Source organism: Photinus pyralis, unplaced genomic scaffold (assembly GCF_008802855.1).
Source record: "Photinus pyralis isolate 1611_PpyrPB1 unplaced genomic scaffold, Ppyr1.3 Ppyr1.4_LG6, whole genome shotgun sequence".
Taxonomy (NCBI): Eukaryota; Metazoa; Arthropoda; class Insecta; order Coleoptera; family Lampyridae; genus Photinus; species Photinus pyralis.
The window spans coordinates 22,337,057-22,409,145 of record NW_022170663.1 but is presented as its reverse complement, the minus strand read 5'-3'; positions in this window follow the sequence as shown (position 1 = coordinate 22,409,145).

The following is a 72,089-nucleotide window of genomic DNA, read 5'->3' as shown; positions in this document are numbered from 1 at the left end:
TATCTCATATGACAGATATAATTGACATATAATAGGTAGGTAAATGAAAAATAAACAAACTTCTGTTTGCTGTGTTGTCAAAATTTGAAAAATTACAAAAGAAAGAACGGACCGCTCAACAGACGTTTAAAAATCATCGCACAAAATCTGTCATTATCTCTCAGTCTATAAATATACTCGTAGTTTCGAACAAAAAAATCCTCGTAGCGCATAAATATGAATGTAGAGGACTCCACATCCTACTCCATCGCCATCTATTACCAGTAAATCGCCACGAGTGCGAGGCATAAAACTGTTTATAGGTACTGTTCCAGTTCCAGAATAAAGGTAAGACAACTTCCAATAGAAAAATGAGCGTATAATCTTGAAGAGCTTAAATGTGCTTAATGTTAAATGTTGTGTTTATCATTTTTATTATCTTTGTTTATGTGTATTGTAGGGAATATTCTAGAAATCCCGATAGACATTGAGGGACCATAAAAGATTAGTTACAGGTATACCAAGCGGATGTGACTCATTTTTTCCGGGAAATATGGCGTGTTTGTTTGTTCTAGAACATTCGATAATATTCGGGAGCATTCGGAAGCTAATAATCGCATGTTATGAATTTTACATTGAAATCCCTATGATGCGTTACGCATGTTACCACCCTGTATAACCAAATCGAATTATGTTTCGAACTTTCGAGTCAGTTCTAACTTCGATTCGAAGTGAAGTAAAATGTAAATTGTAGGTGATAAATAATCAGACTTAACTATTACCATTTAATGCTATTACAAAGTAAGTAAGACTGTTATAAATGTATTGTTTGTACCCACGAGGAAACTGTAACGTGTAACCACTCGTGCATGGTTTTCTCATCAAACGTCTCATCGACAGGAATCGGTTCTACAAACTATAACTTTCATCCGCGACTCCTTTTTAAGATGAGTAGGTGACGGGCTGAGGGGGTGGGGGTTAGAAATTTATTTTATCTTTCCCGGTATTCTAATGAAATGTCTCAACGAAAGGAATTAGTTGCTACCGACCACTGTCCTCCTCGACTCTTTAACGTGATTCGTTCTAATATCTCTAGAGCGAAGTGTCGGAGAAGGGTATAGCCACAAAGGGCGATTGGTACGTTTGGAAGAAATATATCCATTAGTGATGTCAAATCTTTAAGAGCGAATATCTCGAAAAGTGTCAGAAGGTTTATTTAGTGTGTATATCTCGAAAATGGGGTGTCAACGGAAGGTACCTACAAAGGGAAAATGCAAGATTGAGGAGAATTTTTCTAAGGGCTCTTGAATCTTCTTGCATTATACAGCGTATATTTTGAATTTATGCCAGGCGGTCTTTAAATGCTTATTACGTCAGGATCAGTTTTCTAGCGGAACCAAGCGGATACAAATTCTCATGTTGTGGGTACAGTTTGTCTTTAATTCATACGTTCCATTAATTCTGAGAACTTCCCTTTTTTAGTAAAAAATTATTTAAATGATGTATACATTGTTTAAACAATGAAAATTTAACTTGGGTACAAATTAGTCTTTAATTCATGGTTTTTGATGCGACTAATAAAATCTCCGTCAATTCCTGGACATCCACGGAAATTCCTAAAATCGGATAAAATTCCTTAGAAATCCTTTCGAAATCTTCTTAAATTCTTCCTCATACTTGCTTTTGACACTCCATTCCAATACTTTACTACCGCCGCTTTGATATAGAAAAACTACGCTTCGTCACACACCTTCTCACAGGTATTATAAATTAATAACAATATTTGCGATTGTTTTATTTCAAATAGTGCGTGGCACTATTGAGTAAAACAATTAGAATCTAAAGTTTATTTTTGAACGAGCCAAAGAAAGCTATTTCAGTGACAAAATGCAATTGGGAGGTAGACAAGGAAAGTCAGATTTTGACTTTTTCCATGTGAGAACGAAAATTAATTTAGAACACAATCTCATGGGTTAAAAAAATTGTAGTTCACATGTCATATTTTATCAGGAACGACTTCATTCGGTACGGCAAAACAATTGTTGAAAGGTAAAAGTGACCGCACGTGCAGATAAGCGCATCAGGTGATTACTCTACCTGCTTACGTTACCGCCCCTCCATCAAAAATATAACTTATGACCAAATCATTCGATCGTGTTAACGCGAAGTGCAGTGAATATTGTGCGGAATGGTCTCAAAAAATTCCAAATGATTCGAAGGAGAGTGCCTAGTACTGAAAGCAAGACTAAGGGTGAATTTTGACAGGCACAGATTAGGTACCGCGTAAAATGCAGTAAGTAATTTGGATTTTTACATTTAAACATTGGGTATAGGTACAATGCAAAATGATTGAGTTGGACAATAGGTGAAGTGTGACTAAATATTGTGTATGGAAATTTACCTCAAACACATGTAACTGCCGTTAGTTTCAAGCAATCATTTTACAAATCAAAAATTTCTACACAACAATTACAATCATCTTATTTATCCAAGTCTAAAATTAGAAACACATGTGTAGTCCATTGCGTCGGCCGCATCGGCATTTTAAACAGGTGTTTAGAAGTCTGTTGATAAATTCATTCTTAAGAAAAACCGCACTTGCCTTTTTATTAGCTTTAATAATAACTGTCACAGAGTTTACTAATGTTGAATTAATTTGATATGAGTGAACCAAATACCTTTGCAAAATAAAATCTTTAAATCGAAACATGCAACTCAAGATTATTTTTCACCTCATGCCTAAAAACTGTACGAAAAGGGTTACTAGCAATTTCATTCTTTCTCTTTGTATTCATGTTAAATTCGGGTCCTTATTAGAGGCATTTAATTGGTACAAAAATTCATTCAATATATCAACGTATTCACAAACTTCTTTAGAATTGAAGAATCGAAAAGTGGATTTCCATTCTTCGCATTTTCAGACCAAATAATTTTGCCTTGAACTTGTATTATTACCTCTTGCGTTGTCTACCATGACAAATTCAGGAACGATTGAACTTGCGGCTATACCCAGGTTACGGGCATGCCTTTCTGATCTGTAAAATTCCTACTCAAGGAGGTGCTTTTTGATCCCCAAACGACGCCCCTAAAACACATTAGAAATGCTGTAGAAAATTCAAATTCATTAGCCCATTGCGTAAAGACGTGGTTTGGGTAAGCGTAACATCTAAAACGGCGCCGGCGGTTTTACAGATGTTTTAAATTTCGGGGGCTATTTATCAAACCAGGCTCATTAAATTGTTTATGAAAATTAACTAAAAATACTGTAGTTGAAGCGTGTTTGTTAAGGAATTTCCGAAATGAAATTATTATGGTGGTAACGCAACCACAAACGATGTTTTGGGAATAGAAGTTTTGGTGTGTTTTTTAAAGACAAGTACCTTACAATTTAGAAATAACTTGAAATAATGTAGAAGGTCGAAAATGTCCAAAATCATTGGTAACTTGAACAAATGACGTGGTTTTGGCAAGCATTACACCCAAAACAATGTTCTTAGGGACTTTACAAGTTTGGGGTTACAATTTATATGAAAATGAAATACACTTTCGCTTGCCAGTTATTAGATAAGGGGTAAGGCGGACTGACCTTTATGGCTTAAAGGTCACAAATGCCGCTGCTTAGTGACATGAGGGCATCATTTGCAGTGAAAGGGTGGTGTTGGGAGAGCCATTCAAGCAATTTGGGTGAGTCTTGTTCATTCCGAATCATTCAATAATTTCCAAAAAATTTCAAAAATTGGTCCAATTTTAAATTTTTGGTACTTTATGAACTCGGATGTCCTACAATCTTTAGGAAGGGGGTAGTGTATTTTACCGTTCCTTTAGAAGCCACAACCAATGAAAAAAAGGTTAACTCAGTTTTTTAGAAAAGTTGGAAAAAATGGGTGTTTATTGATCGTTTTTAACAATTTTTCTATTGGACCGATTTTGTTTGTTGATCCTTTGATCGACGCAGGTTTTTGTTTTCTTTTTTTACTAAACATGTGTTATTCATAAAATATGGACCGTTTTCGAGTTTGAAGCGAAAACTGAAAGTCCAAACATTTTGAGGATTTTTGGCTGCCAAAAGTTGTGCCGGGAAAAAATTGGTGTACACTCTTCAAATCCATGTTATTTGGACCCAAAGGACCATTTAAAATAATAAAATCTTTTACACCACCTTTTGCAGGTCAAAATTATCTGCATACTGGACTATTAATTAAATTTTCGAAACAAATCTTGGGCACAGCCTGGGTTTTGCAACTTACCCCGCGCTCTTTTTACCGTCACGAAAAACCTACAGCCGCAGCAACCTCGTTTTTAGGTCGATTCCAGTATTTAAGGGACCACCACCTCCACTATCAAAAGAACTCCTACCTCAGGAATTTTTAAATTAACCGCAAATCACAATCAGACTTGACAACACGTGCGTTAATTAATTTTCATCCGATAATAATCCTTGTCGCAAACGACCAGGTGTAAATCCAAATAAATAATTTACAAAAGCGACGAAATTGAAATAAGAATCATGCAATTACAAACAATTCCAAAAAGAACATTGAGACACAAAGTCAAATATAATAAACCAACTGTGTGTTTATACAGTATGGTGTTTCGACCGAAATAACGTCTACATTCTACCCCCCCCCCCCCTCCTTAAATAGAACACAAACATACTTACATCAACCTCGCTTTGAATACAAAAACAAAACCATTAGAATTATGGGTTTTGGATCAATTTACCATCTCAACTCCCTTTAATAGGTCGCAATTTGTCTTAATGAAACCTGCATCAAATACATTGCATTATAACATCGACGTTCCATGCCAGAGGAAAAACCCTATCAATCCTCATCTAAATTAACACATGGGTTCTCAGTTCTAGATCTCTCATTATTAAAATAAATCACGTTATCTGCTATGTATAAAACTTTCCCCCTTCTATTTTTATTATTAATCCATATCTTCTTGTTTGCACCCTAGAATCTTTTATAAAATATACGCTTTCTTCTTATCAGTAAGCGACACTTTATTCTGTTTTTCTTCTTCGAATCTTCTACGAATCTACGCTATCGATCTTATTAGTTTCATCTATTTTTTAGCGGCTTGGCATCAGTCTCATCAGAATTTGTTGTATCGTCAGCGGTGTAATGTTCTTCCATCGCTTCCTTAGTCTCTTTTTAGCGCAATTTACCCAGATTTTGAGTTTCCCCTACCTTTACCTCAGGAATGTTCAAATCAGCCAATCACAATCAGACTTGATAACCCCAGCTTCGAGGGTAACGCGTCCCCACTTACGCCGTAAATAACGCGCACATCTTAAGAGCAATAAGAACACGTGCGTTAATTAAATTTTCTTCGATAAGAATTCTTATTGCAAACAACCAGATGTATTTTTTTGAACACGCAATTTCACTCTTTAGATTCAAATAACCAAATCCAAATAAACAATTTACAAAAGCGACAAAATTTAAATGAGAATCACGCAATTACAGACAATTTGAAAAGGAAAAACAACACTATAAATTCAAATACAATAAACCAATTCTGTGCTTATTCGTAAATAATCACCCACTCATATACAGAATGTCTCGTCATTATTTTTGGTGTTCAGATCGAAATAAAGCCTACAATACTATTGCTTTTTCGAGATATTCATCTTTAAATTGCCCAATGAAATTGGTTTTTCTTGCCAGTGAATTATACGATTTAGCCACCATTTTAGTTATAATGCAATAATATAATTGAACTACAACACCAGTAGATACATGATTTAAAATAGTTCCAATGGTTCAGGAAGTTCGCGGCACCGCGTGTGTAATAGTGATGCCATTAAATTGATGATGTCGAACGGTTAATTGGTTGAAGGAACTGTATAATAACCTACAAGGTAGGCAACCTTGTTGCATCTTCTCTGTCAGGAACGGACGGTTGGTTGTGTGACACAGTCAGATGTGCATTCAAATAAATTCAACCAACCACGTGTGTTATTCTGCTTGGTGGTGCTTCGAGTGGTATCACACGGACAGTTTTCCTTAAATCACAATGTTGTAACGCCCTTCTGCCTAACATGCTTTAAAAGGAATCTTCCCAGCGATTCAAACAACCTTTTTAAAAAGGATTCTTTCACAAAGTTTACGCAATTACAGTGATACTATCATCTGGATCCCTTCGTCCCCATTGTTACCAATCCATTTTTAGCAACGCCCCTTCCTTACCATCAAGGTAACTTATTCTTTTTACCACCAATCGTCATTAGTCTAAATTTGTACTGTAACAAACTTCCGGTACGAAAACATTACCCCTTTACGAGTGCAACTGCAAAAAGAAGAGGGAGATACGAAAGTTATGTTACGCGAATACTTGAATACTTGGGGGTAGAAAAATTAAACGTACCGAAAACCTAAGAATCATAGAAACAAAGGTTATGATTTCGAATATAGCCACAGGTTACGAGATCAGAAAAAAGTAGGTGTAATTGCTCATTCTTTTTAGAGGGATGTAGGACATAACATTCAGTTTTGCATAAAGCTTGTATTGTAAAAACGTGTTTTACTGTGGTAAAATAAATTAGTGGTAAAACTCATCCCTTGTATTTGTAACTTTGGAAAAACGCGGATTTTTAACAAGAACAAGGTTTTCCTTTATTCGCCCCCATCCATAGAACGAATACTCACATAAGAATCTTCTTTTCTTCTTTGGTCAATTTGAAATGAATAATTTGTCATTTTTTAAAGGTAGCGTAGGTTTGATGCATGGCATCCCTCTTTTTGTCTGTTCCGCCTCTTTTTACTCGGATTATTTAACTTAACATACGTAGTCTGGTCTAATGCAAAATTACTTGTCATTTTTATTGTATTTTACTGGTTATTTAAACACATACAGAAGAGCTTATATTTTTTACACTGTTATAGTTCTTTAGAACAGTCCTTATCTTAGTTCTGTGGCTATATTAAAAAAAACAAATAATTTCATTAAAGCCGCGAATCAAAGCACCAATAAATTAATCGATCGAATAAAAATTACGAAATCCTCAAGAGGTAATCAAAATAAGATTCCGAAAACATCATCTACCACGTGACTGAAACTCGCCAAGATCTCGCAATGCGATTAAATTACCACATCCGTAAATAGACACACACACACAAGAAAAATAAATCCACCTTACTCTATACAGGGTCATTCTTGACGAGCGTCAGTTAGAAAGATATGGAAAACCTTTGAAAATGAAGATAAACTGATAAGTTCTTTAAGGGTTTTGGCACATGATGAATTGAACTAAAATATTTTCAAAATGGCGCCACTTCCGGAAATACCGGAAGTAGCCATCAACTTTGTTATTTTAAATAGGGACCCCCTATTTTTTCTACATTTTCGGATTCTACGTCGAATTTGGAGTACAACGATACCCCATAGTTGACCCTTTGCTCCAAGGGCTTCACCGATATTCAAGTTTTTGTGTCAAAAATTGAATTTGCAGGGGTAATTTTAAAAATTTATTATTCGAAAATGGTGAGAGATATTGCAAAACAGTTTTCAATGCTTTATTAAGGAAAGATCGAATTTTCTTATGGTATGCGTAACAGTCCAAAAAAGTGAGACTACGTCACTTTTTCAAAGCTCTCATCTTTTAAACTTTTAAATATCCGTAACTCCATTTTTTCAAATGGCACCCCCCATTTTGTTCTACACCCTTGTTTTCCTTTTTCCCAGACCTTTAATTTGATGCAAAAATGTCAAAGGTGCTTCAAACGGTTTCCGAGATATTCCATGTTTTAGTTGCTTCTTGCGGAAAATTGATAAAAAAAATTAAGTCGCTTGATGTTATTCTTGGTGCCATTTTGAAAATATTTTAGTTCAATTCATTATGTGCCAAAACCCTTAAAGAACTTATCAGTTTATCTTCATTTTCAAAGGTTTTCCATATCTTTCTAACTGACGCTCGTCAAGAATGACCCTGTATATAAACCACACCCATTTTAATTTAGTGGACATAAACCACTTAAAATTACGTCATCGACGGAGCGTGGCAGTGGGCGAGGCTTGTGACGTCACAACATCCAACATGGCGCCTAGTGCCTCCGTTCTACTTCCAATAGTGTCTTGGATCGTTTGCGCAGATTATCCGATGCAATTATTAACCCGATCTTACTTTACTGCATCATTTTCAGATCCGAATATTTATGAAAAGATGAAATTGTATTCCAAAAAATAGCACAAAATTGAAATTGAAGCACGTAAAGAGTGTGTAAGTAACCGTCTAATTGCGAATACAAACTAGTTCACTATCATTAGATTATTAATGGCCAATAGAAACAAAGGTATGGTTCGTAGGTTACCCACGCGTAATAAACCTTTGTTTCTATTGGCTATTTCTCGATGATGTAATGAAAGTGATTGTCTAAACCCATCATTAATAGAGCACAAAACAATAGATAGGAAACCGACTTCCTTTTTCAACTAGGGTTACCAATGTGAATTTTGGAGGTAAACTGAACATAGTTTTGGTTACATCCATATTACCGACGTTTATGCTAATAGCTAAATTATAACCAGATAAGGCGAGATCCGCAAAGGTGGAAAAAACAATTCGTATCTCGCGCTAGCGGCCGCGACGCAATAAAAAAAAGTTGCTCGACATGTCACGCGCCACCCTTGCTTTTATCCATATAACACGCTGTCATTCAAAATGTAATTAGACAAAACAAGTGAAGTGACGGTAATTCGTTCGGTTACACACAAAAATTGATTACATCACCAATTAAGCTTCGTTCGCGAAGTACCCTTGAACGGTTTGCGCAATTAAACCGAAATTTTAATTTGTTTTATAATTAATAAAATAGGCTTTCGAAAGTCGTCCAAATTTGAGACGATAACGAAAAACTTCGCTAAACAAAAGAAACCAAACAAAAGGCACAAGGGACTGGTCCATTTCAATTTAACCAACACAACCCCTTTTTCTATGTCCTCATATTTCATTTGATCAAATACACCTCGGGTTAAAGATTTAATTTAATTAAATTCGCGAGCGGTGTATTGCGTATTTTTGTGTTTAAAGGGAAGGTATTTAGTATCCCTGTATATCGCAATGAGGTCTAGGTTGTATGTGTTGCGTTGCTTTATTACTTATTCAAATATGCCGTTTGGGTTAGTATGGGCGGAAATCCACCCTCGCTGTTAGGGGATCGTGCACTACTTAATTAAGCGAAGTAAATGGAATTTCCGTTACTTACATTTTAGAGAGCAAATGGATTTACTTCAATTTCTTAATTAGCAAAAAAAAAGCTTAAAAGATAGTAATTACTCAAGTAGCCTGGATCACTTGCAGTTTTCAATCTCTACAAATTAATCACTCTAATCTACTAGTAAAAAGTAGCTAGTTGTAACACAAATGTAACTTGAAAGTGCTCTAGAAAGAGGATACTTACGTAAATCTCCCTTGATTGATTGTTTCGAGAATAATATTTCCGAAATCTGATAAACCCGGAAGCGTGAAATCGCGTAGAAGGTTCCTGCTAATCAGATTTTGTGCACCTGCGTAATTGGAGAGGAACAATGAATCGCGCGACTGGATTTGTAATATTAGCATTAGCTGCGGTTAACGCGAAGGAACAATGATGTGAGGGGGTTGCGAATTAAGGAGCAAGAAGACGAAAGGGCGCGCAGATTTGGGGATCCGAATCCGAAGAGAGTATATATATTCGTATGTTACACATTCAATTTACATTTTATTGCAATTTTTCTGTTTATGAATCTATAAAAGGCAACGGTCGGTTTCGGTAAGTCGTGTTTATTGGATTTTGAGCAGTGTTAAATTATCTGATCTAAATTTTATGGGGTGTTGCTTTTTAAAGATTTACTTAGGAGGGGAATCGTAATAAAAAAAATATGCGGTCATGTTGCCATCTTAAAAGTTTGATGTGGGCACGTTTAAACTACAAATTGAATATCGGGGTAGTTAAGAGTCCAATTTCAATTATTTATTTAATCCCACTATTACTTTGTTTAACTACAACTAGTTCTAAATAGATCGTATGACCCTAAAACCCATTTTATGGCTTCCTTATGTCACTTAAAATGTGTAGATGTGCATCAATTCCTACTAAATTATTATGATCTTCATTGACTTGTGGGGCCGCTGTCTTAATGGGTAGCGGTCATGCCTACTTTTTGTCAGAAATTTTAGTTTCCACGACAGAGGCAGTGAAACTTTACAAAACTACTTCTTCTGCCGCCTGTCACTTTACCGGCCGCACCTGTCACATTAGTAATGTCTGAAATGTCATCACTGACAGAATGACATTAATCAAAAATTCTATATGAAAATTGAAATTTGATTAAAATACGATTTCGGGTAAAATTTATTACAAAACAACTACTTCACTTGGAAATTGAAGTACTCGACCCCAAAGGCGCCGAGTCAAGTAATGTCATGTACTGACGAGTTTAGTATTAAATTTTACCGGAAATCGTATTTTAATATAAAATTTAAATGTTCATACAGAACATTTGATTAATGTCAATCTGTCAGTGATGACAGCAGCGGCCGGAAAGTGACAGGCGGCAGCAAAAGTAGGCTGGTCTGCCTCTGTCATGGAAACTAATCTTTCTTGGCATAAAGTAGGCATGATCTGCTTCTTTTCGTTTATTATGTTTTGCAGTAGTCCAGGATCCGGGATATGAAGGTAAAATTCTCATTTTTTGAAATTTCAAAATAGCAGAAATTTGCTTTGAAATGCTCTTAATTTGAAAATGAAATCTTAAACAGTCTTAAAACCATTGATAAATTAAAATTCAATTTGAAAACAAAGAAAATTTCAATCTAAAATTTAAACAAATTTGGGGGTCGATAAGTGTAGAAAAATGTCGCGTTTCTGATATCAAATTTTTAACGAGGCAAGTTTGAAAATTTGAGCAGGTAGAGGAAGGGGTACAAAAGATGATTCTGAAATTAAACGCAAATCCCATTTTTAACCGCTACGATTCTCTATTGTGTGACTGTTACTGTTGGCCAAGTGTAGGAGTAGATCTGAGTATGATTTTTGCTCATTGTATAGATTTTGGTCATTGCGTTGTCGTTCGGTGTCGGCACTGTTTCGTGTAGACGGGAAGATGGCGACGTGAATTGTGAGTGAGCCCGTTCGAAAATATTGTGCTGACGATAAATTGGTTTTTATCGAGACGTTTGGTTTGGTTTGGTTTGCGGGAAATAATTGGGAGATTGCTTTAATGCCACTTGGCGGGATTTAATCGATTGCTACTTCGTCAATATACGTGGATTGGTACCACGCGACACGTTTGGCTGGATACATTGCATATTATCCGTGTACAGGGTTAGTCAACGATTGCGCGGAGTAACTTAATACCTTGAAGATAAGATTTTTCGATAGAGTGCTTTTGTATTATGTTATAGTTGAATATTCTCTACATTTTAAAAATATTTAGAATTATACAGGGTGTGCCCACAAAGTAGGGCGCCAAAATGGTACATTTTTTTAAATAGAACCCCCTGTATTTGAATGCATTCTTTAATTCTACGTGTAATTGTACGTCTTTTTTATTATCCGAAAAACTAGTAGTTTTAAAGATAATTTGATTTGTAAGAAAAATTGGGCATTGGCAAGCGTCACTATATTGTGAAAATTATTACTTAAATTTTGATTCCAGGTTTTATAGCTTTTATCCTGGGTTAAGTAAAAGTCAAATAAATAGGCACATCTACTATGAAACATTAAAAAAATATCTTACAGGGTGTTTTTTGGTGAGTCTAAAGTTGCAAAACTTTATATTAAAAATCTCACTTTCTTTAATGGAACACCCTGTATATTTTTCTACCATCTTTTAGCTCTTCCAAAAACCATTAACTTTTGATAATAATGTCCTATTCCTATCTCTCATATTTTTCAAAATATCTTTGTTTTCCTGGTTTTTATATTCTAATCTTAAATAACTAAGTTTTTTGCCTCGTCCAAAGCTAAAATCATATTTATTAATTCATTTCTCGAATAATTCATTTAAGTCTAAAAACTGGAGAATACATTTGATAGTAAAAACATAAACAAATATCTTGGTTTCCCTAGTTTTTATATTTTAATCTGAAATAAGTTCTAATTTACATAATAACGAGGTGAATATGAAAAACAATGAAACTAATATCACTGAAGATGACATTAGGCTCGACATTAGGAGTTAAATTAAATTTGCTTTGTAATCCAATGTTTTTACTTATTCTCCAGTTTTTGGACTTAAAATAAATTGTTTGAAAAATAAATTAATCGATATGATTTTCATTTTGGACGAGATAGATAAAAATTGCATTTTTTGCATTAGCTATAATAATAAATAAATAAACACTCCATTCTTTCATTGGTCCGGTTGGCGGTCGAGTAGAAACCTATCCATTGGTGCACCGGTACCGAACCGATTTTTTTACGACGTCGACAAGTGTGAGTGCTCAAATACATAGTGTGCCTACAGTATCCGGTAATTTTACCGATCCGTCAGTTTACCGGTCCGTTAAAAAAGGATAATGTGAAAGAGCTCTAAGAATTTCCAGTTATATCTAAACAGACAACTGCTAGTGAAAAGGGACGGGATTAAAATCCTTAAAAGCTCACATGAAAAATACATATCGAAGAACTAAAAATAGTTCTTTGCTTCGCCGACGAAGCTCATGCTGAGTTTTCTTAATTCTTTTCGGCGCACCCACTTCTTTGTACAAACCAACATTCAACCCTTACTTGAAAAAGAACGTACACCTCATTATTCTTTACCTGTAAAGGGATATATGGCTGTAAAATTCCTTTAGAAATATGGAAACAGACCGTTTCAATGGTACAGGTGGCTCCGTGAAGAATTGCACCAGGCGTTGTCACTCAAAAGAACTTGCCATTACTGTTATCAATTCGAAAAATAATCTTGTCTGTTTATCACAATGAGTTTTAATAACAGTTTACATATTTACTTGCGCTTTGTTACCAATATGGTTTCAATTAACGATTCTTAACAACGCCATTGAACTTTCGCAACAACTCGCTGGTTTCTGAAATGTAATAAGATTAATTCTTATTTTGACTCGGAAATAATGTAGTTAAATTTCACATCATTACAATTTTCACTAAAAAAACTACGTAGTTACACTTTACTATATGAACTCACCAGAAAGAATGGTACCTGGTGGCTCTTGAAGTTCTTCGCTAAGAATTCAATTTCAATCCACTTAAAATGGTAGAAACTCGGGTAGAAATAATTCACGCACCAACAGTGCACGGATCGCGCGCTAAGTAATTCTTCGAATATAATTTTTAAGTACCGGGTGACCCAATAAGACTGTTCCTCGGCCATATCTCGGGAACCGTTCGTCGTATGACTTAGGGGTAAAAAAATTATTGAGTAAATCGGTTATGAAGAATCGCTGGAAAATATTTTCAAGTTCTAAAAATGACCACCAGAGAGCGTAACTGCCACCTTAAATTTTAAAGTTGCATTTTCTTTAAATTTCGCATAATAAAGTAAACATTTTTTTTTCACATTTTTAAAGAAAACCAGTTTATCATTTTCGTAAAAACAAAAACTCAGTTATTCCACAAACAAAGATGGAGTTAGGTAGGCCTTGGAAAATTAATCAAATGAAACACGATGTATTATGAAATAATAACAGCCGTGATTTGTAAATTATTTTGCTGTGTTTACATTCAGAAAGTGCAATTATTTGAATTTGTAATCTTTTCTAAAATTCCGATTTCTAACCAAGAAGTATTTAATAATATGCTGGCGATATATTTTGAGTATTTTCAAAATGCCACTATCGCTGTCTGCATGTTCTATTTGCATTATCCGAATCGACCACCAACCATCGCCGCCAGCATGCCACAAATGCTTCTTGGTTAGAAATCGGCATTTTAGAAAAGATTACAAATTCAAAAAACTGCACTTTCTGAATGTAAACACAACAGAATAATTTACAAATTACGGCTGTTATTTTTTTTTTTTTTTATTGAGCTTCGACAGCTATGGTCTAAATTAGCTTTTGTTGCTATTTTAGATGTTATTGTACATGTCTATTACCTTCTAGTACGATAGTAGGTTATTTATACGCGACATACTGATAAAATAATCGCGATAATTATCACTAATGTTGTAATTGCTTCTTATAGTTATTATTTTATAATGCATCGTGTTTCATTTGTTTAATTTTCCAAGGCCTACCTAAAAGTGTAAGCAAAAAATGTTTCGCGCCATCGATAAATATGTCAAAAGTAAATTTAAAATACAATTTAAGCATTTTTATTAGTTAATTAATCACATTTTCCCAATATTTGAGGCTAGGAACGAGATTTTGAAAAACGGTTTTCACTGACCTCTGGGTGTTATTTGGCTACCTTTTCATAAAGAAAAAGTCATATCATTCCATTTGATTTTTTTGATTTTTTTAGGATTGTGGATCATAGTGTCAAAACTAGCCCCCTGGCGGAGAATGATTCAACTAAATTAACTATGGGATTCAGATCAAATTGATATGTTACCAGAAATTTTAAAGTGTCTTGTTTAAAAATTTGTCGATGTATTTGTTCACCAAGAAATGGAGGCGACCACCATTTTGTTTACTGCACACAATTTGGTCCCACTGAAGGAAGGACAGCAAAGTGCGTCCGAAATATTTGGATTACCAAATAAAACTACTAAACGAAGTCTGACTTTTGAGCCTACTTACCCTACAAACCTTCACTTTAAAATCAAATATTTAACACACCCAAAATGGCACGTTTCGACTGGCGAAATCAATCGCGCTCGCTTTCTGCAATATGCTTATCGTTATCGTCAGACATAATTTCGTTTACGTTCGCTATAAAGCGGTAAATTTTAATATGTTGAAAAAAGGCAAATTCAAAACCAATTTTTTTTAAACGGTCAAGCGACCCCCTCTTGCAATTAATAATAATAAGCACCTTTCTTGCGCTTCGTCAAATTAAATTCGATGCAAAATTGATTAACTAATTGGAAGGGGGAACATTGTATTAATTACCTTCACTAAATCAATTCGCTCCCCAATTCCGGATTAAAAATATTAATTCCTAGGACACCAAAATATCTATCCGTGAAATCGGAATAACGATAACTTACCGCCCTAAGGGCGCAGCTAGACGACAAATAAAGCAACCGTTTTCCAGATTTCGGATTATATTATCAAAGCTGATTTTTTTGATACTTTGGTAATTAAGAGGAGCTTTCTCGAGTGGTTAAATTCGCAATAACATTTGTACATATAATCCGTAATGTCCATTTGAATAGGCCATGATTTTAGAGCGCATTTGAAGCGATGTTTAGTGTAAATTTTATTAGCCTGCAAATGCACGTAGCGGTGATATAGGCGTATAATACAGGATGCGATGCCGCAATAAAGAGGCAGAACGATATCAAATAGAGAAAACAGAGTCAATAAGTTGGATACCAACTGCTGAAGTTGTATGTTTGGAGAGGCAACAGAACAGTTTTAATTTAAACTTAGTTACTGGAAGGGTTGATTTTATAACAAACCGAAAGGCAAATATACAAAAAGCGCAACAGTACGATCTGGTATCACTTCGATCTGCATTAAAAATATTGGAGCCGTAAAACCGGAACTAATTAAAGCGAAAAAAATGATTTTGAAAATCGATTTTCGGCGCGCTCGTAAAACGAAACGCTACAGTTTTGATGTTTGGAGGCGAAACGGTGGACGGCGGCGCCGCTCGTATCCAAGCCCCGGGTTAATAATGACGTATAAAGCGAGCCATTGTGGAAAGACGCTTGGTATAAGATGTTATAAATTGCAGTTGGTGCGAGTAAAATTGATGCCTCTAAATTTTATCCCTGACCTCATATAGCGCGCCCGATTTACCACACTCTATTCTTCCTTCCTTGATATAATCTAAGAGACGTGTATTAGGTGTACTAGGGGTTTACAATGCAAGTATATTGCGCCACTGGCAGCCCCAACATGAAAAATGATGGAAAACCTCTCGGTTTATTTATCTGACATGCGTAGCTATTAAATCAAATTGTAGAGGGTTTTTCTTTGGTCATTGCGACAATGAACCTCAACGTTAAATTTCATACTCAATATAAATTATGGATGAAATTCTAGCATGAGAAGATTAAATTTGTAATTAGTGTTATACAATATTAAAGCTAACATACAATAGCGCACAATGATTTTAATTAAATCACCTGCGGTAATTACTGCTGTACACGAATTTATTAACGAAATTAATAATCTCGAGCGGAAAGTCTAACGTAAAGTCTCCGTTTACCACCTACTGTTTACTTTTATAAGCATTCTAATCCCATTTCGTATAACTAAGGGTGACATGACTTTTTTTGCAGCGGGTCAATATTGAAATGACGGAGAATTAAAAAATGCTATAATTTTTGTCAAGCCTAATAATTAAGAAAAGTTCATTTTATGCCGTACCATAAATTTTGCAAGCGCTTCTTGTGGATTATTACCGGGCAACTTAGGAAAACATTTATGGACTCGGTAAGGTATTATTTATGAATTTCATTAAAAATTCGCGATTCATTTCTCCCGTGTCCCTCGAGTTCATAAAAAATTATTTAGATTTTGTTATTTGAGATGTTTCAGAAGGTGTCGGCGCTTTTTATGTTTCTTGACATTAATGTAACAGGGGGTAGGCGTTTTTATACCAATTTCATCAAACTTTATGATTAAATATTTATCATATATTTTGTATTGATGCTGTTTGAAATAGGTTTAAGAATTGATAATAAATATAATTAAAACAATTTGTTAATACAAATCAATTAGGCCTTGTACCATTGCTGTTATAAATTTATTGTTAGTTAATTTCAACTAAATAAATCACGTAATTACATTTACCCAAAACCGTCCTAAATCCTTAATTTTCATGCCTACTTTCTGTCAGGAAATTTTAGTTTCCGTGACAGACGCAGAGCAGACTACGTTTCCTGCCTCTTGTCACTTTACCGGCCGCATTTGTGACATTGCGAAATGCCTATAATGACTCCTGTCATCACTGACAAATTGACGTTAATCAAAAGTTCTATATACAAATTGAAAAATACGATTTCGGGTAAAATTTAATACACAACTTGTCAGTAAAATGGCATTCCTAACTCGGAAATTAAAGTACTCGAGCCCAAAGGAGCCTCGTACTTCAATCTTTCCTCATATTTACGTGGACTCAGTATGTGTCAATTCCGACGAAGTTGAAGCGAGGAAAACAAATCTGGGGTACGTGTCGTTGATCATGAAATTAATAAAAAACAGCTCGAGGGCACCTTAATTAAGCGTTTTCAACATTAAAATTTGCCGGAAAAGTCCGAAATTTTGCACTATCTTAATTAAAAGTTACTTCATTTCTTAAATTGGTGAAACTAAAAAATGTGATCGTTTCAGAAGTGACAGCTGTAAAAGGTTATGTTAACTTCTTTCTCTACTATGTTAAAAAATGTCGGATTTAACGTGTGTATTAACAGTTAATCTAATAAAAGTGTAATAGGTATAATACAATACAATTTTAGGCTTTGTTCGACTTATATACAAAATAAGAGACACCTCCATGTAATATGTGGATAAGTAGGGGAAAGCGGGGCTTGGCTAAACTATAGGTTGTATAGATAAATTTTTTTTCGTAATAAGAACGTTAGTACTGTTCGCACGTAACAAAATATTTACTAGATCTTAGTTCCTCATACTGGTACTGATAATAAATGGTTTGTGTATCAACGCATTTCATTCCACTTTGCCCCGCCTGTGGGGCAAAGTAGAATGACCAGCGGGGTAAATGACTGGAATGAAATTTTTTAATTGTTATAAATATGTATTTTGACAAAGTTTTATTATATTAGCTTAAGAAAGGAAACATTTAGAGATATTGAAAATATTTATGTACAAAAATCACAAACATAAGGCTTGTCATTATCGGTGTCAAAACCCGAACACTCTTCATGCGCCCACAAACGACAGATTGAGCAACTAATCCAACCTTCACCTTCTTTGGATTTTAGAAAAGTACCATCACAAACTATACAAGAAGTGTCCTCTACTTCCTCGTCACTGGAAATAGGTTCAGTATTTTTTTTATTTTGTCCTTTGGTCCCTTTTCTTGGCTTTTTTTGTTTAGGTAACTTTGTTTCCACAACCTTTCGCTTCGAAACTTTTTGTCCCTTCTTCTCCTGTAACTCTTTTAAATATGGACTGGAAGTTAACACAGCAGTCTTTCCTCGATTTTTGGAAACTTTTCGTGTTTCGCATGTAGATTTTACCTTCGGAGCTGGCATTATGTCTATGGGACTAACGTAATTATTTTTTGAAATTTTTTTAAATATTGGTGTTTGTAGACCGGAACACGACGCAACATTGCTATCCGGTGGTATAGTTTGCGTTGGGCTTGAACTTGATACATTGGAACACGACGCACAATTACTATCCACTGTTATGGGAGAAACATTTATATCCTGCATTACGTTTGTAGTTGATGACGATGTTTTGTCTACCACTGGATTTTCTGTAGCGTGAAAAACTGCATCCTGGATAGTGACAGCATCAGCATCAAGGTCCCTGTCAGTAGTTTCACTGGCAGCAAAGGCCTCTTCTGGAAACACATTTGGATCGAGTGGGAAAATTCCGGTTTTTTTAAAGCCATTAATAGCATTCTGTGGGGTAGATGCCTTTAGATAACTTTTTCCAAAAATGCTACCCACTTGGCGAATCGTAATTGCTCGACCTGGATTTTGCCTCATCCATGTTTCACACTCTTGAGTGTGAAATGTCGATAACGGAAACATGAAAGAAACGTCCAGAGGCTGCAGACGATGTGAAGTGTGTGGAGGGATACACAGTATGTGCACATGGTTCTGTCTGGCAGCCTCAATCAGTTGAACATTTTTGGTGTGCGTTGCGTGCCCATCCAGTATTAATAAAACTGGATCAGTCGCGGATGGTTTGGAGTAATGGAGAAAATGTTCAAACCACTTTGGAAAAAAAATTTCTGTCTGCATCCAACCAGAGGGATGGCAAACTAATACAGTTTCTGGTGGAGTACCATTTAATAATTCAATATTCTCCCTTGTCCTTGGAAAAATAAGTAGAGGGGGAACATACTGCCCTGCGGCATTAAAACAAATAGCTGCAGTTGTGGTTACTCCTCTTTCAGCAGAAGTCACATTTCCCACCTGCTTCTTTCCTTTTAAACTAATGATTTTTGAAGGTTTATTAGGCACAGTAGAAATGCCCGTTTCATCCACATTATATACCCTGCTTGCAGGAAACTTGAACTTATCAAAAAGCTCAATTAATAAGTCAAAGAAAGCCTTTACATTTTGCCGGTTAAATGCAGAGGCTCTCGCTAAAGAAGTATTTTCCGGACATCTAAGGGATAATTGTGGGTGGCGCTTAAGAAAACCATTAACCCAATCCTTCCCAGCCCTCCCTGTCTCTGCATTAAAGGCATGTGCTTTGTTATTTTGCTGAGCAAACTGATAGGCTAGGTATCTAAGGTCAGAAATTCGTAAACCAAAAAACCTTTTCTCCATGAATAAACAGTGGTTTACTAAATCGAGTTCTTCTTCATTGGAGAACACTTTTCTAAATCTCCCTAACTGTTTTAAAGAAACAGAGTTTGGCTCGCCCTCTTTTTTGGCTCGCCTAAAGAGAGTGGTACACGGTACCTCATAATGTTCAGTCGCCTCTTGAAAGCTCATTCTTCCATCCCTGACAGCTAAAGTAGCAGCAGACATGTCGGTTTCCACCCACTTTTGTTGAGACGTTTTTCTTTTATAATTTCTCACCATTTCAACCTGTAGAAAAAAAAACATTTAGCACCTGTCACCTGGCGGGGCAAAGTGGAATAATTCCACTTTGCCCCGTTTCACTTTGCTCCCAGTGCAGTTTGCAGATTATAACCAAAATCACAAAATTACAGTAAACATATTTAATGAAAAATGCAACGAAACAAGAAGATAAAAGCTAACGTTTACAAGCAGTAAAATTTTGGAATACTCACAATATCATCCACGAACTATACACAAAATCTATGAACTTAAATAATTATATCAGACAATTCGTAAACAACGAATTGTAAAAAACTGCATGAATGGGCAAAGCATAACTTTTGACTGACTAGTGGTGTTTGCTATGCTTAAAATTTCACCGATTGTCGATAGATTGAGCTGTGTATTCCGGAATAATTACAATCATTCCACTTTGCCCCTCATTTCGCTTTGCCCCGCTTTCCCCTACACTTCAATAAAACCACTTTTTGAAGCGCATCCAGTCTAAACTTGAATGCCTTAGGAAATAAGAATGTGGCAGAGATGGTTACATTTTGCATCTGGTAAGGATCGCATTTTCCGTATCGATCACCACAAGAGGAAACCTTATCACTCGAAAGGGGAGGGACATCTTTCGCATCTTCCATAGACCGCCGATTAACTTCGAACGCCTTTTCCGTGTCAACCGGTGACTAGCATCGACCGCCTAATCACTCGAAAGGGGAAGGGACTTTTTTCGCATCTTCCCTAGACCGCCGATTGACTTCGAACGCCTTTCCTGTATGAGCCGGTAGCTGACATCGATCGCCTCATTTCTCGAAAGGGGAAGGGACAACTTTCGCATCTTCCATAGACCGCCTTTTTGTTAGCGACCACCGCGACAACCGGTAACTAACATTAATTGCCTCATCACTCGAAAGGGGAAGGGTCATCTTTCGCAACTTCCATAGACTGCTATAAAAATCCCCGGAAACTTGTGAATGCGGACGCAGTCGTCAAAATCTATGGCAGTCTTCCACAATCTCGGTGATTTCTGTGGTAGTCTTTCGGAATCTCAGTAATTTCATTGGCAGTCTTTGAAAATCGCAAGATTCACAATATATGTACATTTTTTAATGTGGAGGATAACTCCTCGGTATTTTGTTAAACATAGGAAAATACTGCTTCATAGCGAACATGAACAAAAGTATGTCTAGAAATAAAAAGCGATAACAACGCGTGCATTTTTAAGATAAAACGTTTGTTAGACCGAATTGTAAGGGGGTTTTTGGGCAGACGAGTTTAGAGCTAGCACATATTATTGTGTGTAAGAGTTTGCGCACAATTAATTTTTTTTATGCCGTTTTCGCTAACGGTTACGTATCATTTTAGGTACGTGGTTATTTTGTTTCATTGATTGGAAATTTCCATTTAATTTTAGTGATGCCATTTCTTTGGTTGGATTAAAATTTTGTTTAGCATAGTGTGTATATTTTAAACAGTAATATATTATGTGGTAAAGATGAATTTTAGATAAGGATCAAATTTAGCATGAACACGTTGTCATTTTAAATTGTTAAATTTACTTTTTGAACGACCCTCGTATATTTCAATCAACCAAAGGAATTTGCCTATTTATTCGAGTTTAATCAAATCAGAACATTGGATTTGAATTTCAGATTTTTGAGAGGAAATAAAGGGCCAAACATCCCCAAGGTAAGGGGTATGAAAACAATTTTATTACTGAGCTAGCCGTGGGTAAATTAAAAATTAAAAATGTTTGCCAGTGCCGTAGAAGATCAATTTGTTTTGTGCGAGTGAAATCGTCAACCCTTGTAAATGGTTACATTTTAGAAAATTCTAACCCTTGAAATTCCGAGCCTTCGAGATTTCAAATGTAGGACGACTAACTACAAAAACTGTGTCTTTTAAATCCGAGAGATTTCGTATTTCGATATTAAATTAAAAAACCAAAAGGAAATCTTGATCCGGGCCCGATCGTGAAAGAATGAATGCAGTTTTATCATTTACACGGAATTTAATTTGAAATACCTACTTTTCCCAGAAGACATCGAAAAATAGCACCGAAAACCACAGTTTTACCGATGTTCCCCCAAGTACCTTTGCTTCCAAAGTTTATGACCTTTTTTAGCTTCCGGCCCGGCGACTATAAACGCTGGAAAATAACATTACCAACGATATTTAACGGCGAATTTTCCATTCGAGGTAAAAAAGTCCATATATTGGTTTTCATAAATGCGAAATGGCGGAAGAAGTAAAGCCTTAATGTGTATGTAAAGTAATAATGCGTTCATCTCCGTAGGGAACCTGGGCGTTAAAAGCGTCGACTATAATTTCCCCGTAAAAATTAATAACTGACGCCATTAAATCGCGATTTACATAAAAACAGCATACGGCTTCCTCTACCTAATAAAATTAAAACCAACTTTAATGAAATACTAAAGTGAAATGTTCATTAAAAAGGATAAATTATTTATGCGCTCTTAGTGAAAAGAGTTAGACGAAATTGTATCCCTTTCAAATGCGATTGCATCCATCATCTTCCTCCAAACGATATTGATGATGACAATAATAAGACTAGAGAACTATTATATTTGAAACACGATATTATAGTTATCCGAACAAAATCTTTCAGTGGAAGTTATTGTGGCAAACTTGTAATTAGATTTGCGACTCGGGAAGTTTCTAAAATGTTTTCAAGGTATCGATTTGTAAGTTTTATATTTCTCCCTTAAAATTCTCTCTCTTGAATTTAGTTTAAACTTTCCAACACGTACCTCCGCCCATATGAATATCTCCATATCTAATTGCATTTTTCTCCTTTTTTTCGTTTTGAACCGTAAAAGTCGTGTGCGGGGAAAAATGGGATTTACGTTCTTCAGCGAAGACGACATGACGGGTAACATTAACCCTCGCGATAGCGCACTTGTACTGATCACTTGCGCCATGTAAACTATTGTTACATGATTGAGTTGACAACCCTTGTCAGTCTGCCTGCTCGTGGAGAGCCTTGCAGTTCCCATTATGGAAAGTAGAAAGATATAAATTTACTTTCGTTGTGAGAATTCACGTGTTCTTCATCATTTGAAACGTGCAAAATGTCGAGGATCCTGTTATAATTTGATTCTTGTAGTACACCCTCTGCAATATATAGAAATTTTCACCTCCACGTGATCTTATTTTAGCTACTGTACCCCCTACGCAAGGTTGTGTACCACGGACTCCAGTTTTCCTTAAAACAGAATGTTGCCCAGATACCCCTCTGGTTTCCCAATACGGTCGGCTAACGTCCCTTAAACGGAATCTTCCGAGCGATTCAAACAACCCTTCTGAAGAGCTAGTTGAATCTTTCTGCATGCACGGAGGGAAAGATCTGGAGATAAAAGTTCCTGGCGGAATACAAAATCATGCTTTTAGTGGGACTAGGAGGAGCACAAGCAGGAGGAAAGAAGGGATTTGATTTCAAAGAATGGGAACAACAGCAGGCGACATCTAACGTATGGATTTTACGACACAGGGGTTTGAAAATAAAATGTCTACATTTCTCCTTACAATAATCTAGTTAGATACTCCCTTTACAAGCTTTACAAAATCTTCAGAAGCATTGCAATCCTTAGAATTGCCATCCTTATAGTCATCTTAAGTATTTCTAGAATCTTCTGAAGATTATAATAATCATTACCCTTAGAACATGAGTAGAATTTTATAAAAAAAATCTCTTCAGATCTCTTAGAATGTTCATAGAATATTCTGTAAAATAATTAGGGTCCTTAGAATCACATCTTGTGCTGTTTCAAGAGAAGATTTGTTGCATCACACTGAGTTGCGTTTGCGTTTCTCTGAACAATTATCGTTGCAGGTAAGACTTGGAGGTAAATTATAATTCAATTTGTTATTGGAATATTCGTTCAAATTCCGCATTAAATTTTAAAGAGATTTTTCAGTTACGATGCGAAAGTTACATTGAATTGTTTATACTTACTGTTTACATTCTAAACTATAACATTTGCATCATAAATAAACCAGACCTGCATTTGACAGTATTTATTGATTTAACGGTATAATTTGAGTATCGGTTTTGATCTTGATGGCAAAAAATCAACCAACCAACATTTTCAAACCCATACATCGTGAAACATCACAGTTTTCAGCATTATATGTCTATTAAGGGTTCTAAAAACCTCTTTTACAAACTCTTCAGAATCTCATATATTACGAGATACCTTTAAAGAATCGGTCCTTAAAGATTCGTATATGTTTTGGAAGGCTATTATAGATCCTTAAATACCTAATATTTTTAAAAGCTCTCAGACTCACAAAAGCTCTGAAAGGAATCCCAAAGAGTGGAAAACTTTCTGGAAGATTCTTACAGACGGTTTGATGCTTTGAAGGTTTTTAAAGATTCGTACAAATTTCAGGCCAAGTATTTGAAACCCTCTTAAAGCCTTTTCAATACTTTTAAAGATCTATGGAGAGATTTTTTAAGACTGGTTGCTATTGTAAAAGTTTTACATACCCTTATAGACTTTTAGAAACTCTTATAAACTGTTGGAGACCCTAAAAGGCTCTTAAGGTCTCTTCAACGCACCTGGATACGTTCATAGTTTGCAAAGGGTTTTAAAGGCTCTTCAAGGTTGAGGAATTAATACTCTTAATTAAAAGTTCTTAGAGACTCTTAATGAATCTCAAAGTGTTTAAGTACCTATTGGAGAATGCAATGACCACTGTAAGAATGTGGGAGTGATTGAACACTTTTTGTGACTTATAAAGCTCTTAAAGATTGTTAAAGTTTCTTGAAGACTCTTTAAAGCTTTTTAGTGTTCGCGTAGATGTTTGAGGAAAGGATCTTCGTTACATTTGGAAACGCTTTAAAACTTTTCAAGTTTTTTGAAAATATGTCTCCTTTAGTATGAAGTGCAACATGGAGGAAGGTGTAGAACTTGACCAAGCATAAACCACGCGTTTAGGCTCAATCTTTCTCTACCCCTAACGGCACTGTAGATGATTTGCGCGGTTTCTAAAGACTCTATTTTTGGATGTCGACAGCCACAATTTCTTAACGTACCCTATCTATCAGGTAACAACAATCAAAAAAGTTGTTCATCCCTATCTTATTACATTCAGAGTAATGTCATTCCAGAAAGGGGGGGGGGGGAAGCCAACAAATTAATAAACCGTATAGCACAATTAATTGTTTGTAATTAATTTTTGCACATTACAAAAATTATCAAGTAAATTTATGAAATTTCTAATCATAAGCTCCACTGGGATTCCTAGAGTTAAAATTCAACCCGCATAATATTAAAAGTGGGGCCATCCTGTATGTGCGAATGTTTTAATTCAATTTAAATAAGAAAGTTTGTTTATTTTATCGGAATTTGCTATTTTAGTGTCTATTTTTCCATTTTAAAATTGTTTTTAATTGCATTATTCTCGTTTAAATTTTATCATTCGTGTACATTTGTTTATTTAAATTGTAAGATGTGAAAATTGCGTTATCTAAAATTAAGGAACATCTGGTCAAGTGCATTTAAGTGCTATCTGATCTTTTTGCGTGGAGCGCTCCTTATTGGTGTTGCATTTGAGATTGGCAGAAATGAGAGATTGAGTGGTATTCTGTTGAATAGGAAAAAAAGGGAAAAAATCGTAATTTGTTAGGCTAAGGCGGTTGTCTCTTCGAGCAAAGTTTAATGCGGTTTGTCCGTTAACGGAAGAAAATTACGTTGATTTTGGAAAAGCATTTGCTGTGCATAATGAAACCGTTACTTGATCAACAAAAGTTTCACGTCTGACTGAATAGTCTTAAGAAAGAAATTGGGTCCTTTATTCATCAAGCCAGGTTGAGTGGTTCGAGTTCAGCGTAAAAGAAAAGAAATGAGGTTTCCTGATGCTGCCAATGCAATGAGTGTTTTTGTGTTACTGAGTCTGAATATCGCAAAACCGTTGTTTTGACCAAATTAAATGGATTCTTAAGAGAAAACTAAGTTATTCTAAGACTTTCTTTGTTTATTTTTGTCGACCACTTGTGTGCGGGGTAAAAAATGTAAAAACGAGCTTGTTTCCCTGTTTATTTCAGATTTTTCTTGCTGAGTTATTGCGTATGTGTTTCCGAATAAGTTTTTGTCATTGTCAATCAATTAATCGTGTGTTTATTTGGATCCATTATACTATCTAGATAAGAGTTCTCATATTCAGATGATTCTTTGAAGTTTTCGAGAGTTGATGAAGGCTACCGAGTCTCCTAATCTCGGGTTACTATTAGGGTCAGTATAGTTCAGGGGACCATGGGGAGGGGAGGGTTACAACCCCTTCCAAAATTAGTACATAATGAGTTTATTTATACATTATAATACTGATATACAGCGATATTTAGTTAGAAGTAGACATTGGGATTTATGTGTATTGTTTTTCCCTGTGTCCACTTTAAAAAACATTTCTTCGGAAATGAGCCTAATTTATGCATCCTAAGTAACTTATTTTGTTTTATTGCTTTGGTGTAACAAAAAATAAATCTATTACACTCTTACACTATTAATGACACTTTACCAATTGACAATATCAACTTTTTCTTCAATTGAATACATCGCACACGAACGAAAATAAAAATACGAAAGCCAAAGCAACAATATTCAAATTAATTAATATGACAGCCAGATCTTTATTTGTTTAAAGAAACTGTTTTGGTTGCATAAAATTAGGCGCCCTTTAGAAGAGATTTTGTCATGTAAAAGTAGATATCGGGAAAAATAATACAACTAAATCCCTATGTCTATTTCTTAATAAATAGCAGTGTATAAAATCTAGAAAAATTTGGACTTTTATGACATCACTTATTGTTTATCCTAATTCATACTTACATACCTACCAAATGGTAGTATAACTAACTACCCCTACTCACTATGCAAACTTTAATTAATATGTCAGCCTTATACGAAAACGCCAGGAGTCTCTATTAAGAGTATTTCGCACAGAAACAGTTTTAGTAGATCTCTGGAAACTTGACCCGACCAAGCGGGATCCTAACTCTCTGATTCACCTGTCTCTAGAGCTAGCGTAATTCACTAGTTATAAATACCAGAACTCAGGCTTTTAATATTAACATGACAACTCGATAAAACAGTAATGATGGGTTAGCGAAATCGGCAAGATGGCTTTTTGTCATAAAATAAAAGCTAGTTTTTACATAAAACCTCGTACGCAGACGGTCGATAAATGAAATAAAAAACTTCCACATTTCTAAATCGTCCTAATGCATTTGGTCACTGCGAAACCTTTATTAGACGCACAATCACAATTGAAACACAAAACAAAGAAATACCATGCTGCTGTAACTTCATTCCTTAAACTTCTTCCTTAATTTTTCCAAAAAATTCTCTTTTTTGCACTTTTTCGGAGACAAACAACTTCAACAAACTCGAACTAACTTTGGTTGCACACCAAACAAATTATCAAACTTTCAATAACATTTTTATTATCAAGTCCAACTGTCTTAACTTTAAAACTCCGCAAAAGGACGTACCGTGGCTTCACTTAACAACAAGTAACAAGTCGTTTATCATGGCCTTGCAGCCTTGTAAATAAACAATTTGGTGTAGATGTCCAAACTGCAGTAACCGTGGAAAAGCTACAAAATTAATTATACTCAGATTAACCTACACACGCGTGATGCATGCGTTTTGGACACTCCATAAGCGAACTTATTATTGTATCTAAAATAAATTTGAAAGCCAATTTGCCTATGAGTAATTTTAATTGAACAACGAGAGTCAGTTATGGGTAACTACCGCGAGAATTCTAATTTGCGAAGTAAACTTATGTACATAGGAAAATAAAACGTACTCTTGCTATATGAGTAATTAATTATGAATATGACCAGAAAAATTATAAATCGGTGACTGTAATTAGTTATATATGACAAAACCCCTGCTCCTCTGATATTTGCCTAGTGCATCTGTTGTAAAGGGTGGTCGCTTTAGAATAAAAAAAATATTTTTTCTCGAATTTGTATTGTCTACAACATAGGGAAATTTATGTACCGCTTCATAGCGAACGTTAACGAAAGTATGCCTGGCGATAACCAGAAAAGTATTGTGGAAAGCGAGCGTGGTTGCCACGATCTCTTGGGACCTAAAAGTTTCGTTCCGTTCTGTTTAAAGCCGAGCACGTGACAAAAATGCAGGGTTACTATTCGTTTAAAAGGGTACGCAGTTAGAAGATCGGTTAGTGCTGTGACGCCCACTTGTGTTTAGGACACGAACTTATATAAGATGGACTGCTAATGCTGAAATGACAAATGACACCTACATGGAGGCAATAGTCTCAAAACTTGAGCACTAGGAAAAATTCCCTAGAAAATAACTAAAATGTGCACATCATGGCGGCGCTCATGCTAGGGCCATTTCTACCTATATGCAAGATCAGCAGTCCATCTTAATTTATAAGTTCCTGGTTTAGGAGAACAGCTCAAATAGTGCACAATACTTTTGTTAAAAAATTGAAATTGGCGTGACACAAAACGACAAAAAAAAAGAATAAACGAGAGAAAATAAATTTTCCGAAATTTGAACGACCCTCTCATCCTTCTCTTGAATGGGCGCCCAGATTGCACAACACAACGTCTCGTGCCATCAAGCATCGCCTTTCAAAGGAAAAAATTGTGTAAACCCTCTTCTTGCACTTCAATCGTCAACTTCGTTGATATTACAACAATTTGGATAAGTACGGTTACGCATGGAAACATTCGGTAACACGAGTCAAGTGTACCTAACTAAATTAGAAATGGGAAATTGAAAGGAGGTTAGAGACCGGACCACTAACAAGTACAACTTGTGCTAATTACTGGCCCTACAGAGACGTGAGAACTACACCGTCAGGCGACTCAAAGAGTAACTCGAGATCGGCTGATGGATGAAGTGTCTGATGACAAAGCTTTCGTGACCGACACCAAAATTTCTCCCTTTAAAGCACTAAAATTCAATTATAAACGTTCTACAAAAGAAAATCAATTTTGAAATTAATTAAGTGAGTATGGGACGCAAATTTTGTATTGCCTACTTAATGGAACGGCAAGTTTGTATTTCCTACTTTTGGAAAGGTATTTTTTATACATACATTTTCCTTCTTCCTCCTTTATCGTGAACTATGCCACTTTAAAGGGAAGTAAAAAATTTGTTTTTATCTTGTAGAGAAATGCAATTAATGCGAAAGTAAACAGGTACGTGTTGCATGCTATTACGGGGTGGGTGGGCGAATTATTTATGTCTCGTGATAGTGGTCGGACAAGTTCCATTTATATATGCCGAGTTTTATAGTCATCGATATTGACATTATGGCTACACCCTCTTTACGCACCCGTATCACTAACCTACAACGACTTATCTAACCCGTTATATGTTCCTTATCCCTAATACACATGCGGATTTACTGCCACTTTTTATTGCTATTAATATATACTTTGCATCTTTTTTCGCTGGCCATTCACGCGCGTGAGTTCAATTACCGATTTTGATAGGTTAAATTAATGTACACTGTAAGTACATAAACTAGTTATAGGTGAACATCGCTGTATTAACGGTACGTGATTTTACATTAATGGGACATCTCCATTTATATTAAATGATATTAAACATGGAGTTTGACAAGCTGACGCCTTTGTAAACCGACATTAGTCGCAGGCGATTCACTTTGATGGTATCGTGGTAAGTAATCCTAGTGCAAATATGAGAGGGGTGTAAGTGTGTAACAATACCCTTTCAGTTAAATATCTTTATATTACATAAATTCTGTTCGTTACCTTTTTCGGTGTAACTGTCATTTCTAAAACCTCTCATTTGATTCACGAAATGTAGCACATCCAGGACGATCGCACTGTTGCATTCTGACAGACATAACCTGATTAATTTTCCCAAAAGATTGGAGCACAATATTCCTGCCTATATTCTTTCTTCTTTTTATATATAATATAAGGCACGCCGAACACCAAAGTTGCGTTGGTTCCCTTTTCGATTTTATATAAATAGCTGTACCCGCGGCTAGCCGAGAGATGTAGTGTCTTTCTAACTTGTACACTTCCTCCGCGAGTATTTACGAAAGCGGAATTAAATAAAAGTGAAGAGTCAGCGATCGAGTTATTGCAATGCATATAGAAATCTGTAAGCGATTTAATGATGTAACGTGGAAATTTAGTGTTTTCGGTCTTTAAATTCTAAACGATAGTGCAAAGCTGATGCCGATGCAAAATACGGGAGAACTGACTGTCCACCAAACGTATTTATCGTATTCGTAGTGTGGATATTGCTTAGTTATAATTTATCGACGCCGCATTCCGATAGAAAAAGCAGTTATTACCGTAGCGGTGATATAACAAAAGAAAATTCGATTTTAAATGAAGTGGACTTGTGATACACTTTCTAAACCATCGCGAAATTATTTACGAACTTTCCTTAAAATTGCTGCTACGAACACATCAATTCAATTTGAGCTAGCGAGGTGATTAATATTTTGCTGAGAGGACCGATTTGATTTAGAGGACGAGTTACATTTTCAATCTAATTGCCAATGCTGGCCGGAGTCAGTCCATGTCTACAATCCTGGCCCTTGGATAAAGTCTAACCCATAAACTATAATAATTTATGACGTGGGGCATAAATAGATATTTAACTTGTAAAGAAAGCGCTCGGAAGATCAGTTAAAAAAGTAGAGTAGAGAGCGAGGTAGAGAGTAAACTTGTGTGGTAGGAATGTGCATTTAAAGTCAATTTCGTGCTGTAACATTAGGAGTGGAATATGGTTCCATTGTATTATGTAATTTAGCCAGGCATTTCATAGTGCAGTTCGGGTACACTAAATTAAATACGTAATTTAGGAATTTGCCTTTGTTTATAATTCATGGAAAATTTTGTCTTTCTGAAATTAGACAACCAATGATTTGTAATTGGAAGTTTACCAATGACGCAAGCAATTAGTAAATTATTTTAAGCTTAGCTGAAAGGATTAATTCATTCCTTTTGCTTGTCCCCATTATAATTGGCTTATATTTTAATTTTATCACTTCATGAATATGCACTGTGTTTCAAAGAAAGTTCTATTGGTTTAGGTTGATTTTGGAATGTTTACTGCGGCTGACAGACCGCTTGACCAGTCCGCGTTCCCGTGGCCAATCGGTACCGAGTACTGCCATGTATGCGTTCGCTCGTAAGTAGATCTAAATGAAGGGTCTCAGTCAACGAAAAAGAAGTGCGTATATGCACATCCGGCCTCACACTCCCCAGCTCATTTATATCCAGGTTTGATGACCGGGAAAGATAAAATGGTATACAACGCCCATAAAATCTGACCCAAAAGATGGAGGGTCGGTGATGTGCAGTTAGGTTAGACCACACCAGAAGGATTGCAATTCCAACAATTGCAATAAAAATATTTGTATTTAGCCATTACAACTGCATTAATAATGTCAGGGTCACAACAATGGATCACAACAACGGATCGAAATCCAATTCAACTGAACCGCCACTGAACTGGATATGTACAATTGGCGGTCATAAAGAATGTGTTGGAAACGCGTGCTCAGGCAAGGCGACCCGTTATCAACGCTCTTATTTCATAAATGGTGAAAATATATGCAATACAAACGGCTTCAAATTTGATGGAGGTTGATATATATATTCAGGGAGTCGGTGGAAGATCAGAACCTGCCTGTGCAGCAACTGAACCGATAACCACTGTGGTTTCCATGTCTTTAATTTGGTGGAAATAAACACATTATTATTATTATTATTATATCTTTAAGAAAAAAGATTCAATTTTCCTTGATACTTTTGAACAATCGGTTATAAGTTACGACGATTTTTATTAAAGACATATGTAACCCTTAATTGTTTTACATACATAAAATTACACATATAAAAAATCCGTGGTCTGCAGATGACAATGTTGGCATGACACTTCCCTTCGGAGAAGTCCTTTGGTAAATGTTTCGGTAAAGCAAATGCTCTCTTTTCTCGAGAGGTAATTTTTTAATGGTTAATCCGACTCCTTGTGTGTAGGAGTTATAGGAAAACAAAATTTTATTAACACAATGGTTAAGGAGTTTCATAAAAGCTCTAAACACTTTAACACCCTATTTTGTATTACTGCCAGCGACTTTAGCAATTTAATGACAGAATTCCGATGACAAAGTTCAATCCCCTTTTTTTCGTTATTGTGTCATACGCTGAAAGTAACTGAACGTAAACAATAGCCCTTATAGCAGAGAAAAAGATGCTGGCGCGCTTAATTAGTTTGTCCTGCACTGAATACCGTATACCTTTTTTCCCGGCAGTAATTCGCCTACCTAACTGCTAAGTATTTTCCCGTCTTTTCTTTATACGATAAATCTTGTCTTTAGCATCAACAAAAAACACACATTTGAATTAATTCACCTTTGGATGTTAGTACAGTGAACTGTAAAGCTCGCGTTTAAATTCCCGTTTCAAGAAAAATACTTTGTTTTTCTGATGCCCGAAAAAAGAACGGCGGCTTTCGCCCTGGTAAAGCTTAAACGAAATTATTTCGCAGGTAAACTACGTGCTTACTTTTTGGTAATTCCTGACCGAATCTCTTCTGAAACTTCCCCGGATTAAATACTACTCGCGGAAAATTTCTCGGAAAACAAATTTATTTTTGTCTAAACACTGCTTGCTCTGGTAACCCAGGCCCGAATGAATGCGAAATCTTACTTTGTACCACGCACTGGTCGCTCATTCGCACGCGAATGAATCCAAAATCTTCCAAAATAACCCATACTTAATTTCTTGCTAGTTAATGAACGCCTTTTTCACGTCGGCTTTCAGTAATTAAGTAAAACAAATCTGATTGGTGGTACCCTTTTTTGGTCTGCTATTTTTGCAACAAACCAGACTGGGAGGAGATTACCCCTTATTATCTGCGACTTTCTGGAGCCGAGAATTTCCTAAAGCTATTAAGAGGACAACGTGCTATAGAAATTAAATGAAGAAAATGCAGAAAAGGCTATCACCAATTGCTTATAGGTTTTTACTTTTCCCGCCTCCATATAATTTAGTGGAAAATTCAAAGCCTAATTTTTGACACCCTGTATACTTGTGTGATCAAAACTCTCTAAACACTTGATCACACAATATATTTCAACCCCCATTTCGAGGAACGATGGATCCAACCCAAAAACCCCGTATACTTTCTATGTTATGTAATGCCTGAACTGTTCGAACTTTTAAAATAATCCCATCTTTGAAGTTTATAACTTTAACGCTTCCGAAAGGTACATCAAAGAAGATGATTGAATCGGTCTTGGCAATAGAACACAGTGGTTTCGCGGCGTAATCGAGAACGAGTGCGTGTGTTTATTAGACCGAGGCATAACGGCGTATACAACACGAGCTTGAGGTATTTTAAACTGCATTTAATTAATTAATACGAGAATTAATATTTGTGGAAAAAGTGCTAAATATTGTTCTACAAGTGTTTTACGAACCTTAATCTAGGAGAATCCGCAATCAAGCTTACTTCTATGAAGAACGATGCTACCTCTGAATAAAACGAACTAGAAGGTATTGTAAATTTGGAAAAAAAGCAGGTCTGACAATTGGCGATTTTTCATAAACCAAGATCCTGTTTTTTTTTAATATTGCCAAGACCAAAAAAAAGTCTGTTAACGCAATTATCTCAAACTTCAACCAAGAAAATTTCAATTTTAAAGCTCGATCTTTCAGTAAGTACCAATTTTTACAAAAATATGGAATAGGTTCAACATACTTTCACAACCAATAGTTTAGTAGGTATTATAAACATAATTTTGTTTGATATAAATGTTTGTCTTGATCATTTAAATTTGCGCTATGTATAATTAGGATTGTTAGAAGGAAAGTGAAGGGCGAGAGTTATTGATATATTCTTAAACTAAAGTTATAATTTGGTCTTGATCTGTTAAGGCCATAGCGGAGTTTCTCGATATTTCTTCATCAGCATCGGACGTAGACGCACGTCGGGCGACTCTCGGGAGCTGTAAACTTTAGAGCCGTCCGCCCGCCGCAGATTAGTAAAGCTTAGATCGTGCATAATTTATGGCAGCTATTCTCGCCTTATTGTCACCTTTCACCTGCATAATTCAATCGTCCGATGGAAAATTCATATATACCCGCAATCAATATTAACATCCTCCCCGACAATAAATCGGGATAATTTTTAACGCCGACGGACGAGACGGAGAGAGTAGATCTTTTTATCAAATTTATTATAGGAAACAGTTTTGGGGTTGAATAAATACCCTATAAACTGTTCGATTTAATTCCCAAGGGGTGTAAGCTTAGGATTTGTGGCCAATTGATTTGATATATGGCTATTAAATATTTTATTGTTGGGATTCACTTGCCAGTAAAATTGAACAATTTTTATCCTGACGTATATTTCGCCCCATCTATCATCGCTTAAAAGCAAAGGTTACGCTTCGAAAGAGGTTAAGTAATTAAAATAAAAAGAATTGAGTAAAAGCCGCGAAGGAGTTGAACCCCAAGGGTACCATGTAGGAAGGCATCCTGCATCAATTCTTATATAGGATGGAAATAACCCTCTTAGCCATGCATTATTTAGAAAAGATGCTTTTAGTTGCTTCACCGAACCTTAATACCACCTGTGCCTTAGCAATTTAATGTGCCAATACTTTTAAAGTAAATTGAAACCGGCTAAAGTTTCGCTGTATGTAAAGAAAATATTGACACAAACTTCGATTATAAAATATATGTGCCTTTTTAACTTGTTAGCATAAAAAAGTTCCTCCACTAAATTATACCCTTTATTTGCCTAGCTAGTTTCTCGAATGTCGCTTCGCTTCGTGACTCTAAAGTACCGCATCGGCTGACATTACTCTTGAAATACCAATCAATAGCAATTGGATGTCGTTACGCTATACAGTCATATTAACTATAATAATTCCGTGGATACGCGACATATTTAGAATTCTGGCAGGAAGAAAAGAGAGAAGTGTCACTTGAGATATTGTCTCTAGAAATACAAAGTTTCGTTTGAGAAATTGTCCCGTTAGAGTAACGGAAGAATATTTTTTCATTCCCACAAGGATGTATGTAAATTGCACTGAGAATGGACATGGAACGTCAGAGCTTTTCGCTTTTCTGGGCGTTGCGCCATAATTTCTGCGAAAGACAGCTAGTGGCTAGTCGGGCCAGTCATCACAATTTCAGATCGACAAAATGCCCCACCATTCAAGAACGAGCCGTTTGTCATCATACACACGTGCAGATTCTGCTCTCAACACCATCGATTATAGGACCTGGAGTTACTCGACTAATCTACACCTTCTTCTTTTCACCGATGCAACCAAATTTACATTGAGTTTGTAGTTGAACTTTGTTAAAAATCAATACTTTAATAAGTAATAATTTTGTACTGCTTAGTACAATAAGTACTACATTTTTATCATTATATTTTATCCCTACAATTATTCACAGTTAAATTGTAGTACAATGTAAGTTGCATCCATTAGAATTGCGGGTATGATTATTCGCCAAGTAACGGGCGATCAAAGATGAGTGGCGGTCGAGTCGCTTTCCCATTTAAACAAAAATTCCAAAGATGACTCGACAGCAACCCATTTTTGATCGCATAGTATAAGGTAAATGCATAATAATGAGTCGCTTAAGAACACTAACTCACATTTCTCCTGCTACTGCACCTTTGGTTACAATAACCAACGATTACAAGCAACACGCACGCGAAAAACCAAGAATGATCAAGAGAGAGGGAAAAATAGACGTGTGTACTTTCCGATGACCTCGAGCGGTAGAATACGAAACTGTGAAATGAAAACTACCAACAAAACTAATTACAACGAGAACATACACGATGGCGTAACGGATATTAAATGGATGTAATTTAAAACTGAATTTATTAAAAATGTTTCAAAGCATTCCACTACAATTTCAGAAAAAAACCACAATAGGGCCTGAGTTTCGTCAAAAATTACATTTTATTGAAATTGCTTATAAAAATTTCCCTTAAAAGTGGACTAGAAACAATTTAGTAATTTTTTGCAATTTGTTGTATACGTTTTCCGCAATTTTCCGTTGAAATTTCTTATTGGAAACATTCTCTGAAACATTAGAAACCTTTTTGAAAATATTTTCAGAGAACTTCTTAGGGCTTCTTCAAAACCTTGTAGGAAATTTGCATGAAAACATTTTGACAAATTCCCAATAGCTGTATACTTTTTTGAAATTTTAGAAAATCAAAGGATTTAAAAGAAACTGACGAGACTAGAAATGGTAAAAAAAAACTGCTTAGATACATTCTATGGGTAAACCATACGTTTTTTGGGATATTCGTACAAATTAATTATATCTAATACAAAATGAGTGCCTGAAAAAAAAAATTTTAATGCAGCGTATCTGTACTTATACCTTGAAAGAATTTTGCCTATGAAATTCGAGGCGCACGTTTAAAAAATTGACTTATTCAAATTTTTCGTTTTTCCTTTCGCTGCCTCAGTCACGTTCCCAGCTCATTGCCTCACGTCTGTATATTTATATTGTAACGCAATGGCCGAAAGTTAACACATCTACCACGTCAAACTTTGAAGAATATCAAATAGACTGAAAAGTAAACTGAAAATGAGCTTTACGTTTATTTTTCACATGTACAAAATCGGACAGATATTTCTATACGGCGTGTCGGGAATGCATGAAAAAGCACTTTCTGTCGACAATCTCCGAGATGAAATAATATAAAATCTGTTAACGAATTCATACTGCCAACGTGTGAATAGGGGCGTTATTTTCGATTCGAAATGTAACACACCCCATGATAGGTGGGTAAGGTATTTTTCCACCTCGCAGTTAATTAGAATGATTAAAGGGACGCGTACGGGACTCTGTTTAATTTATCCGGACGTAATCTGTTGTTGAATTTAGAACGTCTCCCTTTACTTATACTGATTCAATTTACCTGAAAATTTAATTACCAATCTTTTACTATCTGCAGAGAGTGGATAATGACATACACAACAAGTTAAAAAGTAATCGTAAACGATTTACATAAAGCGCATTTCCACTTGCATTCATTTCCCATTTGTAAGATGCAACTTCTGTTAAAATCGTAAAAATCCGGCCACAAATATGAAAGATAGCGTTGCACATGGGCAATCCATTTTTGACGTGCTACTTCAATTTCAGTTTATGAGAAGAATTTCATTTCAATGCTTTTCTAAATAAGAAAGTTGTAACTGCGCATGCGCAAACCTAAATTTTAAAACTAATTTACTATAACTAACTAATAAACTAAGATTTTCCTTTGTTCCAAGCGCCTAAGTATCAAATTTCACTTAAATAGTTCCATAGATAAAAAAGTTGGCACGGCGCATGCGCAAAATAAAATTTTGAAACTGGCGCTAGATTTTCCTTTATTCCAAGTGCCTATGTATCACATTTCATTTAAATTCTTCCATAAATAAAAAAGTTGGCACTGCGCATGCGCAAAACCAAATTTTGAAATTGGCGTTTGATTTTCCTTTATCCCAAGTGCCTATGTATCAAATTTCGTTTAATTCTTCCATAAATAAAAAAGTTGGCACTGCGCATGCGCAAAACCAAATTTTGAAATTGGCGTTTGATTTTCCTTTATCCCAAGTGCCTATGTATCAAATTTCGTTAAAATTCTTCCATAAATAAAAAAGTTGGCACTGCGCATGCGCAAAACCAAATTTTGAAATTGGCGTTTGATTTTCCTTTATTCCAAGTGCCTATGTATCAAAATTCGTTTAAATTCTTCCATAAATAAAAAAGTTGGCACTGCGCATGCGCAAAACCAAATTTTGAAATTGGCGTTTGATTTTCTTTTATCCCAAGTGCCTATGTATCAAATTTCGTTTAAATTCTTCCATAAATAAAAAAGTTGGCACTGCGCATGCGCAAAACCAAATTTTGAGATTGGCGTTTGATTTTCCTTTATTTCAAGTGCCTATGTATCAAATTTCATTCAAATACTTTTATAAGTAAAAAAGTTTGCAATTCGGTTTATAAATGGTCGAGATGCGAAAAAGGCACTGTGAATTTTGAATCGATTCGATCCAACTTTTGGCATTGCGTATTATATGGCTAAATCTATGCCCATATTGAATTTCATGCAATTCAGTTCATAACTAACGGAGATGTAAAAGCGATCGAACATTTCTAAACAAAGTTATCGTTCACACGGACAGATAGATGGACAGACAAAGGAACAGACGGAGAGACCAACCGGCAGGCGACAGATAGCAATGCAAAATTATAAACGATCTCTAGGATCGTTAATAAACGGCAAAAGTGTAAAATTATGGAACATGTAAAAAACGGTTTTTTGTTTTTTTTACAATAACTTTTTTTGTAAGCGGTACAGAAAAAAATTCCTTCCTTGGTACAAGACTCGACACCATAACGAACCAAATAGCGAAAAAAGTAGAACAATAGCTCTTAAGATAAAAAACTAGTAGCCTCGCAAAGTTAGCGGACGGACGGACGGACGGACAAAGTGGCCACAATAGCGCATTTTTTTTTTATTTTTGTGGAAATGCGCTAAAAACGGATATGCAATATCCAGAGATTGGAAATAGCCTCATTAACGCGAGCATAAGGAATACCAATTTGAAGTGTATCCACTGTTACAGGTCCAAAAAATAAAAATCAATAGCCAACAATAATAATAATAATAATAAACTTACACAATAAACAACGTCACTTAATTAAATTTTCTAAACTTGTAGGAAATGTGTGTGTTTTTATTTTATTTTTTTATTTATTTATTTTTTTTATTTTTTATTATTATTAATTTTGTTTTTGTTTTTTACTATCATTTACGTACAGACAAACTCGAATCGTTACTTGATTTTAATTCGTTCGATTAGTTATCCAGGCTAGACCTGAGTTCTGACAAGGAAGACTGACCATAATAATAATAATAATAATAATATCATATAACATTTAATTTAATCTTCAGTGCCCGCAGCACGAACGATTTTTCTGGTACCCTTAATCCTCATGCCGATGGTACGGATTAGACTGAACTGAATCCGGACCTATACCCGACACAAGACTGAAGAGTAGGGGTCTGTCCCATTTCTCTGACGAATTAGTGCATTATTGAACACTGGGAGTAATTAAGATTTTATTTAATTTGTTTTATCGAACACTTGCAGCATTGGTATGAGACAACTGGCCCTATGTCCCATTCTTGCTTTACAGCCTTGCCACTTCTTTGTTTTGGTCAAATAAAATTGCATTTTATTTTGTAAATGTTCATCTTTGTGTTTTTAAAGCGAGCCCAAATTACGCACCTAATGAGCATAAGAGTTTCAAGATAAGTTTTTCTAGTGTGACCCAGGTAGACCCCACGGTCTAATTAAAAAGTGGTTGTAGAATTCTTTGCGAACAAGCTGTCAGTGCTGCTGTTTTTCTCATAATATTTTGAAATCTTTTTCGAGATTTTTCATTTTAGCAGAGGCCAAACGTGTCTTGAAAAATGTATAATCATATATAATACCATGAGTAGTCGAAGTATTATTATCGATAATTTTTGAGATGCTGTCACGAATGCTAGTTACGCTGATTAAAAAGCGTAACTAGCATGAGTGGAACAGCACCCCAAACATAATTGAGAAATATTACTACGAATGGTATTTGAAGGACTATTCAATGAATCAAAAGAAACTTTAAGCGTAGAATCGGAAATGGGGTCTGAAGGAGGTACGGAGGAAGGCTGGAGGTGAATAAGGGGTTTTGGATGTTTGAAGAGAGTATCAAAGAGACAACGAAAAGATATGTTAAAAAAGCGTAAAGGAAAAGGCGCGAAGGAAAGAAGCTTTAAGCATGAGGGCGTAGCTGAGTAGGCCCCAAATCTATGAAGGATCCGCGAAGGGCGTTTCATGAAGGCGAGAAAGAGACAGTAGGGAAGTGTAACAAAACGGTGGAAGTTTGACGGAGGCGCAAATAAACGGTTAGAAACGAGTATTAAGGAGAGTTAAAAATAAAAGAAACGTGAAAAGGGCGAAAAGCAAGCGATAAAGAATGAAGACGGAAGTAAGCGCGTAAGAAGGAAATGTAGAGAAACTTTGAAAGACGACTGAAGTAAGCGTGAAGGAAGAAGAAGAAGCAATCGTGACAGATGCGCGAAAGAGGCGTGAGTTGAGTCCGAAGGAGGTGCATAGAGTTCCGAGGAAACCAAATAAATGAGATGACCACAGTAAAGAAAAAGACACGACAGAAACAGGTAGAAATTTTAGGGCCTGCAGAAAGTATGTAAGGGACGTAACGAAAAGAGATCAAAGATGATGCAAAGGACAGGAACGTGAAAAGAAACCGCGAGAAGGAAATAAAAGAAGGGGATGTGACAAAGAAGCGTGAAAGGGTGATGAATGAAATGTAAACCACAACTGGAGTGAAAGAGAGGCAATAAATGACAGAGTGTGGCGTGAACGATGTCTGATGAGGGCGAAAAAGTGGTAAACCGTGGATTAGCGAAAAGGAAGCGCAAAGAAAATAGAAGAAAAAAAGAGGTGAGGACGAAAGGGGATTAAAAATAAAAGGTGAAAGGTGAAGGGGATCAAACGATGAACAATGAAGAGGGAAGTAAGCGCAAAATTCCTGAACATCCGCAATTCATTTCAGTTTCTCCAAAGACAAAATATTGAACAACAATTTTTTGCTGAAACCTTTAGCTCGATCTATGGTATTTCCCAGACTATGTATACAGGGTGTCAATTTTAAAACTTGCAGTCGGCCATATTTTCCAAACTAAACAAGATATTGAAAATCGCGCAAAACCGTTTCGAGGGTATCGAGCGGGAACCAGAATAAAAAAATTAACCTACCCAGCCCCCCCCCCCCCCTCTCTTCAAAAATCCTAAATGGCAACCCCATACTTGTGACACATTGTTGGAAAGCTACTGAAAAAATGCTTTCCAGTGGTACCAATAAAGTCAATATTCATCAGCTGCTTCATTAAGCAATCTTGATTGCTTTCTTTTTTTATTGACTTACAGTACAGCTGAACGTGTGGAAATAATATTCATTTATGGCTCCGAAAATCGATCATCTTTTAGAACAGCTAGAACGTTTAATGAGAGACATCCCGGGAGAAATGTAAATCCCTCAATGTCAACATTTAGTTTGTTTGTGCTAATTATAAAATTTTTGTTAAGTTGTCTTAATGAATATTGACTTTATTGGTACCACTGGAAAGCATTTTTCAGCAGCTTTCGAACGATGTGTCACAAGTATGGGGTTGCCATTTAGGATTTTTGAAGAGGGGGGTGGGGGGTTATCACTTATAACGTCATTCTGGTTCCCCCTCGATACCCCCGAAACGGTTTTGCGCGATTTTTAATATCTGCAAGTTTTAAAATTGACACCTCGTTTATATGATAGGTATATGAACAATCATGCCAAAAGTCATATACAGGGTGAACATGTTGTTTGGAACAGTGCATATATCATGAAAACAATATCTTTTTATGGTAAAATGTTCGCTACTAATCTGCGTACGTACATTTTTGGTCAGTGGCGTACTTCTGTCTGGTAAAAATAATAAAAAGTGTGCACTTTCTTAAATACGTAATAAAAATAGGGCTTGGTATTAGACAAATACCCCCCTAGACTATCCTGAAGTACACCACTGACCACAAATTTAAAGAACCAACATTGGTAGCACACATTTTACAATTTTCGGCGATTTTTTGACAATTTTATTGTGTAAACAGCGTCTCATGTACACGTTACTTCGGTTTAAACACCAAAAATAATGGTGGGACATCCTGCGAGTGAGAGTATTTCAATATATATAAGCACAGAGTGTAAACAAAACGGGGTTCTGCCTTCAGGTAGCTCCAGCCGGCTGGCCAGAGATCGAAATTCGTATTGATTGAAATTGTTTAATTAATAAAATAAAATAAATAAAAAATTCAAATATTCAAATCCCGATGTTGGGTACGGAGACACCTCCACCGTCTGTCAAATCCCCGGTTGACCTTGGGGTCTGGTACGGCGTTTTCTTTTCCCCAACTGGAAACGTGCGGTGGATGTGGCAAGTGCTACTAGTTCGCTGTAATGATAAAGAGTTATTACCACATAAGCCCGGATGCTTATCAAGGCTCGAGGAGGTATCAGGTAAAGGAAGTATAGGAAGCTTTCTCCACCAGTTATATTTCAGGTGCTCTTCAGCAAAGAAATAAGCCGACTTGAGTTGACTTGAATAGGAAGTAATAGCTCTCTAATAAGGTCGGCAAGGATTTACCTGGCGACGGCCCTTACAGAGGAACTTCCACCCGGTTCCAACAACCTCTAGTCAAAGTCGGTGGAATCAGACGGCAAACACAGAAGGGAAGATCTTTGGACTCCAGTCCGGTCGACCGACCGAAGGCAAGAATACAAAGAACTAGTTCTGTGTCCGGTTTTATAAGCCCGCAGGGATTTACCCTACCAGGATTATCTTCCCGGGAACAGGTGAGTAAAACGGCAAAACTAAAAGTAATTATCAAATTAATAGGTCTGGGAAAATAATGAAACTAAAACGAAAAGCTCTGGTGGAATTCAAACGGAAAATAAAATAAACTTAAACGGATATCAGGTTTTCGAAACGGGCAGGAATCGGGTCTGGTTCTGGTTCGGGGAATGATTTTAACATGGAACGGAATTAATCGGAAGTGCTCTCTGGTACTTTACAAACACCTTTTATAGGACACACAACAAGGTGGGAGATGTAGAAGGGATTGCAAATAAAGGATGGGGAGGTATTTATATATCTATGGATGGGGACGACAACAGGCGACATCTAACGAGGAGATTTTACAAAACATAGTACAGGATGTTTCACAAATAAAATTCCAACGTTATCAATTTGATGTTTTCTTACAAGAGTTGGTTTGAATTATTTGAATTTGATTTCAGTGTTTCTTTTTTTTTGGAATTGGTAACTGCGTAGTTTTCGTTTTCATTTAGTCACTTTTGTAAATTATTCAATTTAATGTAGGTAAGGTTCACTCTGGTCGTTTGCGATATGGGATTTTTTATCTTCCGCTGATAAGAGGAGATGCAGGTGTTTCAGAGTATTGCGCGTTAATTGTAGAGAAGTGGTGACGTTTGGCACGTTTCGTCGTGATTAGCGTCTATCTAATCTGATCGTGATTCGCGATTTATTTGAATATTTTTCAAAGGTTATTTTATGGTGGAAGTGGCTTTTCCTTAAATACTGGAGACAAGAAAACGAGGCTCTTAGTTTCGCGACGGTTGGAGAGCGTGTAAAATTCGATTTGAACCAAATGTGGTACACATATTCTTAGACACAAAAGGGCAGAATCGCGCATGCGCAGGTGGGCGGGTGGTATATGTGCTAGCCCCAGCACTTTTTTATGTGTTTCGGAATAAATGTAGGTATATCATTGTCAATCGATTAATTGTGTTTATTCGAATCCATTGTGCGATCCGGATAGAGTTTCCATGTAATAATAATAATAAATGACTTTAATAGACAATTTCTATACAGAGCCTGTCTAAATGGCGGAGTTCTGACAGGGATATCATCCGTGTCTGCTCTTCCACTCAACCTTTAATTTATTTTATGTTAGTGTATTTAACTAGACATGTCATGATACATACTAAAAGTGAAACAAAAAATGGAGTAATAACATTTTTACATTTTACATTTTACATCTGCTGGCAAAGTATTATATACATGAGCAATCGCGTACGAATATGACCTCTGAAATATTCCTTTTTTATGCTGCGGAATGGTTATGTGGTCTTTACGGCGAATGTTAATGTTATGTACATCTGTGCGAAAAGTTATTTTGTTATAAAGATAAGGAGGTGACTTAAAGGTTACGATTTTGTGAAAAAGAACGGAAGCACGAAGTAAGCGTCTTTTCTCCATGTTTAACCATTTAATTTCTGATAATTTATGTGAAATGGGTAGCCTTCTCCTGATACCAAAGATTAGTCTTAGGCACGATTTTTGTACAACCTCTATCCTTCTAGAATTACGGTCAGTGAGACAAGGGCCATACACTGTAGAACAGTGGCTGAAATGCGAAAGAACCAGAGAATTACATAATAGAATTTTTGAATTTGAATTTAGAAGGTGCTTAATCCCATAAATATACCCCAATCCCGCGTAGGCACGTTGTATACACACCTTGATATGTTCCTCAAATCTTAAAGTAGAGTCTATAATTAAACCAAGGTTTTTAACATTATTAACAAATGACAAAGACCGATTGTTGATTTGAATATTTAACTTAGATATTATCTGTTCCCGATTGAATAAATTATGTGTTGAGCCAAATAAAAGAATTTTACTTTTCTCCGCATTTATATGCAGTGAGTGATCTGTGGCAGATTTAATAAAGTTGCTTAGATCCGTGTTAATAATCGCATTAGCGGTATCTATGTTGCACTCTTCAAACCCATAATATAATTGGGTGTCATCCGCGTAGGCGTGATAGTTTACGTGTTTTATTGAAGTAAAGATCTGGGAAGTATAAATAACAAAAGAGGCCCAAGTATTGAACCTTGAGGAACCCCATAGTGGATCGATTTGCGACTAGAGGCTAATTCATTATTGACAACTATTTGGGCTCGGCCATGTAAATAGCTTGATAGTAATAATATACAATCAGAGTTTTCTTTTCATGCTCTAGAATGATGTTAGGTGTAGTTAATTTTTTAGAATCGATTCGAGGCTACTGAGTCTCCTAAAGTATTAATGTAAGTTTTGGGTGGTGTAGTGATCGCATGCAGAAAAAAAAGAATATAATACAATTTCACCGTTTTTTGTCTGTCAGAAAATATTTTCACTGTAGAGATTGAAGATATTGCTCTCTTAATTTCATGTTGCCCATCCCGTTTAATATCCTCTTCAAACTAACTACGCGCAAATATACAACGAACGAAAGGGATCAAATATTTAACCGAATAATGGGGAAGTTCGCCCGTCCTACAAAATCGAGAACATATTTACTTATAAGAATTCGGATTGATAAAATATATTGTTTGACGAAATTCTGTCAACATAATACTCTCTCGACCATACCTAAACACAAATATAACCTCACAATCTTATATTTAATCAGGGCGAGTAAATACTTTATACATACATATAATATGAGAAGGATCGGGAGAAATTCCGGTACTAATTTATTGAATGATGATTGCTATTGCTTAATACGATTATCAACGAAAAGGGCACGTATGGCTTACCCCCTTCCGGCTCGATCGGCAAAACAACCCCTAATTGCGGAGTTATCCTTTCTCGCGTCATTCCCCCTGTGTAAACACGTGTAAGGACCTCGCTAATTTGCCTGATCTTTGAATCTACAAGCACCATAAAACTTTATGTGTGCGCGAGTACTGTTATTGTTATATGCCCTGCGTTCAAAGGCGAAGCCGATTTTTCGCATCCGTAATCGGCGTTTCCCAAGTCACTAATTTATCTTAATTTGGTTGTGTAACGCATATCGGTTTAGTTTACGGTTGACATTTAGTGGTACTATAAAGCAGGTTTTAAATATAATCCCGGCTTACTCTTCCCGAAGTTAGCAAAGTCCTTCTTGGATTTTCAAGCAGGTTTCCCTACCTATAACAGGGAATTTAAGATAGCTTTGTCACCATTAACTCGTGCTTAGATCCTAAGGTTTCAACGAGAGAAGATCGTGCTTTATACGAATGTGTATATATCCACACAATAGAATTTCCTCTTCCCATTTACAGTACTTTTATTAGATTCGTTCTGAACAAACTTCGGATGAATATCGGCTTTTCTAGTAAATCGTTACAGAACAAGGCTACTTTCAGAGCAAATACTCGCGATGCTTTTTTGTACCTGTTTTCCATTACTAACCGCAATAGTATAATGCCAAATAAACTTTCGGCTGAACGCGATTTAACGGAAGCTGCATTTTGGCGTGCAAATGGGAAATGGTATTATTATTGTGAGAAGATTAAACTCCCCTTTCCCCTTTCGCATTTTACAAAATTACTACAGTCCTGATTTAAAAATACAATAAATTTAAGATTTTTAAATTAATGTTTCTGAGATAATCCGCAGATACTGAAGAACAAAATAACCGAAATGTTATTGGTACGGAGCTGTTAATTTTACACATGACACAAATCACACAAATCAATCAAAAAAGCTGTAAGAAAGAAAGGCACTCAGGCCGTATAAAAAGGTAACACGCACATGTGATCGATTGAAAGAAATTAAATTCAAAAGCAAATTCTAATTACCTATCACCAGTTCAACGGCTTTGCGGGTAAAGGTTCCGCTGCTTGTTTTGTTGGTATTACCGGTTCTGGTGCTGGTGTAAGATTCTGATCTCGTTCTTCTGAGTTAGTGACGTCACTCGCTTTTACTGGTACAGTATTCAAACATGACCTCGATTGCTTTTCCGTCTTGAAGATCACATCCCTCGACACCTCCGGTATCCATAACCGTCAGTGTCTCCATAGTACCCAACCAGAGAACCTCGACGAGCTTTCTTGCCAAACTTGTCCTTTGGTACGTCTACAAGGTATTCAGTGCCGAATACGTTAAGATGATTGATATCACATTTCTTCTTCTACCAAAGTTCGTATGGCAAATTCCCCGGTTCTGTAGACGGTCCTGACGCCCATAAACTTGCAACATAGTCCTTATAGCCTCTACCAACGTCCGATTCTCTCGCTCGGCACCGCCATTTCGTTGTGACGTATTTGGAATAGATGTTCGACAGCACAAACCATGCTACTTAGTGATCTTTTGAACGCCCTTTTTCACACATTCAGTACCATTATCAGTCTAAAGTTCTTTCAGTACGTGTCCAAAAGTTTTCACTTCCGCATGAAATTGTTTTAACTTGTCCTTGACTTCTGACTGAACGATTAGTGAACTCGTCCTTGAAAACGACAAAGAAGCGACTTGCTTTTGGGAATGTTTCTGGCATAGGCTCACACATACATGAGCACACTTCCTCACTTTTCTCAGACTTACAGTCCCGCTTGTAATGACCCAACTCGCCACATTTGAAACATTTTGGGACAAATTTCTTTGACTTGACGCCACTCCCACCGCCCTTACCGTGAGGTTGATAAAGTTAGCACCCCCACTTTTCCCAAATCAAGTAAAAATATTCCTATAATTTAGGACTAATTAAAGACTAATTTGTACACACAAAATTAGAATTTGTACTCGCTTAGTTTCGCCGGAAACCCGATTCTAAGGTGGGGTCTGCTAACTTGAAATCAAGTTAGCACCTCCACTTTTTCCGATTGAAATTTTATTAGTCGCATCAAAATCTATGAATTAAAGACTAATTTGTACCCAAATTAGATTTTCACTGTTTAAACAATTTATACATTATTTAAAGAATGTTTTTCTAAAAAAAGGAAATGCAACATATAAATTAAGGACTAAACACCAACATTTTTTTGTAAACAAATTATGTTGTTAGAAAGTCGTCTGAGCCAGGGCGCAAGTTGGGAGGGAATATTGGGGTCGAAAGAATGCACTCTGCTAAATTAGTCACGATCCTCGAGATCGTTTATAATTGTGTATTGCTGTCTGCATATCTGCCGGTTTGTCTGTCCTGTGCATGCGCACAATAACAATAACCGTTTAGAAACGCCTGATCGCTTTGAAAATTAGTAAACACCGTCTTAAGAATATAAGAAAGGCGCTATTGTTTTTCAGCGACGTAGTCTATTGGCCGCCCGAATGTGAATGGTTTTTTTAAAGTAGTATCTTTTTTAATAGATTTACATTATAACTCTATCAATATATTTGACAGTCTAAGGGCCCAATGAGATGACAGTCCATTAAGTCCTAGGACACCATGGACTGCTTTATATGTATATCTCATATGACAGATATAATTGGTATATAATAGGCAAATGAAAAATAAACAAACTTCTGTTTGCTGTGTTGTCAAAATTTGAAAAATTACAAAAAAAAAGAAGGGTAGCCACAAAGGGCGATTGTTAAGCTTGGAAGAAATATGTCCATGAGTAATGTCAAATCTTTTAACAGCGAATATCTCGAAAAGTGCGAGAAGATTTATTTAGTGTGTATATCTCGAAAATGGGGTGTCAACGGAAGGTACCTACAAAGGGAAAATGCAAGATTGCGGAGAACTTTTCTAAAGGGTTGAATCTTCTTGCATTATACAGCGTATATTTTGAATTTATGCCAAGCGGTCTTTTAAATGCTTATTACGTCAGAATCATCAGTTTTCTGGCGGAACCAAGCGGGTACAAATTCTAATGTTGTGGGTACAATTTGTCTTTAATTCATACGTTCCATTATTTCTGAGGATTTCCCTTTTTTACTAAAAAATTATTTAAATGGTGTATAGTTTAAACAATGAAAATTTAACTTGGGTACAAATTAGTCTTTAAGTCATAGTTTGTGATGCGACTAATAAAATTTAAATCGGAAAAAGTAGGGGACCTAATTTGATAACTAGTTACTACCCCCACTTTAGAATCTTGATTTCAAGTTAGCACACCCCACCTTAGAATCGGGTTTCCAGCGGAACTAAGCGGGTACAAATTAGACTTTAATTTATACTTTCCATTTATTTTTATTAATTCTAAGAATTGCCTTTTTTTAGTAAAAAATAGTTTAAATAATATATAAATTGTTATAACAGTGAAAATCTAATTTGGGTACAAATTAGTCTTTAATTCATAGTTTTTAATGCGACTACAATTTCAATCGGGAAAAGTGGGGGTGCTAACTTGATTTCAAGTTAGCACCCCCACTTTAAAAATCGGTTTTCCGGCAGAACTAAGCGGGTAAAATTCTAATGTTGTGGGTACAAATTAGTCTTTAATTAGTTCTAAATCATAGGCATATGTTTACTTGATTTGGGCAAAGTGGGGGTGCTAACTTTATCGACCTCTTACCGTGACCATTCCTTTGCTTGGGTTGGGCTTATTTTTACAAAATAGACAGTATCTTCAGTAGAACAATTTGAGAAGCTTCTATCATTCATTCGTTCTCCTTATCATGCCATCAGCTAACCTTGGCCGTTGCATCTGTAATCAGTGCAGTATATTGCGTTTCCTTAGCTTCCACTGTGTCCATTCAACTGAATTTTGACTTGGATCTGTCCATTCAACACAATTGGAATGTCCCTTCAATTTATCTATCAAAACTCGCGAAACGTCCATGGAAAATACCTAACCCAGACGATAGTAAGTAAGTTCTCCTACTAAAACTACGTACACTTCACACGAATTTGTAACAAAAATAAATTCGCGAAATACTGGCCCCACAACCACCCATGTGAAGTGTCGACAGTCAGTGCTACGTCAGTGATCCAAGGTTATCGTTAGTGCTGCTATGTAACATGAGAAAAATTTAAAAAAAAACGGGGTGAGCCCATCTTCACACTCAAAATAATGAACAGTGCTGTTAAGTGCCAGATAAATGGTAACTCAAATTTTTTCGCTGTTCCTAAAAAAGTCAAGTGTGAAGTTGGCCCCACGTTTTTAAAAAACCGCACATAAAACGTTGGAATCGCAATTTTCGAGCACAAAATGGCACTAACGTAGCACTAATAATCACATGTGGTTTCACCTAGTTAAAAACGTATGGGTGGGGCTAACTTCACACTTGATTTTTTAGGAGCAGTGAAAGAATTTAAGATACCATTTCTTTGGCATTTAACAGCACTAACACCCTTTGCCCTTATTATTCCAATAAGTAAAAATTGAGTGTGAAGTTGGCCTCGCCCCGGTTTTTGTATTTTTCTCATGTTATGTAGCAGCACTTCGAGCACTAACTGTGGACACATTTTTGTCAAATTATTTCAAGTGAGCGGGGCCAACTTCACATGGGTCCCACATGATATCTGTAGTAAATAAAGAAGTCTTGCACGTATTGAATGGTAAACAGTTAATAATTAATGAAAAAAGAAGTGTAATTTAACATGGCAAAAGACTAAAATGTATGTTATTGCTTTCAGGTGTCTGCATAATTCCGGTGACTGGTGGACCTTGGTGAGTACAATTTTCTTAATTGTGATTGTGAGTGGGTAAATGTCGCGTGAAATTTCGTCTCATTATTTTGTAATTGAATTTGGTCAGCAGTGAATGTAATTGGAGGTTTCGTGAATCACAGTTGCCGATTAGTTCGATTTGAATGGAACGATTGTCGCCCTACATTTTAAACGCGGTGTCGACGCCGATATATTAGATATAAAAAAGTGTTTATCAAAACGCGTCGAAAAATCAAAATCTGAACAAACGATCGTAAATAGCATTTTTATGGTTATGGTCAACCCGCGCGTCAACATAGCAGCACACTGCAGCCATATAGAGGCAACAGAGGGTCATAAAATATAATTTCATTTCAGTTTTAGAGTTTTCCAAAAAGGTTTTCAGATAATCTGTGGTACCGCGCACGAATAGTAGTGTTCACCTAAACGCAAGGCGACGCTGAAAATAGTCGAAATAAAAACAATACACTCATCTTTGATGGGCGCCGCGACGCTCAGCCGATTACGAACTAAGAAAAATCTCTCTTTTATTTGACGCCGCAATTTTAGTTTTCTCTAAAGTGTTTACTTTTAAAGAATAGCTCGCAATTTATACTCATCAAGTGTTATTTCACGGTGCATTTGTCTACCCCCTCAAATTGGCTCGCTGCGGAAACGCTTTTCTCATAGCTGATCGGGTAATTACAGAAAACGGTTGAAAAATGGTGTCAAAATTGCATTAGCCAAATCTGGACGGCGGCGACGACTTCCGAGACAATCATCAATTCACAAATTTACGACTTTACTTAGATACGAATCTGAAGTCTGTTTGTAGACATCTTGGCTGAAGTGGTTTCATTGTACGAGTTTATCTCTACGAGCGCTTCGTGCGCCTGACAGATTTCTCGGATATAAAATGCTAAATTGAATAAATTTTGATTGATTGACAGAATGGGAATGAATATATGTGGGGATTTTCTATTTGTATACCTTTGATGTAATTGCCTAAAATCATTCTTCCGCCTTTCCTAACGATATGTCTTTATTCGGGATGAGTGACGTGGCATTTATTGCTAAACATTGCTTGTACTTATTCAGAGAGCTTTGATTCTTATAATGGAAAATAAAAGAAATATATTGGAGTTTAAACCGATATTTAAATAAATAAATAAAATAACAGTGTTCATACTGTTGTGTAAACTACATGGGGGTTGTTGTTTCTCTAGGTTGAAACAAGACCCAAGCCACCTTTTGTAGTGTGAAAATACGTGTTGTTCACGTAATTTCTGTCTGAATATCGGAAATAGCAGTCAGGATAGCCTGTATGTAACATAATGCTAGTTAATTCATGAGATCTGGGGAATTTTTTGTTTCAAATACATACAGAATGCCAAAAATTTGTTGAATTGTTATTTTACTGTTTTTACGAGAGTTTATAGTTTTATTTGGTCAGGTGTTGATATAAAGTTGTTATCGGACAAGAATTAATTGGTGTTTCGACAAACAATGTCACGTGCGAGATAAGCGATGCAGGTGTTTTATAGAGTTGAATGTGTTTGTGCTTGTTACACGTGGAATTTCGTGTTTAAAAAGTTTGTGCTATCAAGAATAAAGAAATAATTGGTGTATATTATAAGAAATTTCGTATATCTTGTCCTGACCGCATACCATTGCATTTTACGAGCGGTTGCAAGTTAAATTTAGGGGTGATCAGACAATAATTATTCAATTTTAATCGTTTTCCTTAGGTAAAGGTACAAGTAATACCAAGCACAGTCAAATCGACGTGTACTTCGATGCGGCTTACAAAGAAAAGGGAATGAAGATGGACACCCAAAATCAAGCCAAAGTAAATGCGCGAAAAATTGCGTGGTTAAATTCTATTAATAGGTGGAGCCATCTATCAAATCGCTTCAAATGTTACGGGGGTTCTTCGATAAGTAGTAAACCGTAAACAATAATAATGCTTCGCGTTACAATTGTTTGTAATTGCTTTTTTTGTTTAAAGTTTATCGCTTTTGTCAATTGTTTATTTAGATTTGTGTATTGAATTGTAAAACGAGAAATTGCAGGTTAAATTGTAGGGGCATCTGGTCGTTTGCGATAAGAAGTTTTGTTATCGGAAGAAATTTCTTTCTTTCTACAAGAGATAACGGAGATGCAGCTGTTACGATGTGCGCGTTAGTTCGGCGTAAGTAGGGACGATTCCTTCGTAGCTGAGCGTTATCCTGAAGAAGACTTTATAGTGGAAGTGGTGCTGCTTTAAATCCTGCAATCAAGTGAACAATGAGACTGCTGCTGATTCGCGACGGTAAAAAGAGCGTGTAAATTTGCATACGCTAAATCTCGGGCGGGTCAGCCCTAGTTGTTTTGTTGAAGTTCGTCGGTTTCGAAATAAAGTGTGCAGAACAAGTTACGCAATCTTAACAAAGTACGAGTACGAGTACGAGAGGAAGTCAATAAAGTAGTAGCTTAGTAAAGTTACTACCGTCCGGGCAGCCACCGAGAATCTTTTTATTTATTTATCAAGCCATTGCGAGTCATTGAGTTCAGTTTATTAAAGAAGTGTAGTTTCCTCAAGCTGTCAGCGAGTGTTTTTGTGTCTTTGATAAGTGCAAACCTTTCACGACGAGATTACTTGGATTCTAAAAAACTGTAATTTGGCATGTTTCTTGTTTTTAATTGTCAACCGCTTGCGTGCGGGGTATTATGTCCAAACCAGCTTTGCAAGGTTCTCTTTTTTCAGGTTAATACAAACTCATGCTCATAATTTTAGAAATGTTTGTATTAGGATCACAGAAACACAACGATGTGTAGAATTTATGAGCGGATACCTCCTCACACAATATTCTCCTAACACAAATTTCTTGTTACATTTAACGCTGATACAGATTGCTGCGTAATAGTTTGTGTAACATAGGAGAAAAGAGGTGTAAGCAATCGAGGATAACGCACGAAGATCCTTCGCTTGTTTCCAGTCGTTTCAGCTGCTCGGTTTACAATTGAAAAGATTCTGGCGTCCAGTTTACCATCTTAATTCTGAAAAACGCAGCTAGACGTAAAATTATATACTGACTTCAGGAATTTTCAAGAGGAATTTTATGCCACGAACCTGAGAAAATCGTCTACCGTTTGTAAGATGCCATTAAAAATGTCCGTGGGGAGAACTAACGAACCACCCTTAATAATTGTAATGTCTGTTACAGCATGTGTAAATTTAATATCAACCGCCATATGCATATTTTTGGATATTTGATGCGTTATTGCTAATTTCACATGAAATATGTGCAACAAAGTTACGGCTTACGTAATGTGAAATGATGTGAAATGTCATTCTTATTAGTCTTATTAAAAAATTGTAGATTAACAACGAAAATGAAAAAGTAAGTGATTTGGGGAGAGCCCGTGATTTATATCCAAACAAAGGGACAAAAGCAAAAACGCTCCTTTACATATCGCATTGTTGTGCGTATTTGATTCTGATGCTTTCCTTTCTCATTGGAAAGAAAAGGAATACAAGTAGATTTATTTGAAAACACGAAAATTACTATACTATCTCGATCTACATATCAAACACGCAACATAAAAAAATTTTCAGATCTATGAAAGTTGCGTTCGTGTCGCATGCACATTTCAAAACTGTAAGTACATTTTTATTATTTCTGCATATCATTACATAAGCTATAATAAACTTTCTTTAACGTTCACTAAACAAGCTTAACTACTTAACACAGCAAACATATACTCGCACTAATGAGTTTTTATGATACGTTGGATGTATAATTTTCATGAAGGAAAAGGCAAAGAAAACGAACGACATCTCCCGTATAAGACAATAAAAATTGTAATAAACTGAAAAACAAACCACGAAAAGATTTTATATCTGACAAGGGATTGCGAATTCAAAGATTTTTCACCTATAGGAAAATGGCTGAAAGAAAAAAGGAACGACGACGCCCGCCACTTACCCATGGATCCCCCTTAAATATTCCGAATCGCACTTAACATAATTCGCAATAAACTGTCCCTCGAGACCGAAGTGTACATAGAAAACTCTCGCAGTATCCCCATTACTTATAAATAATAAAACCGAAAACCAAGTTACGGCCTAAAGTGCACTCGAAACTTTGCAGTTTATGTACACTATCAAGAAAATCGTCAAAATTCAACCACTTCGCCAACTAATTAAACTTCAACGAAATCAACTTGAAATTTTCTTAATTTGTTAAATAATCAAAACGTCGAGGGGGTCCGGGCGAAACCGACGAGGGAATCGGTAATTAAAGTTCGCTATAAATGTCGTCCGCTACAAATTTAATCAGAAAAGTTGACGTTTCATTCTTAAAACGAGTACAAATTTGCATACATAAGGGGCGCACTCGACATGAAAACGTCAATTCGATTCAAAAATAAATTTAATTACGCCCATGAGAAAATATTTCTTTTTGGTTTTACGGATCAAGTCGATCAAATTTGTTTTGCAATTTCTTTCTAATAAACCATTTTGCTTGCGACATTTATGAAAATAAAGTCGAACTGGGACAGTAAACAGATTAATTCAAATCTCCACACACGAGTGCGTTTTTATTTACAGCGCTTGATCTTAAATTCTTAAACTTCAAATATTGTCCAGAAGAAGAACACTAACCCCGGTAAAATTAGACTTCGCAAATTCCCACCCTTAAAAATTCTGCTTAGGAATATTTGCCTTCTGGATAATAGCCGCCCCATGGAAATTTAACCAGAAAATATTCACTCCCATATGACACCCCCAAGGTATATTCTTGAAATTTGTTCGCCAGGTAAATTCGTTCTCCGGAGAATTTGGAAGCGAGAACAGTGAAAGCCTACAGTAAGTATATTCGGCCTCGAAAAGGCTCCTCAAAAATTGTTTCAAGTCGCTCCCATCATGATCTCGCCAGGAATATTCTCCTAAATGCCTTATTATGTTAGTTTTTTGTTTTGCCGCCCGAGGTCGCTGCTATCCCTTCTTTTTTGATTCGGTATTGCGTGCAATTGTACTTCCTTCCTTACGCGCGGTGAAGTTACTGACTTTTGTCTACCTGCTTAAGGAATTTATTATCTTTGAAGTGGTTTCTCTTTCTCTTGTTCATCTCTATTTTTATAAATTTGTTTTACGTTTCCTTACGTTCTTTTTTGTTTCCTGTTACGTTGTGTCTACCTATTACCTACTGAATACGTGGATGACATCGCCACTTTTGCAAGATTGACAGTAGCGAACGACGCTACAGATGAATTTCTACATTACCGGCAAATTCCCCGCCATTTCGGTGAATCCAAACATGTCATTCTACCTACATTAACCATGTGAATCTACTTCATTCTATCAAAACTACCTACATTACCCTTAAGAATCGCTCCAATGTATCTGGTCTTACTTACGCCACTTGCATTGCTACGAAGATATATTTCCGAGACCCGATTTTGTTGACGATTATTTTTCTTACTTCGAGAATTCATTTCTGTTAGTTTGAATGTACCGAGACTTTGTCCGAAGCCGATATTTACACGTTTTCAGTTAGGTTATTTATTTTACTGCGAAAAATTTGTTCATACTATCTTATTTACATTTTTAGTTGATTAGATCAATAGAAATTTAATTGTATCGTAAAGTACTTTTCTTGAGTTTAACGGCACCCTTATGCTTTTAGACAGATGTTGTTAGGATAATCCGTCGTGTTAAAATTTTGCTTTTGCTAGTGTAGTCATTCGAATTATTGATTATTATTGAGTATCCATTACGATTTTAGTATACGATTGCCAAGTGTCAGACGTTAGCATTGCTTTCGCAATATTTTATGTGCCGCGCTATTCACTACCTTTCTTGTTTGTTTGTTTGTGTTGTCTGTTACAGATTAGGCTGAACGCGCCCTTTTGAGCTCTAAGGGTTGCGACCTGAAGTTCAAAGGCACATTTTTCGTAAACTCCTTGATATAACAGTTGAATTTCCGTTTTTGCTTTGTTTTGTTAGTGTACAACAACGCCAACTCACGTCTACTTTGCCTGAGCTTACTGTGTGCTTATCTCCAGGTAATTGCCCAAAGTGAACGTAACAATTTCTTCAAATGGTAAATTTTCCAGTTTGCACTTATCTTAATTTGTTCGCAATAAGATATATTGTATTGTTACCGCTGCATACGAAGAGTGAGCCCGAGTAGATTCAATGGCGTCAACGAACCGCGTTTAAAAGTGCGTGAGCCATGCGGGTTAGAACGAACCGTGGAGCTATACCAGTTTTTCTACTCGGTAACAAAAAATCCGAAGTTAAAGTAAAAAGGAAAGAGACTGATAGCGATCGTTGAAGAGTACAGGTCGTCCGCGCCATAAAATATCTCAGATGAGCTTACGTTAGTGGCTCTAACTTTGGCTACAAGGGTCCTGGGTTCGAATCCCAGGTAAGGCATGGCTGTTTGTGATTCTATGAGTTGAGTGGGGAGAGTAGCAAATTGCTAACACTCCGTACACTATAAAATAAAGGTTAAAAAAATTGCAAATTCGAAATGAATTTTATAATCTTTCCTCATACACATCCGGCAAGAAAATTGAGACCTCGGTAGCCTCGACCAACAAAAATTTATTCTGAAACACATGAAAAAAATTAAAACAAAATCTCTGAAAGAAAGAAAAGCTTACTTTTTAGGACATAATACCCCGCCCACAGCGGGTCGACAATTAAAAATAAAAAAAATCGTAAATTACTTTTTTCTATTTCGGTGTCACAATGAGAATTTTGTGCAACTGTTTTCGGCAAAAACAGTGTTTCAATGAGTTCCATTGTAACATTGTTTTTGGTAACTTTTCATCTGTAAGTTGGCAGTTCGCCAAGACGTCAACGTCAAATCATCAGATGTAAAATTAAATTACGTAAAATTTATGTTTTCCTTGATTTTTGGTACACGAAGAACTTAATACATTCCAAATCAGCAGTTTACACATCCACCATAAATAAATTTATCTACGAGTAAAAAATTACACATTCACGGAATTTAGTTTCCAAATGTCAGTGTTGGTTTATCTACGCTGCCAACTTAAAATTTGTCAACGTAAACGGTGTTGCCAACTTAAGACATAGTAATTCTAAAGTTTCCTGAAGTTTTTGATAATTACTTTTTAATTAAATTAAAGCCCCGAAATAGAAAAAATAGTATGAAAAACACGTGTTACAATGCTTTATTGTAATACTCCTATCTTGTGGACACAATAGGTCGCATTGTAACACTTGTCTTTCAATATACTATTTCCCGTGTGGGGAGATAAAAAGGTCCCCCCCCCCTCCCCCCCAAATTTATTCAACAGAATTGATTCTCTTTCCTACTTCAAGTTGTATATCGCAACCCTGAAGAGTCTAACGCCCACATCGTAAAACACCTGCATCTTCTAACAAGTTAAAAAGTAATCGTAAACGATTTACATAAAGCGCATTTCCACTTGCATTCATTTCCCATTTGTAAGATGCAACTTCTGTTAAAATCGTAAAAATCCGCCCACAAATATGAAAGATAGCGTTGCACATGGGCAATCCATTGTTGACGTGCTACTTCAATTTCAGTTTATGAGAAGAATTTCATTTCAATGCTTTTCTAAATAAGAAAGTTGGAACTGCGCATGCGCAAACCTAAATTTTAAAACTAATGTTAGATTTTCCTTTGTTCCAAGCGCCTAAGTATCAAATTTCACTTAAATAGTTCCATAGATAAAAAAGTTGGCACTGCGCATGCGCAAAATAAAATTTTGAAACTGGCGCTAGATTTTCCTTTATTCCAAGTGCCTATGTATCAATTTCATTTAAATTCTTCCATAAATAAAAAAGTTGGCACTGCGCATGCGCAAAACCAAATTTTGAAATTGGCGTTTGATTTTCCTTTATCCCAAGTGCCTATGTATCAAATTTCGTTTAAATTCTTCCATAAATAAAAAAGTTGGCACTGCGCATGCGCAAAACCAAATTTTGAAATTGGCGTTTGATTTTCCTTTATTCCCAAGTGCCTATGTATCAAATTTCGTTTAAATTCTTCCATAAATAAAAAAGTTGGCACTGCGCATGCGCAAAACCAAATTTTGAAATTGGCGTTTGATTTTCCTTTATTCGAAGTGCTTATGTATCAAATTTCGTTTAAATTCTTCCATAAATAAAAAAGTTGGCACTGCGCATGCGCAAAACCAAATTTTGAGATTGGCGTTTGATTTTCCTTTATCCCAAGTGCCTATGTATCAAATTTCATTCAAATACTTTTATAAGTAAAAAAGTTTGCAATTCGGTTTATAAATGGTCGAGATGCGAAAAGGGCACTGTGAATTTTGAATCGATTCGATTCAACTTTTGGCATTGCGTATTATATGGTTAAAGCTATGCCCATATTGAATTTCATGCAATTCAGTTCATAACTAACGGAGATGTAAAAGCGATCGAACATTTCTAAACAAAGTTATCGTTCACACGGACAGATAGATGGACAGACAGACAAAGGAACAGACGGACAGACCAACAGGCAGACGACAGATAGCAATGCAAAATTATAAACGATCTCTAGAATCGTTAATAAACGGCAAAAGTGTAAAATTATGGAACATGTAAAAAACGGTTTTTTGTTTTTTTTACAATAACTTTTTTTGTAAGCGGTACAGAAAAAATTTCTTCCTTGGTACAAGACTCGACACCTTAACGAACCAAATAGCGAAAAAAGTAGAACAATAGCTCTTAAGATAAAAAACTAGTAGCGTCGCAAAGTTAGCGGACGGACGGACGGACGGACGGACAAAGTGGCCACAATAGCGCATTTTTTTTTTATTTTTGTGGAAATGCGCTAAAAACGGTCAGAACGCGCGTTAAATAATTTTCGTCTGATAAAACACCTTAAGCAACCAGATGTGTCGTAAACTATACAACGCAATTTCACGTTTTACAATTAAATACACAAATCTAAATAAATATCGAATAATGTACAGGGTGTTCTATTTAAAAAAATGAAATTTTGGTGTGTCTAGTAGACATTAAAAATCCCGCAACTTTTCTTGCATATATTCCTCGATAATCGACCGTTTCCATACTTATCAGCGACACTGTATAAACCAACACTTCAAACAGTGGTAGAATAAATGTTATTAGTTATTAATTAAATGCTAAAAAATGTAGTGCTATATAGGGTGTAGTATTTCAGACCTCTCAGATCATAATTCTTTATCATAAAAGATATCGAGAAAATATGGAGGCACGATTACCGTCGCCATGTTTCTAAAATATTTCTGATCTCCAGTGGCGTGCTGTTTCCAGTGGCGTATCAAACCTGGGATTTTTCTAAGTGCAATTTCACTGCTTGTTATTCTAATTTATTTGATTAATTAATGATTGATTGCAATAAACCGGTAGCACTTTTATCTCGGCTTTTATTAATTAATTTGACTTGAATTTAAAACTTTCTCTTAGATAAAGTGTAATATTTACCTATACATTTTTTACCAACCGAAAAACATAACATAAATAACCACCGATTTTTTAACTTGCACTGCACGTTTAAAGTTCTGCGGTCGCTACAAATTGGTCCTTCGAACCGTATCAGTTTCTTTCGTTTTATTTCACTTTCTCGCAAACATGATCGACCCGGGGTTTTACAACAGCAAATTAAGTTAAAAACGACTCACCTTAGTTTACCATAATATAATAATTTTCTACACGATCTAAAGCGGCAAAAAGCTCTTCTAAGTGCGGCAAAAATTTGAGATATTATTAACGTCGTGGCACGGAAGGCAGTTGTCTACGAAAAACGACGCAATTTACTTTTTTGTCACGAGCACGTTTGAAAACATTTTCTCCTTATTTCTTTTAGCACTTAGAGTGGTCTCTATGTTTTCGTTACTCTTCCATTATAAACGGCGAGACCCATAACTGAAAATTAAGAATCAACTTTCCGGGCCACACTTTCGTAAATTTAGTTCCCTTGTAAAGGTGGAAATGTAATTGTATGGGTAGTGCAGTATGTGCCAACAAACTTGAGAACTTTCTTTTCAACTCGAATATTTTGAGTAGTTGGAAAATGCCGTGGAAAGTGTGTTCTTAACGTAATAAAAGTGCAGTTGGTTGCAGCGTTCTTCGATATGAATGGAGGAAAACATTCAGAACCGGAAATATTCCAACACGACTTCGTGGACAGCGAATGGTTTTAGTTATTCCCAAAGAATACTCGAGCAGGGGACCTGAAAGGGCGGATAGTATAAAACAAACTTAGATTTTGAATTGCTTCCCTGAGCGGCTCGCATCAAGGCACAGTTTGAAAAGCCCATTCCGGGTTCACTGCCGGATCCAACTTTTGATGTGTATTGGCTGGAAACATTGTGGACATCTCCGTTAAATTTATCCAGTCTCTCCGCGGAGATATTGTATAAATAAGTTTAGTTTGAAAAATTTTATCGCGATCTATTTATTATTTAAACGGCATTACGTCGGCGCATTTTTTAATGTCGGCGAGCCCGCTTTTTATTTATTCAACCCCATAAATTCACGTCGGAAGATATCCTGAGTAAATATTCAGAAAGGGAATTAATTTGCAACTATGTAAACGTAACTGTTAGTCAAACCTAATGCAACATGAGCAGAAGAGAAATCGTCGGGGCATTATTCTTTTCGTTTTCGACCGAATTGATTGAACGCCGCCCATTTTTACTTGCTTAAATACCACATTTACCGCACCGCAACTTTTTGACCGAGTCTCGCGTGCCTTCTGGTATTACGTTGAGAAAACCCGGACGTTTGTTTTCTGCAGTATCACATACGGAAATTACTATTTACGTCATAGAAAATGCATTATGGCTTTTTCTAATTGTTTCCTACCACGAATACTGAAGCCGAATAAATATTTATTAGGTATAGGTTGGTTTTTAGTTATTTAACAATGGAACCGAGGTTCGATTGCGGCAAATGGTCTTTATTGATATTATTTTACACGCGATGTTGTTGATGTGGAAAAAATCTGGGAACACTTCGAACTGAGCATAAGTAATGGAAGTAAATTAGTTCTTTCGGAGAAGGCAACGGCCCATATTTTGGCTCTAAGAAGGGAACCGTTGGACACACCTGAAAAGCGTTCTTGTACGTGTTGGTACGTGAGACGTAATCGGGAAGGGAATTAAATAAAAGACAGAACTTTTGTGCGTAAGAAATGAAAAGAACAAATAAATATATTACGCACAAGACCATACCAGGGAAACCTTGTACGGGACAAAAACCCCGGAATAGGTCACACAAATACATGAAATAAATCACTTACAGCAACGAAATGCAAGAAAAAGTACACATAAATAAAACATCTCAAATTGTATGATAAATCTCAGGTAATGGAATCAAATGCAATTAAACAAATTCATAAAAACAAAACACACGAGACATCATAAATGCAGTGGAAAACATGATAAATCAATGTAGTACAAAAACATCACAATACGTCATGTACAATCAATTGTAAAAAAAAGTGTATTGGACAAAACCTCATAGCAGAATCCGGAGACAGCCGTGCTAAAAGTTTCGTATTCCAAAGAATATCGCTTGCCATCCAACGTGGAAACGCCGCTAGCATTAGGGGCACCTTCCCAGATCATCTAGGAATGGACGAAATATTTTCATTGTGAAAGTGAATCGTGGCAGAAAACTCAAGTGGGTACTTGCTGAGCTCTCCAAGCCTTCTACTGACGCTACTTGCGTCCATCACATTATATTAAGATTATTGTTGTTAGCTACTCATACTCTTAGTTTAGTTTAAATTCAATAAATTACAAAGTATTTGAATACTAAAAAAAAAATTGAGATAACACAACTCGTAAAATGATAAATTGCATGTAGATAGGAAGCATCAAAATGGTGTGGCTCTACTTCAGCCTTCATTAACATAATTTTATTTAACACGAAAAATACATGTGAGAGCGCCAATAGCAAGTGTTGATGCGGAAGACGATCATCGCTCACGCAAAACATATTTTAGATTGAAAAAATGTTAATGAGAGGTCCCCCTAAATATCTCGCATTGCTAAGATGCCAAGAACTGCGATCCGCACGAGATGAGTAGGCAACAGATACAGCGAACGGTCGAACTGTATTAGGTACCTGCTCCACAGAGACAGGTTGAACCACTCGCACACAGACACATCATATAAAAGAGCCCCCCTTTTCATATAGCTAAAGCACAAGAACTGTGGCGCGTCACGAATAAGAAAGTAACAGATACAGCGAAAAATCAAATTGAGAATCTGTGAGAGGTCTAACAAGGGATTCGGTTGGCCAATCGAAAACTTTCCCCCAAAAAGTGGCATATTTTCTAGAGTAAGGAGTATTTAGGACATGTGTCGGACCGTGGTGTTGCTGTTGGTCCTGAGAAGGCAAGATCCATTAGTGAATGGCCCATTCCACTTGATAAATCTTAAGTAAGAAAAGTGCACCTAATACCGACGATTTGTGGCGGTTTTTCCACAATTGCTAACCCTTTGACTAGCCGTACGGAAGCCACCAACGTTTCTGATTGGACAGAAAAGAGTTCCGCTGCTTTTCAGGATTTGTAAAGGCGATACTGGGTTATCCTAGATTGGACCAGGGTATTCATTTTGAATATCGGCGCCAGTAACGTCACAATTGGAGGTGTTTTTTTCCAAAAACAAGATTAATGGTGGTTACCTTGGAACAAAGAAGACGCTGGAACTTTGCCCATTTGAGACAACTGCGGTCGATATAACCGGACGGATTTTGGGGGCCATGGATTACTTCAGCAAATGGGTCGAGGCATTCGCTATGCCGAATCAGGAGGCGTTGAGTTCAATGTGGAGATTATGACAAAAACTGATGGATATCATTCATAACTTGGTGAGATCAGGGCTTCAGAGTGCCATTGACAGGATGAAACAAAGTTACGACGTGAGAGCTTCAGAAGGGGGACACAATGCCGATGATCTAGTATGGTTTTGGGCGGGTCGTCCATACAAGGTTATGAGTTATGAGTTGAATAACCATTTTTACCACGGAGGAAGTACGAGTACCTCATACAATTCCGATTCTTCGCTGTGCTCCATCATCCCATGCGGACTGCAACTGTTATGTCTTAGCAATACGAGAAAGGGGGATTTTTAATTAACTTTTCTTCCGCTTAGTATGTGGTTCTGTTTGTGACAGTTCCTAGTTACTTTTTTAGTAGCTGTTCATGTTTAATGTTGCAAGGAATTGCTTCGGTATTTTAAAAAAATTCGGCCAAGTGGAAGAACGAGAGAAAAACAATGTATGTGTGAGAAAAGCTACAGGATAACGGACGTGTCGTACTATGTGTTGACAAAGTGGAGTATCAGCTGAAGTGGAATAGAGTTCAGGAATGGAGGAAAAAGGTGTTGCAGTCCGAGGCACGAAAAGTTGAGTACCTAAGGTAGGGTGTGGATTTGATCATCTCGTTTGTCCGTAATATGCTTACGCGAGTCCAGGTGTGCAATTATAATGCAAAGGATTCGATTTATCCAAGATCAGTGGACTGTTCATCCCCCAAGAATGGATATTGTTTTAAAGTTGCAACATATCATTTCCATGATCCTCGGCCCGATAAGGTTCTAAGGAGGGGGCTTTGTAACGATCAAGTGAGTTCTGACTCCTAATCAGTTTGTGGAAAAACGTGTTATTGGGGGTCGGGGGGGGGGGGGGGTAATTCCATACCATATACGACATCGCTTAATCCTTCTTCAACAACAGTCATGAGAGTTCTGAATCCTGAACAGTGTTTGAACCGAAGATTGAACAAAGGTGTTTCTGAGGGTTATGGCATACCTCCCCAGGAGAAGGCAGGTCCATTGCCATTTTCAGAATACCACCATAAAGAGGTGCTGACGTAATAGACTTTCGTTGCTGGGAGGTATTTCAGGCTCCCCGGTTCTACGTTCTCTGCCGTACGGAGAAGAGTATCACTATTAATCCTTCCTCAGCAACTGTAATAAGAGTTCTGAATCCTGAACATTGTTCGAACGAAGGTATTTCTCTTAGTAGACGGTAGTTCTATTGCTATTTCCAGAATACCACCATAAGAGGGTAATTTCCTGCATAGTCATCGACTCTTTCGTTGCTGAGAGTATTCCATATCATCGAGAATCTCATAATCCATTCCCACCAGCTGTCATGAGAGTTCTGAAGTTCAAAGAAAATGAGTTCAACGAAAACAGCATTGACCACGTGACCAAAACTCGCCAACATCTCGCAAGGTGATTAAATTACAGCATCCGTGAAAGCATTGCAACATTTTTTTCGTTTTTTAACGACCTTGCACGACAAACACAGGTTACGCGCCGGGAAATTCCCTTCACCAAAGGCACGACATTGTAAGGATTTGCAAGGTCATTTGATTTTACTGAATTCATTTCACGTGTGAATATTTTCTGTGAAGCTAGGAAAACGTTACATGCAAGTATAAAACCTTTTTGGTTTTGCTTGAACGTTTTGCATTTTTTTTCTGTTCTGTAGAAATGGTACAGTGATCATCCAATTCTCTATCGATTTAACAAGCAAAAAACCAAAAGAAAAATCCCAAAATTCCAATTACGCAAGTATTTTATTGTTTTACTTAAACGCTTTGCTTTTTCTACAGTAGAACTTGCACCACAAACAAGGTCACTCATTAATTACGTCACCGGGAGAATTCACCTTGGCCAAAATAAGCACACAAATATCATCTAATACTAATCGCTTCGATCTCAAAGTGGTCAATTCACTTCACCCTATCATTCCGAAGGTACTAAAATAACGATTGCTGCTCTTTAGACAAATAAAAAATGTAAGAGGATCAAGTGATCAACAAGATAACGAGCCGCGGGTAATACGTTTAAAAAACCAAAAGAACTTGCACCACAAAACAAGGTTACCGCTTAGTTGTGGGGAGAAGTACGCTTTTTCCACTTAATAGTTAGAAGTAGCATCTTCCATATCTCGAGATTAAAATTAAATAAATAAATAAAATTAAAACTCAGATTTAAATATTCTGGACGCCCATGGTATGAACATTTGCAATTTTTAGAGACTGTGATTTTCTATTTTCATTTTTCACAGAGGATCTGTACATAAGGTGAGAATGTGTTGACTTAAAATTTTCACTTTTAATCTATTTAGCGTATTTTTCCATTAGTTTCAAATCTTAAAGTTGAAATTAAATAAAGAGCGCATTTAACGACTGAAAGCCTTTTGACACGTATTTTAATATTTTCCCCCATATACTTACAACGTTAAAAGTTAAGAAAAAAATGTACTTTTTGTTAATTATTTCCAAGAATTAAATTCCTCTAGAAAATTCCTTAGGAGATAATCTGCATAAGAAATGTTGCAAAGAACGTTTTTCCTCTACTAAATGCAAAAAGCTCAAACAAAAGCTTTTGAACCGAGCAAGGATTGAACGTTCTCCTTCTGAAATTGGAAGAGACAATAAATTTTCATGTTTTCTCCGCATTCAAATGTCGTTTTTGACTCACGTTTATTAATATTTAACTTAATTTGTCATTAATTTTACGGAGCTCGCTTTGTTCATTGTTGAGCTTTAGAGACGTGTGACATTATTATTGCTGCTTCTGGCTCATTTAAATTCAAGCTCGAGAGTGTGATGTTATCAATGAGAAATGTGCATGTATTTATTCATTTAACTGAACCGTATTTTCGTTAAGCAAACTTGATAAAGCATTTCGTAATTAAGTGACAATTTTGCCCTGCATTCTTGTTTACGTACCAGACCCGCCTCGTCGGTTGCGGCGTACACGCCCGAAATGCAATAAATAAAATCGCTCACCCGGAAGCAATATCAACGGATCCTTAGAAATCTTTCATATGCATCTGCGGAGTTTAAACAAAATAAAAGAATTTTAAATCTCTTCCTCTGGAAGCTTTTGTTTAATCTCGAAGGGCGTCGAGTTTCAGTGTACACCATGTAGTCCTTTGAGCTCTCTATACTATCGATTACTCAAAGGAACGTTTCGATAGTTCATCTAACACCCCATAGTCTTGTAGTAATTTAATACTTTTTGTTCTCAAACCTCCCTTTGATTGATCCTTAATACATCAGACGGTAATGCGCGTTTTCTTTATTATTGTGTGAAACTAATTTGTAAAATATTCGAGCGTACGTGTTTAAATTTTGGTGGTAATATTTAAGAGTTGATATATTTGGATTTAATATTTAAAATATACAGGTTGTTCCAAATTCCAGGCCCGCCATTTTGATCTCGATTTTGTTGGTTGACAACGCCAAGTACGACTTCGTAGGGGATGAATTTCAGACGAAATTTACGTTATTTAAACGATGCCGACGATAACGACGTCGAGAACGATTTTCACGGCGATCTATAAGTTAAATTCGACGAAGTGACATGCTGCTTTCTAACAACCATATTCGTGTTGACATAATCGACTGTTATCTAGTTAAATCTAGTTAAGCTCTCTTATTAAATCCCTCCCAGGGCACATCCGAATCCTGGCACAATAAAAAATTCGACTTCAAACTTCAAAGTTAAGCATGAGATATCTATCTGGATCGTTAAGGGGTTCGAATAAACACACGATTTACATGATTTCACACAAACAAAATTTTTTTAGTCGTACATAATCTTGAAATCCTAACTATCAAGAATGGACTGCAACAACGTCCGTCTGACATACTCTGCATAAGCGTTCGATTACAAATAACCAAAATCAAGGAATGTTAAAACTTGTTACGTTCACTTTGGGCAAATGTAACAAAATTAGCCTTGAGATAAGAGTTATCCGATAGGTGCCACTTAGTCTTTAGTAAATGTCAAAAGAGAGGGGAGAACACTTACCAAGATAATAATAATAATAATGCATAAATCTTGCTAATGGGAGAAAGGGAGAAAAAGACAGACTAAGAGATCCTTATTCTGGTCCTGCGAAGCTAAGGGAATAAAATACTTGATGGAAATAGAACATAAAAAATAATTGACATCACAATCGATGGCGATTTAATCAATGATCTCAAAAATATTACAGGGTGTTACATGACCGCATGTAAAAAAAATTGGGTGATAGAGGGGGATCAGGGCAAGCACTTTTTCCAAATAAACCGAGGGTTCAACGTGTTCGTTTGGGAGCCACCCCCAAAGCAGTGGTGAAATTTGGATTTCTTCTTTCATTTTTTTCTCTCCAACCATAAGAGTTACACAAAGATGGGTGGCACGTCTTTGAATAAGTTTTCGGGTATGCCCTATCCGATTTTAAAAAAAAAAGTTCATAATTCCTACCACGAAAGTGCGCACCCCTACTTGGGGGTGCGAAAAATATTCTGATTTCGACGAAATTGGTATCTGGGGGTTTTTGAACCTGAAAATAACGAATCTGGAATTCGAAAAAAAAGTTCCACTGCAATTCTTGGCCAGACAAAGAAAATGAAGAGAATTCCACGAAATTTGTTGTGTGCATACTTGATGAATTAAGGAACAACATTGCCGAACAGTTTTTTAAAATAACTTTTCAAACAAAAGTTATACTCATTTGAAGATTGGGCCTTCGGGTTACAATGTGTCCCCAGCCTTCTAGTGTGTGATCTTATTTCGCATGTAGTTAATTGAAAATGTCACAAATAACAAAAAAATACGATTTAAGTCGATTCTTCGGAGTAAACAATTAACGTAGCTAAATTGTAAATATCGTATGTAGATAAACAAAGTCCACGTAAGTAGGTCACAGGTAGAATCACCTGTTTGATAGAATTGAAGTAGAATTTTTCCCAGCCGGTAATGTAGAAACATATACGCGTCGTTCGTCACACATAAATGAAACTTGGGAGAGAAAGAGGAGGAAATTAAAGGTAGAACTTGAGCGAATGTTAAAGCCATAAAGATAACAGATACTGAGAAAATAATGCCGCGTAATAGTGTAACAGACCTCGTATTGGTTAAACGCAAAGTACTAATCCGTAAAAACGTTTCGATGGAGCCCCCAAGACATCAAAGAGGAAGAGAAACTACTCCAAAGATAAATATGGTAAAACAAAAACAATAAATCACTGTTATCAGGTATGGCACGAAGCCAGTAAAAGTAATGGTGTACCAAGAGACACTTGCAAGTAATCAATTCGAAGGTAGAAGGGGAAAATAAATACAACTGCCCGGGAAACATAAATTGGAATGAGAAGGGATACCATTAGAAATACAGTGGAAGACACTGTGCGACCTCGGACGGCAACACAATGAACTATGCCAAAGAAACCCATAATGCGAAAATAAAGAACTAGGTAAAAGAACTCTACTACAACATTAACTTACATCTTAAGTTGTAGTAGATGGCGTAAGGATATTGAATAGCGTAGTATTTCCTAAAGTGGGTCGCGATCGAATATTCAATGGGCCTTAATGAGCGATCGTATAAGACATGAATTAAAAAAATGATCAAAGTCCTCATGTGAGATCGACAGGACTTTTTTGTGTGGCAGATCAGTACTCTATTAGCCAGTTTTGACTCCACCATCGATGAGATCTTGTCGGGGCCTACTATCTTCCCTTTGTCGGTACCCACTTCTGACGTCCCGTTTACCCGCAATTCACATTTGGATGGATTTCACTAAAAACCCTCTACAAAATAGTACTTAATTTTTGGGGCACTCGAGACACGAGTAAGAGGTCGCGATTTGGGGCGCCAGAAATCCGCTACCCCTCGATGACGCACGCCTTGCAAAAATTTCCGGGCACACAAAGCACTAATTGAAAATGAAAAACGCGCTTAACCGAAACGTTTAACACCAACTTGTTCTTCTTTAACTTTTCTTCTGATCAGGTTGCAGGAACGTAAATGTTATTCAAGTTGAATTAAGCTGACCGAACAAAACACGACCGATGAATCGAAGGCTATCCAGAAACAGTGAACGACAACTTACATGAATATTTCTTGATTACAACGTACTGAATTCTACTTAACTAACAAACATTGTTTTTTACGATGAAGGGCAATTCGGCCTCGAAATTGGAAAAAGCTCGTTTCTTACGCCAACTCCAGTATTTAACGTATCTTCCCTTCGTAAACAAATCGAAATTTTTCATCCAATTACCGGAGCGTAGCAACCCGACCAACCAATCAGAACTCCCTTCCTAGACGTTCTTTTAGTCACGTAGGTAAATTTTACGCGAAAATGTCTTTTCTAAACTAAGCTATTTCTACGAAGATACACCATTTTTCCCTCAAATAAGTGCATTCTAGATAGAATATAGATATATAATTAAATCAACCTTTTATAAAAGTAGTCAAAGTACCCATAAATTGAGTCTGAACTGACACATAAGCAAAATTGATAACGAAAATAAGAGATAATTTTCCCTACATTTAACAATTCTAGGAAATCATCAAACCACTTGGATACAAGCTGAAAACGCAATAATCGTTTGGTGTTTACACGCAAGACCCAACCAGATTGATTGAATTGAAACGAAAATTTGATTATTAATTAACGACCCGTAATTACTTCAGGCGTCTGGACCAAAACATCAACGGCCAACACCGACGTTGTTTACACAATATTTATTAAAAAAAACAAATTTAGATCCACTTCACTTTGCATTTCTGGTACTTCTTTTGAATTCTGATCATTAAATTCTAAATCGTGGCCACTTTTTTCTCTAACTAGTCATATTTATATATTTTTAATTATTAACGTTACTCAAAAATGTACTTATTATTCCAATCTCTTAAAAGGAACCAATTGTTAATTTTATACAAAACAATAAAAATGAAATGTTGCTTTTAACCTAATGTTCCTTGGAATATGTGGTTTTAGTGTCCTACGGCAACTCGCCCTATTAAAACGCATTAATTCCGAACGTTTCCCTTAATGTGAAAAGCACGGATTTCTTCTCTTGAGTTCGAAACAGACTGAATGCTCCAAAACACAACTTTACTACAATGACGTGCTCGAGGTAACAAGAACTTAAATTGAAGTCGAAGTCACAGCCAAACCCCAAATGCCTCCAAAACTCTTTTCAGATTGTTCCTTACCTATCGTAACTGATTAATTAACGCACCAAAATGGCGCTTTATTAACGAAAACGGCATCTTTAATCATTGATTCGTTTTTGCCACACCAATGAGAGCTATAAGAAAAACTAAAAATCCCACGCACGTTCAATTTTCATTTTTAAAACTCTTGTATATAAAAGTGAAGGTAAATAAAATGTTTACTTCTGGCCAAGAAAAAATATCTCCCTATTTCTAATACAGGAACGAAACATGATCCCGGCAATTTTCCAATACAAGCAAGATATATTTCCTATTTAAGCCATGGGATATGAAGCTTTTAGTCCGTTGATGTTTACAATTTGCCGATCATCTCACGTTCATACCCTCCCATTAATTGTTTGCCAAATAAAACTCAATTTATATTTATATCAGTGCAAGAGGGGACGATAGGAAGAACTTTTTTAATCCGGTAATATACGAGCGCTGGTATTATATACAAGTGGTTTGAATATAATGGCGTATCGTTGGGCAATCTCTTGAAAAGCTGCATGTATAAACTATTTCAATTAGAATGGTATGCTGCTGCAAGCCAACTAACAGAAGGTTTCAAATGAAAAGAGCACTCTTGTCCCAGCGAAAGTACACGCAATTAAGCAATATGCTTTCGAAAGCAACCCCTTGCGAAATTAAATGGGATATTTTAGCAAAAAACAACAACGTAATTCGGCTGAATTCGAACCCCTTTTTTCTCGTAATTAATCTTTTGTTAATTCTTATTAGAAAGCGTAATTATTCTTCTCATTAGCTTATTTGTACGGATGCTGCGAAATTTCAAAGTGCAAACACAGCGAATCGATTTAATAAATTTTGCATTCGACTTATATTTGATTTGGTTTTTTGGAAAACCGTCCTTCACATATTGGATATAAATTTCTATTTGTGCAAGACCAATTCGAAATGTTAGCATTGTAAATGTAAATTTTATTAATTTATTCGGGCGCTTCCCTTTTAAAAGTCCCCTAATGATCTATGTCAGAGGATATCGCTTGATAAATTGTTTTTCAAGTAAAAGAATTCCCTTTTCGGCGTGTGTGTGTGTGTTTTTTTTCTCTTGTATTGAATAAACCAGAAAGCAAGTAAAAGATCAATAAAAACCTAGTTTTGCGAAGTTTATTCGGAGCTTCCTTCGTGTATGATAAAGTTTATAAGCAATAAGCAAAAGCTCTTGAGTTATTGATTTCGAATTCGCAAGTCGCAATGGCCATCCAGGAAAATGGATGTAAGCAGATCAAGGAATAAAATCAGATGCTTTCTAAATAGAATTCTATATAGGAAATACAATTTTTATTAGTACAGATGCGCTTATTTAATCCACAAATTGAAAAAAAACGATTCGGCACATATTCAACCAAATCATTTCCAATTCCTAAAGCTCAAGATCGGTCAATCAACGAATTAACGAAACGGATGTGGGAAAAATGAGCAACTAATGCCACAGTATAATACCGCAAGACTCAGGACTGGGGTCTCAATTTTTTCAGATCTCTCAAATCATAAACAATAAAATATATGTAGGTTTATGGAAATCAGTTAGTATTCATTAAGTGTATGTGCAATTTTTGCGCTAGTATTCCTAATTAAATTTAAGTGCCAAGAAAGTCTAAGATTTAATCATAATCTTGCACGTCCTAATTTTATCGTTAGATGCAACAAGGTTCGCCTTGCATCCTTATTATCTAATAAATGTAGTGGATGATCTCACAGCTGCGTTATTCCCCATTAATTAAATCCTCGCCGCATTCTCCTGGAAGAAAATTGGGTGCTTTTACAGCCGTGTTTTTATTAAAATTTCATTTAATTTTATTACCAAGAGGAGAATATGTTACATTGTGTGTACGTTTCTACAATCGTTTTCTCAAAGTGATTCGAATACAAAAGTACTACCTAGCATCGAAAGCTTCCTATCAATCCACTATCATTAACATTTTTTTAATAAATACTCTTCCATGAAGATATGTATAAGATTGATATGGGACAGTATCTTAATTTGTAGGTTTCACACACATCGAAGACTGCTACACAACGCAGATATTGCATTTTACCTTCGTTTATCTTCCTACAACACTCCATTTTCGAGATATTCCCACATCGTCTAGATGTTCCAACCGCCCTTTAAGAATACCCTTCTCCGACACTTCGTTTGCAGCTCGGTTTGCAGGTATTTGCACTGAAAGTGTTGGCAGTACCTGTAGATGTGTTTCGTCCAAACGTTCGACTTGCCCTTTATGAGTACTCTCTTCGGGTACTTCAGTTTCGAGATATTCGCTCGTAAAGTTCTGATATCACCAATTGATATTGCTGT